The sequence below is a fragment of the Miscanthus floridulus genome, chromosome 9 (genome assembly GCF_019320115.1).
Source record: "Miscanthus floridulus cultivar M001 chromosome 9, ASM1932011v1, whole genome shotgun sequence".
Classification (NCBI taxonomy): Eukaryota; Viridiplantae; Streptophyta; class Magnoliopsida; order Poales; family Poaceae; genus Miscanthus; species Miscanthus floridulus.
This window is the reverse complement of record NC_089588.1, coordinates 99,733,617-99,803,238: the sequence shown is the minus strand read 5'-3', so window position 1 is coordinate 99,803,238 and position 69,622 is coordinate 99,733,617. Positions and strand designations below refer to the sequence as shown.

At 43.5% G+C, this 69,622-nt stretch overlaps 6 protein-coding genes across 9 annotated transcripts; 3 read left to right on the top strand and 3 right to left on the bottom strand.

Annotated features, from left to right (window-relative positions):
• Window positions 1–21,866: 21,866 nt before the first annotated feature.
• Window positions 21,867–24,980, top strand: LOC136484008 (arginine-specific demethylase JMJ22-like). Of its 3 annotated transcripts, none has more exons than XR_010765722.1 (3): window positions 21,867–23,238; window positions 23,779–23,913; window positions 24,109–24,191. XR_010765722.1 is itself a non-coding variant. In XM_066481172.1 (3 exons), exons 1-2 carry the CDS (start codon window positions 21,971–21,973, stop codon window positions 24,350–24,352), a joined length of 1,512 nt encoding a protein of 503 aa, XP_066337269.1. In that variant the 5' UTR covers window positions 21,867–21,970; the 3' UTR covers window positions 24,353–24,368; window positions 24,450–24,980. The 3 variants fall into 3 exon arrangements, 2 of the variants coding, with proteins under 2 accessions (XP_066337269.1, XP_066337268.1); XM_066481172.1 differs by lacking the exon at window positions 23,779–23,913 and adding an exon at window positions 24,450–24,980 and having other exon boundaries at window positions 24,109–24,368; XM_066481171.1 differs by lacking the exon at window positions 23,779–23,913 and having other exon boundaries at window positions 24,109–24,980.
• Window positions 24,981–25,117: 137 nt separating this feature from the next.
• LOC136484007 (prolycopene isomerase, chloroplastic-like) lies at window positions 25,118–30,553 on the bottom strand. Of its 2 annotated transcripts, XM_066481169.1 has the most exons (13): window positions 29,950–30,553; window positions 29,240–29,446; window positions 28,725–28,824; window positions 28,433–28,515; window positions 28,264–28,320; window positions 28,042–28,194; window positions 27,888–27,966; window positions 27,649–27,797; window positions 27,420–27,554; window positions 27,219–27,332; window positions 26,174–26,284; window positions 25,963–26,071; window positions 25,118–25,545 (listed from the first exon to the last, which is right to left on the bottom strand). In XM_066481169.1, exons 1-13 carry the CDS (start codon window positions 30,355–30,357, stop codon window positions 25,472–25,474), a joined length of 1,779 nt encoding a protein of 592 aa, XP_066337266.1. In that variant the 5' UTR covers window positions 30,358–30,553; the 3' UTR covers window positions 25,118–25,471. The 2 variants fall into 2 exon arrangements, with proteins under 2 accessions (XP_066337266.1, XP_066337267.1); XM_066481170.1 differs by lacking the exon at window positions 28,264–28,320.
• A 1,761-nt stretch (window positions 30,554–32,314) lies between these two features.
• LOC136484006 (E3 ubiquitin-protein ligase RHF2A-like) lies at window positions 32,315–36,593 on the top strand. The gene is made up of 9 exons (XM_066481168.1): window positions 32,315–32,501; window positions 33,820–33,977; window positions 34,062–34,108; window positions 34,776–34,838; window positions 34,939–35,047; window positions 35,149–35,534; window positions 35,617–35,718; window positions 35,820–36,218; window positions 36,289–36,593. Exons 2-8 carry the CDS (start codon window positions 33,837–33,839, stop codon window positions 36,160–36,162), a joined length of 1,191 nt encoding a protein of 396 aa, XP_066337265.1. The 5' UTR covers window positions 32,315–32,501; window positions 33,820–33,836; the 3' UTR covers window positions 36,163–36,218; window positions 36,289–36,593.
• A 144-nt stretch (window positions 36,594–36,737) lies between these two features.
• Window positions 36,738–39,125, top strand: LOC136484005 (glutathione S-transferase T3-like). Its single transcript, XM_066481167.1, has 3 exons — window positions 36,738–37,312; window positions 37,409–37,841; window positions 37,964–39,125. Exons 2-3 carry the CDS (start codon window positions 37,416–37,418, stop codon window positions 38,852–38,854), a joined length of 1,317 nt encoding a protein of 438 aa, XP_066337264.1. The 5' UTR covers window positions 36,738–37,312; window positions 37,409–37,415; the 3' UTR covers window positions 38,855–39,125.
• Window positions 39,126–39,320: 195 nt separating this feature from the next.
• LOC136482463 (sialyltransferase-like protein 5) lies at window positions 39,321–43,968 on the bottom strand. The gene is made up of 11 exons (XM_066479677.1): window positions 43,059–43,968; window positions 42,887–42,969; window positions 42,054–42,140; window positions 41,875–41,952; window positions 41,708–41,799; window positions 41,417–41,618; window positions 41,077–41,167; window positions 40,762–40,820; window positions 40,496–40,644; window positions 40,303–40,384; window positions 39,321–40,225 (listed from the first exon to the last, which is right to left on the bottom strand). Exons 1-11 carry the CDS (start codon window positions 43,189–43,191, stop codon window positions 39,839–39,841), a joined length of 1,443 nt encoding a protein of 480 aa, XP_066335774.1. The 5' UTR covers window positions 43,192–43,968; the 3' UTR covers window positions 39,321–39,838.
• Window positions 43,969–54,672: 10,704 nt separating this feature from the next.
• Window positions 54,673–65,025, bottom strand: LOC136484004 (replication factor C subunit 1-like). Its single transcript, XM_066481165.1, has 22 exons — window positions 64,707–65,025; window positions 64,397–64,540; window positions 63,314–63,811; window positions 63,165–63,232; window positions 62,884–62,959; window positions 62,737–62,798; window positions 62,493–62,644; window positions 61,826–61,986; window positions 61,562–61,750; window positions 61,362–61,483; window positions 61,076–61,283; window positions 60,543–60,596; window positions 60,155–60,324; window positions 59,970–60,060; window positions 59,138–59,319; window positions 58,997–59,036; window positions 58,778–58,902; window positions 57,426–57,498; window positions 56,546–56,638; window positions 55,766–56,012; window positions 55,225–55,284; window positions 54,673–55,132 (listed from the first exon to the last, which is right to left on the bottom strand). The coding sequence occupies exons 1-22, from the start codon at window positions 64,707–64,709 to the stop codon at window positions 54,996–54,998; spliced, it is 2,955 nt and encodes a 984-aa protein (XP_066337262.1). The 5' UTR covers window positions 64,710–65,025; the 3' UTR covers window positions 54,673–54,995.
• Between the last annotated feature and the right edge of the window lie 4,597 nt (window positions 65,026–69,622).

The window sequence follows — 69,622 nt, the reverse complement described above, 5'->3', positions numbered from 1 at the left end:
GTTGGATTTTACACCACATTCGCACATGACAGGAGGTGCTTTGTAGATTACCCGTTCTTTCTTCTTTTCCTTAACCCTCCGCGGTTCTTCTGGCCATTGGTTCCTAGGACCATACAACCACTCCTTGAAACGACACTTCGCTATTGAATACACCTAAATAATAAAACATTAGTACATGAACACATATAGCTCAAGATTTCAACACATACACTTTGCACTTACTTCATGCTTGTTTGGACACACAAACTCCAACGTATTCTCAGGTTTATCACAGCTCGATCTCCGCAATCGCACAGAGGAGGTTCCTCGAGTCGTCTAACTGCGGCTAGGTGCTTCTCCTTAGCCGTCATTGTCGGAGGGTTAGGGGGGGGTGGAACCCACCGCTTGAAGTGCTCACGTGGATGTCTCCCTCTAAACCAATCATCGAAAAAGAGGTACCTAGGATCAAACTTGTCTGCACCATCGATCCACTGAAAGAAAAATCACCTCTCATGGTCCTACACAACGAGATTCCAACAAAATATTAGTACCATACTTAAACAAATAAAGAAAAAGGATAGTACAAACAATTTCTTACATTAAACCGACTACATGTGTAGAAGCAATGCGTGGCTGTGTCCGGATGTTTCGATTGAAAAACATGGGCCGGGAAACCACAGTCACAGTTAGGGACAGGAAGGTCAGGAGGGACGGGGGCATCTTTGCTAGACGCGTCAGGGTATAATTCTCGAGGACGACCCTGTTTTCGCCAAAACTCCTCCCGAAACATTTCTTGCATCTAACAAAACGGATGTAATTTAACAAACATAAATCAAAACATCACAGAAAAATATCAATGAGAACCAATTTCGTTCTAAGAACCGAAAGCAGTTAACATTATACCCTAAACCTAGGGTTTCTCATTTCATCCACAACAATGAACCCATAACATAACTACATGCGGCTTGGTTTGCTAGCTTTTTCCACGCCTTGGAATCAACCTACGGTTGTATAATACATATATTGAGGGATACAATGAAATCCTAAGTGATGACGATTCTTAGGTTCAAAAATCCGACTAATATATACCGAATCGATGCGAAGAAAAGAAGGAGGTGAGCGAGTATACCTTGCTCTCGAAGATCTACGGATCAAATCAAGGTTTTCAAGGTCCAATATGTCGATTCGTGAGGTAGGGTGAAGTGGGGAGAGAAAAACCCGAGAGGGAGGAGAAAGAAGAGGAAGAACGCTCGGGGAAGAAGGTTGGCCTGGGGTTAAATGCAGGGAGCTCAGCGCCAGAGTGAATGACGCCGAGCCCCCTGGCAGGTTATTGTCCCGTGCCCAGGAGCTCGGCGCCAGTAACGGTGGCGCCGAGCTAAGGGTCCATTTCCTGAATTCTTTCTGTCAGGGGTCTATTTGTGAGAAACTTTAAAAAAAAAGACCAAATTATAAAAAATTCGGTCCGACCGGCTAGCCGACTCCCAAGTCTCAATCTAGATGCGCGACAGCCTGCAGCACGGAAGTAGACAACAGACAGGGAGGTTGAAGGTGGCACGTATCACGATGGATTTTGCTTGAATTTAGCGATGCCGCCATTGACCATAAGGCGGTTCTCTAGTTCATGCACTAAAAGTTTTAGTCTACTTTAATCCATGAACTAAGGGCTTGTTTGGCAGGGCTTCTCTCCGGCTTCGGCTCCGGCTCCTCCAGAGGAGCCCTGCCAAACGTTTTCTTGGAGGAGCCGTTTTTCAGTAAAAAACAGAGGAGCCGGAGCCGTTTTGGAGGAGCCACAATTTGTGGCTCCTCCAAAACGGCTCCGGCTCCTCCGGAGGAGCCCCTCGGGAGGAGCCGTGCCAAACAAGCCCTAAAAGTGGATTAAAGTGGTATTTGGCTCCTTGAACTAAAATAGACTAAAGTAGAGAGAGGGGGCAATAAATGAGAGGCATGGGTGTCCCCAACATCTTTTAGTCCATTTTAGTCCAATTTTGTGGACTAAATGACTAAAGGATTTTAGTCCACTTTTAGTCCAAGTATTTGACTGTTTAGTCCAACTAAAGTGTAGATTTTAGTCCAAAATGCTTTAGTCCATGGCAACCACACACACCCCCTGATAATAACCCGTACCCAAATCCAAGATTATCCTTACCCGTTCACAAATTATACCCACCCCCCTGGCTGTGCCCAGTGGGTACAGGTATGTCCACCAGTGCCCAACGCACTGCTGCTGTCCCGGGATCGTCAAGTCTAGCCGATCAACGTCCTCCCTCTCGTAATATATACTGATCAGGCACCATGGACAAGACGACGCATCTGAGCTTTAGTTCACCTCACTCGATCCAACCATGCAGTAGGATCGCACATCGACTGTATTGGCTAAGGACGTTCATCATCTAAGGGCAACAACAGTGAGTTTTATGATACGGACGGGCAGATGAACGGATGTGGACGCTAGCCTGGAAATTGCATCGCAAGATTTGTGATTACCGCATTCAAATTCCCTTCAAGATTTGGTTAATACAAAGTTACTTGAATAATTGTCGGAGCTGTTTGGTTCCACGTTTTATGCCCGTCATCCTTTTACAGCATGAAGGGGTACCGTTGTTTTCTGTTTGGATGGATAAGCTCGTAATAGATTCCAGTGCAAACCAGTCCAACCGGTTACTGCTCCCAGTGGCGAAGCCAGAAATTATGCATAGGTGGCGGGGGCGATCAAAAAGATCCAACTTGTAAACAAAACTGGTTAGGTTCCTTATGATTACCGTCCAGCTTAATTCGTCGACTTGATACTGGCGCTCGTATTTTCTTATATATATATTTTAGGATCAAAGGAGTATTTTTTCTGTGATAGACGACAACTTAACAGCAAGGCGTCTGGAGTGATTTCGTAACAAGATCTCTGTCTTTCTAAGGCACTTTGTAGTATTATCTAGTTGTATTTTGTATAATTTTATTATCTAGAGAAATTAATAGATACTACCTGCGTCCCTCAAAGAATATAAATCTTACATTCCGAGGAGTCAAAGATTATTAATTTTAACCAAATACATATTAAGCCCTTGTTTAGTTCCAGAAAGTTGGAATTTGGGGCTACTGTAGCACCTTCATTTTTATTTGGCAATTAGTGTTCAAACATGGACTAATTAGGCTCAAAACGTTCGTCTCGCAATTTCTCACCAAACTGTGCAATTAGTTTTTTTTCGTCTACATTTAATGCTCCATGCACGGGCCGCAAACATTCGATGTGACAGGTACCGTAGCACTTTTTGGGAATTTAGAGTGGAACTAAACAAGGGCTAAAAAGTATTGATGTTTTATTATATGACATGATTTTTATTATATTCTCCCTTTTAATGTACATAAAATCATAAATTTATACTAGTAAAAAATTTGTTGTGACATGTTAAGGGGGGCCAAGGCCCCTACGAGCCCCCCTGCCTCCACCAGTGATTGCCCCTCTCCCAACGCTATCAGCTCCGGTCATGAACTCACGACATATCGAAGAAAATTGGAGCGCCGTTGCCGCCCCCATCCTCGCCAAAGTCGCCCCGGACTGCATGCTCCTCTCTCACCACCTCGCGTCCTCCCTTGCCGTCGCACCATCCTCCACCCTGGCCACGCATCCATGCTCGAGGTGCCCGGTGTGGCGCCAGCCCTTGAGACGAGGCCCACGAGGCCCCTGCCCCTGGCCCGGCCAAGAAGGAGAAGTCGTCGTCCAATAGTGGCAAGAAGAACAAAAAAGAAAGTAGAAAGGTGAATGGAAAGCACTCCCACTCCCACAACGAACCAAACAAATGACGTTTATTGATTATTGTTCCCATGTAACTCATACTCCCACAACGAACCAAACAAATGGCGTTTATTGATTATTGTTCCCATGTAACTCATAACACCAGCAGGTAATTGCATTACCATTCCCTTAGCCACTGCTGAACCAAACAGCATCGTGGTGTTTGCTTGCTGCATTCAAATTCCCTTCATGAAGGCCTCCGCGCGGGCGCTGCGCGTGGGGACACGGACTTACATATATGTGCCTCGTCATGTTGTTAAACAACTTGCATTGTGTCCAAGTCAGGTCGTCGGTGTCAACGATGAGTAGGTACGAACGCAGGAAAAAAAATTATTCTTAAGGGCATATGCCCCATGTGTACCACCATACAAAAAAATTGCTAAAGGCATATGGTACTTTACTTATATGAGGTAATACTTCAAACAAGTCTGGATCGTTAAATTTCAAGATATTTTTAAATTAATTAATTAATTAATATTTAAGGTAGGAAAAGAAAAAAAAATGCTCAACCCCCCCCCCCCCCCCCCCCTATCACGGGACAGATGTAGGCGTGCGGGTGCGTCGCTTGCCTGTTGCTGTGCACCACTGCACGCCGGCCTCCTTCCTTTTAGCTATATATTTTACCATATTTATGTATAGTTTTATTTATGCTTAATATATTGAATTACTAAAATATTTATTAATGATTATGTTATTTTTTTTATGAATTTGTTTATCTACTTATGTTATCTATGTGTATTGAGAACAAAGGCTACGCATAGCTATCACGTGACTTTGAAAAATAGACGAACGTAGGGAAGAAACGCTATTACCGACTTTGGAACGAATATTTCAGATGCATAAAAAAGCAGTTTATGTTAATCAAATCATGTTTTATATCTAAAGTTGTAAAACAAAAAGATCTACCACACATCTAATTTTCTTTTTTTGATCGGGTACACTTGGACGCACATAACACACACTCTACACTCACACCACACATCTAATTGAACACATGCATTTGAGAGTACCATTTGATCTAATTAAATCAACCGCTCACACTTATTTGGGAGTACCATAGCAAAATCCAAGAGCTTATGCCTTCATATGCATCACTGGTAAGGGCTCCGCGTGCCCCCCAGCCGCGAGCTCCGTGTGCTCTGGCTGCGCACCCCGACCGCGTGCCCATCCTCGGCTATGCTCCGATCTGCAGGAAGGAGGAGAAAGAGGAGATGAAGAGCTGACGCACAGGCCCTAGGTGGCATCGAGAAAGAGGGGTGGAAATTCAGAGCTACAGTTGTACCAAATATACTGATAGATTAAAAAACTAAAGAAGCAGCTCAGTGAAAACAATAGCAAAAGAACCAAAATTCATTCGGTTCATCAAAACTTGCTATTAGCAAGTTATTAGTCAAAATGTCCCCTTGATAACTTTCTCACAGATTAACCAAATCAATACAATAATCTTTGACCACCAAAGACCAGCACATTATCGTACAAATCACACATTAATCAACTCGCATATATTAATCAAAATGTCCCCTTCTAGTAGTGAAACGACGACGTGCATTACTGATTTACTGTCATCACGATTCACGACCCTCCATCTCGTCCCATCTTCTGCCTGCTACTGGTTTCATCGGATGCCTACTGCCACCAATGCCACGCCAATGGAAGGAGCAAGCCACGACAGACAACCACGTCCATATTATCTTCCACATGTGGAGCAATAGGCGTGATTAGTTTGGTGGCAGCCACAGATAAGCGCCCATAAGCTAGTAAGGCACCATGTGATGGTTTATAAACTTCCACTTTTACGATCTATATGCAATGCAACTGAAAGTAACATATATCTATTATCAACTTAGATATAGAGATGTCATCCTATTTTTTTCAATTTTAATTAAAAATTTCGGTCCATGGATTGGCTTGGACTGACAAGCTCCAGAATCTCATCAACAAGATGCAACTCACCATAGCCCTTCATGGGTTGGAAGCGGATTTGGCTGGTTTTGTAACCATAGTCGTGTGTACGATTGTTGATCTCGCTTGGCTCAGTTTGTACCGGGTTGGTAGTGGTTTCACTATGAAAGGATCAAGATGCCCAAGAGAGAGGTGAATTGGGCTAATTCTAAAATTCTTTACAATAATTAAACTCTACACTTAGCCCACTTCACCCCTTGTGCCTAGAATGTGTTTCTATTATTCTACGGCACAAAAGTTTTGCACTCTAGGTTCCAATCCTACTCTAGCATGACAATTCTAAGAATGTAAAGACAAGAAATGAATTGCTCAAATGTAAATGCTTAAAGTAAAGAGAGGGAAAGGAACGCGGCGATGTTTTGGCAAGGTATCGGAGAGTCGCCACTCCTCACTAGTCCTCGTTGGAGCACCCGCGCAAGGGTGTAGCTCCCCTTGATCCGCGCAAGGATCAAGTGCTCTCTACGCGCTGATTCTTCGACACTCCGTCGCGGTGAATCGCCCACAACCGCTCACAACTTGAGTTGGGTCATCCACAAGCTCCGCCGGATGATCACCAAACTCTCAATCACCACCAAACCGTCTAGGTGATGGCGATCACCAAGAGTAACAAGCACAAACTCTCACTTGACCATGACAAGCCTAATGAGAAGGGTGGATGCACACTTACTACTCTCCTTGCACTAATGAGGTCTTAATTTTGGATTCTCAAATCTCAATCACCTCACTAGGCTCTTGCTCTCCTTTGCACTCTCAAGGGTGTTTCTCAGCTGAACAAATGGGCAAGAGACCTTCCTTGGATAAGTGAAGTAAGTATTTATACCCCTCGTTCAAAACATAATGTTTGGAGGTTGAGTCATCACTCTGCGGGGTGACCGGACGCTCTAGTCAGTTATCCCTGCCACTGTGTCACAAAAAGCCGTTAAGTTCTAACCAGACTCTGATCTGTGTCCGGTCATCACTGACCCGACGCGTCCAATCACAAAAACTGCTCTCTGGAACCTTACTGATGTTGACCGAACGCTGGCACCCAGAGTCCGGTCACTTCGCTGTTCAGCGTCCGGTCAGTTACCGGATCCTGCCAGCGTCCGGTCAGCACTGACCGGACATGTCCGATCAGGAATCTCTCTATCTAGAACCTATCTGGAGTTGACCGGACTGTGGCACCCAGCGTCCGGTCACTTTTCACCCATTGTTCAGTCGCAACCAGACAGCTCCAGTTGATCAAATGAACTGACCGGACTCACCCTTCTGCGTCCGGTCACAACTAAACCAGCATCCGGTCAGTCATTTGACCCTCCATTCACTTTCAACTCGAAATCATATGTGAATGAAATTTGCTCCAATTGATCTTAGAGCTACTCTGGAGCTACCTAGTGCTAGATTTGACAAGTGTGCACCACACCTAACTCACTAGACTCACCTAGGTCAAGCTACTAGTCCATACCCCCCTTAATAGTATGGCCAAAGGAAAAACAAAGTCCTAAACTACTCTAAATGTCTCTTCAACACCAAACGACACTTAGAACTAGTCTATCCTTAACCTTGTCGTCCATCCTTTGAAAACCGAAATGATTTCCATCGTCAGGGGCATGACACCATGATTGCCCAATCAATTGCTATTACCATGACCTAACTTAATTGCCTATGCAAAACACATGTTAGTCATAGTAATCTCATATTATCATTAATCATCAAAACCTAACTAGGGGCCTAGATGCTTTCAATCTCCCCCTTTTTGGTGATTGATAACAATACAACCTCGAGTATGTAAAAGAGATGATGTTTTCAACATGCTTGGTTCATATAAGCTTTTGACAATAAGAGCAAAGGAGTTAGACATGCTTATATGACCCAAGCCAACATGGTGTACTCAATAGATATAAAATAAGCATGAGTATAAGAAATAAAGCTCATTTGAATCAGAGTAAAACGCGGAAGCAAAGCAAATGAGCATAACCAAGTGACATGACATATATATATATATATATATATATATGGAGAGTATATTCAATAGCCAGCTACAGAATAAGTTATTCTGTAGCCACCTCCATTTACAATAATTTTATATACTAATTTACGATAAAGTGAGTACATATTTACGATAGTTGTGTTACTATAACACATGAGGATATTTCCCATAACATTATAGTAAATCACATAGTAAGGAGTTACCATAATCTCATGAATTAGCATAGTAATTATCGTAACTCAAAGTGGCCACAGAATAAGTTATTTTATAGCCAGCTGCAGAACAGTAGTTCTCTCTCTCTCTCTCTCTCTCTCTCTCTCTCTCTCTCTCTCATATATATATATATAGAGAGAGAGAGAGAGAGCACACATATCACATAAGTATCACCACCATAAGTATGTAATGCAATGCATAAAGGTACACGTGAATGCATAATGTTTCACAAATAAAAAAGGCAATAGAAATGAATCATAAGCTCCCCCTAGATGTAATGCTCCCCCTAGATCTAGCATACTCGATCCCTCTCCTCTTTTGGCGTCAAGCACCAAAACCTAAGGGTCGAACGGCGGGGTAGGAGCAGATGAGTTAGGCGCTGAGACGTGGTGAGAGATCTGGAACTATGCCGCATCATCCTCTGACCCTGAGCTCTGAGCAGTCTGACCCGCTGACGTTGGAAGTGAAGGTGAAGCAGTCTGGGTCTGCTCGGAAACTAGCGCGGCCTGTGGCTCTAGAAGTATCACTGTAGGAGGTGGCTCTGATGATGCTACAGATGACGGGAGCGTCTTAGTAGTCCTAGTAACTAGAGCAATTATGGTAGGTACAGGGACTTGCAACTCTGGCGGTGTAGGCTGCTTTATAAGCTCACTGAAAGTCGCACCGAGACTCCTAGAAACTGGGGTGTCAGTCCCTAGCACTGAGGAGCTCTAAGACGGAGTGAAGCCCGTAACAATAGGAGTGAAGTGAGGAATCTGGGCTGTCACTAGCGAAGCAAACCACTGGGACACCTGCTCTGTAGGTGAAGCAAACTGAGTAGCTGGTTGTCCCTGACTCTGAAGCCCACTGGGCTATACAACTGGAGTCACTGAAGTGGTGATAGGCTGGCCTATCTGAGGTGTAGTCTGTGGAGGAGCGGCCCCGATAGCAGAGAAAACGTGCTGCATGAACCCAAGTAACTACTGTTGGATCATGAGTTGTTGTTGTTGCATGGCCTACTGCTGCCTCTAGAACTCGTCCTGTCGAGCCTGAACCTGTGCAAGTGCAGCTGCTGTCTCCTATGCCTAGCGTGCCCAGTCCTGCCTCATCTACTCAAGTACTGCAAGAAGAGCTAGATCTATCTGTGGTGGCTATGGTGGTGCTGAGCTGGAGCCACTAGCCTCTCTGTCGTGTGGTTGAGGAGGCATCTATGGAATAGGCTGATAATCATCATTAGAACTATCACTAGGGTCGCTCTCGACCACACCCTCCTACTGAGCATCTAGCTGCTCCTCCTCTATCGCTGCAATGCCTCTGATGATCTCATTTTGCTAGGCTGCTGTCTCTGGGACCTCTAGGCGATGGCTCGGCTGGCAAGGTGTCCTCGCACTACAGTGCGGAGCATCTGAGTCATGTTATATGGAGGAAACTCAGTAGTGGCACCTATGTACTCTGCCATCGTCTCTAGGGACTTCTGAGTAACCGCCTTTCAAATCAAGAAGGTGATCAAGTGAGCATAAGGCAGTTGTCGGTGACCTCTGAACCCCTCTGTAAGAGTGTCCTCCATCTCTGATAGTATGACATCCTAAATATCAAATACGATTTGTTGCACCAGAGAGTTCACTAACCACAACTGGATGCAAGTCAATCCCTTGCGGTAACCCATCCTCGGGAGTAGAGTCCTCCTCATGATAGCATCAAGAAGTCGAGCTATAGGAGCAAGGTCATGTGGTGTCCTGCTTGACCCCTCGCCGAATGGCTCTATGAAGCATGGTCGGATCAGATCTGTGGGTGGCACAAGTCTGCCATGAGGGCATCTCAGAGGCTCTGTCTGACCATAGCAAACCTCGTGAAGGCAAATGGGTGACTCTGGAATCCTAAGAATCTCTCTGGCCCTCGAGCTCTGCAGCCTGTAGTCACAACCTCTAAATGCAAAGTGTATGAATCTATGCCTTGGGTCAATCCAAAGTGAAGAGTAGAACTCACGGACCCATGATGGAACACGATGGCCAGTCCATCCAAGAAGGTCTGTCAACCCTAGCAGATATGAGAGGTGAGGGTGGATCTGCTCGCCTGCTACTACAACAAGTGACTCAATAGAGCAAACTCTTTGTGATCTAAAGGCAACTCCACTATTTAGATAAGCATTATAGAAGTTCTCCTGCAGTGGTGTATAGAAGTGCTTTGAAGCAGCTCATCCTGCCTCAGCAGAAACCAGTCCTTAAACTACACGAAATAGAGTTGTTGCACCTGCTTGGCTATGGCTGCCCTCAGGTCAAGGTGAGTCACGGGAGGCGGACCCTATGGTCTGGGAGGTGGACAAGAGCCCCTCCTCTATGTCTCAGGCCTCGGCGACACTTGAGTACATGTACGACAAGAGCGTCGAAGCTGTGGCTGCGCTACCTGCACAGTCTCCTCAGTCTGCTCTGCCTACTGAGTATCCTCTGATGGCTCTATTGGCTATGTCTACTGCTCTGGCTCCCCCTGAGGCTGACTCTCCTCTAAAGTGACATACCGTCCTCCAAGCATGATAGTCCTAGCTAGACTACCATGAAGACACTCAACCCTCTCGACGGCGGCCCTCTGAGCTGGTGATAGCTGATCTACAATATGGACACCACTCTGAGATCCACCTCTCTCTGCTCGCTCAGTTGCGGCTGCTACTGCTGCTGCTCTCTCAGCCTCCACATCAATGAGCTTCTACTTCTTTGTTGTGGTCTTCTTCACCTTCCCCTTCTCTCGAGCAGTCAGGCGAGGCGGAGGCCTTGGATCCTCATCACCAGGACCACCTCCAGCATTCTTTACTTGTGCCATTGCTGAATCTGAGGAGAATTACTACCATGAACAAGAACCAACTGCCAACTGACACTCACGAGGCTTGGCCTCGATCCGTACTTGCGGGCTTGGCCCCGAGTTCACTGACAACTACAAAGACAGCCACAAAAGCACCGACTCGCTGCACGATAGAATAGATAGGATATATAAATAATCATAATATACATCTAGAGATGTGAAACCCTAAGAAGCAAGCAGTAGATATGAAATTGAAAGCGATGGCTTGCTACCTGATGAACCAACGACCGATCAGTAGAGGAACGAACCACGGGGCACCACCGGATCAGCAATGGTAGGGTTAGGGTTAGCGAGACTGTGCGGACACGAGCGCGATGGAGCGATGGTGGAGGCAGTGAATGGCGGCACAGGCGCAAGCTAGGGCAAACAGTGGCATGGCACGTGGGTGTATGTGGGCATGGCGGAGCAGAGCAGTGTGAGCGTGGACGGTGCGGGCACGGCAGTGCTGCTGCGGAGGCGGGCGCGGTGGCGCTACTATGCGGCTAGGGCATAGGAGCGGGGCGAGTGCGAGCAGTGGAGGCACGGTGGCATGGACGTCGAGCACGGGAGCGCGGTGACGTGAAGCAGTCGTGGTCGCGGGCTAGGTCAAGGCGGCGTGAAACCATACGGCGATATATATGGTGGCCTCCCCGTGTCAGATAAGAAAAGGAAAGGAGTATGAGATCCACACGACTTCTACTGACCAGATGCACCGGTGGCAATGACCAGACACTGCCACCCAGAGTCTGGTCGACATCAGAGAGGTCCAAAACCTCTCAAGTCACGACCGGACGCGTCCGGTTACCCTTGACCGGACGCAGCCAGAGTCCAGACGATCCTGAGTTCGTCGTCTTCGCTTGACCAGACGCAGGGACATCAACAGACCGGACATAGGAAGAGTACTATTTCAGCGTTCGGTCACTCCTGTGTGCTTCTGTTCACCTCCTATGAACTGACCGGACGTTGGAATCCAGAGTTCGATGCAGCGTTCGGTCGCCATTTTTCAGCGATTCTTCAAAGTTCCTTCGCGCTGCCAGTTCCCAATCAAGTCCAACTTCAATAAGACCTAAATAAACACCAATTGGGGCTGATGTGAGTGACCTCTCTCAAACCCATAAGACCCAAATAAACCCTAATTGGGACTGATGTGAGTGACCTCTCTCAAACCCTCAAAATTTTTAAAATATTTTGCCTTAGGCTATAATTCTTTTTAAGAAAATAGACAATAAAAGGGTAATCGAAAGGAAACGACAAAGCAACACACATGCATATGCAATGCAATACTTGAAAGTAATTCTAGTTGCTTGTCAAGTTTGATCCAAGGTTAAGCTTCTTCACACGCTTTTCAGCGGTTATCTTAACCATGTTAGACAAACCCTAAATACATTACCAAAAATTAAACATGTTGTATATTACAATGCAATGCAAGGGACAACACAAGCTCATTTTCTAGTGAAGTTACTAAAATCAAGCACATTAAGCTCATTCCTCAACCAATAAAATGTCACTTCATCTAGCGGTTTAGTGAAGATATCTGTCAATTGATCCTCGGTCCTTACACCTTCTAGTGATATATTATTTTTAGCAACATGATCTCTAAGAAAGTGATGACGGATATCTATGTGCTTGGTGCGAGAGTGTTGAACTGAATTATTAGCAAGTTTTACCGCACTCTCGTTGTCACATAAAAGAGGTACCTTTTCTAAAACTACACCATAGTCTAGCAAAGTTTGCTTCATATAAAGTATTTGTGCACAATAAGCACCCACGACAATGTATTCCGCTTCGGCGGTAGACAAAGCCACATTATTTTGCTTCTTGGAGGACCAAGACACTAGTGATCTACCAAGCAAATTACACCCTTCGGATGTGTTTTTTCTATCAATTTTGCAACCGGTATAATCCGAATCGGAATAGCCAACTAGTTGAAATCTAGCTCCTTTGGGATACCAAAGACCAATGCTTGATGTGTGCTTAAGATACCTAAGGATTCTTTTAATGGCAACCAAATGAGCTTCCTTAGGATTAGCTTGGAATCTAGCACACATACACACACTAAACATGATGTCGGGCCTAGATGCCGTCAAATATAACAAGCTACCAATCATAGAGCTATAGAGAGTATGATCAATCATTTTATCTCCATCATCAAGGTCGAGATGTCCATTAGATGGCATTGGTGCCTTGATTGGCTTACATTCATCCATATTGAACCTTTTGAGAAGATCCTTGGTATACTTTTCTGAAGAGATGAAAATTCGTTCTCTCATTTGCTTGACTTGAAAACCAAGAAAGAATGTAAGCTCTCCAATCATAGATATCTCGAACTCCTTCGACATCAATTCACCAAACTCTTTGAAATAATCTTAATTTGATGATCCAAAGATGATATCATCAACATATACTTGACAAATGAAGATTTCTCCATCAAGCTTCTTGGTGAATAGTGTGTTGTCGACCTTCCTAATGGTGAAGCCCTTCTCAATGAGGAAATCCCGAAGGCATTCATACCAAGCTCTTGGGACTTGCTTAAGCCCATATAGCGCCTTAAACAACCTATAAACATGATTATGATATCTAGGGTCTTCAAACCCAGGAGGTTGATCAACATAGACTAGTTCATTTATGAAGACATTTAAAAATGCACTTTTAACATCCATTTGATATAATTTCATTTCATAATGCAATGCATATGCAAGGAGGATACGAATGGCCTCAAGTCTTGTAACCGGTGCAAAGGTCTCTCCAAAATCCAACCCTTCAACTTGAGAGAACCCCTTTGCAACTAGTCTTGCCTTGTTCCTCACTATAATGCCTTGATCATCTTGCTTGTTGCAGAACACCCACTTTGTTCCAATGACTCTTGCACCTTGTGGTCGCTCTTCGAGAGTCCAAACTTCATTGCGAGTGAAGTTGTTCAACTCTTCATGCATGGCATTTATCCAATCGGAATCTTGAAGAGCTTCTTCTACATTCTTAGGTTCAACACAAGAGACAAAAGAGTGATGTTCAATAAATGAAGCAAGTTTTTGAGAGCAAGTCATTACACCCTTTGAAGGACTCCCTATGATGAGATCTTATGGATGAGCTTGAAGTAGAGGTGAATTTCTTCTATCAACCACTTAAGGAGGAAGATGTGGAGCATCAACATCTTGAGCTTATGCCACCATTTGATCATGAGAGACATGAGTATCTTCATTTTCTACTCTTCCATCTTTATCACCATCTTGTGGCACATTTGATGAAGAAGGTGGATCAATCACTTGTACATCATCTTTATCATCTTTAGGCTTGATGTCTCCAACTAGAATGTTCTTCATAGCATCTCTCAATGGTTCATCACCTACATCATCAAGATTCTCATGTGCTCCTTGGGAGCCGTTAGATTCATCAAATTCCACATCATATGTTTCTTCAACCAAGCCAGTGACATGATTAAATACTCGATATGCTTTGGACTTTGATAAGTAACCAACAAGAAAGCCAATATCACAACGTCTTTAATAATTCCCTAGGTGTTGTTGCTTCTTATAGATGTAGCATTTATAACCAAACACCTGGAAGAATGAGACATCCGGCTTCTTCCCATTGAGCAACTCATAAGGTGTCTTGCCAAGAAACTTTTGAAGGAATAGGTGGTTGGATGCATAACATGCAGTGTTGATAGCTTCCGCCCATAGAGCTTTGGGTGTATTGTACTCATCAAGCATTGTTCTTGCAAGTGTGATAAGTGTCTGGTTCTTTCTCTCAACTACACCATTTTGTTGAGGAGTATATGTTGCGGAGACCTCATGCTTGATTCCAACTTCATCACAATAAGCTTCAATGTTTGTGTTGTCAAACTCTTTTCTATTATCACTTCTTATCTTCTTCAGCTTCACTTCAAACTCATTTTATGCTCTCTTGACAAACTTCTTGAAACATGATGCAACTTCGGTCTTGTCATGAAGGAAGAATGCCCATGTGTATCTAGAGTAGTCATCAACAATCACAAGACAATAGAGATTTCCTCCCAAGCTCTTATAGGTTGTTGGTTCAAATAGATCCATGTGAAGGAGCTCTAGCACTCTTGTTGTTGATATGTAAGCTTTTGTAGTATGAGTGTTTACAACTTACTTACCGGCTTGACATGCACTACAAAGCTTGTCCTTTTCAAATTTCACATCCTTCAACCCTCTCACCAATTCATTCTTCATAAGCTTCTTGAGTGAGCTTATCCCAACATGAGCAAGTCTTCTATGCCATAGCCACCCAAGTGATGTTTTGGTGAATAGGTATGTCTTCAAGTTAGCATCTTCGGAGGTGAAATCCACTAGATACAGAAAGTTGTACCTAAAACCCTTGAATATCACTTGATCATCATCTTTCTTAGATACAACCACTTCCTTCTCGGTAAACAAGCATTGAAAGTCAAGATCACATAATTGACCAACGGATAGCAAGTTGGAACTCAATGAAGTGACATATAGCACATTTGAAATTGAATGATCATTTGATATAGCCACTTTGCCCAATCCTTGAACTTTGCCCTTTGAATTATCACCAAATGTTATCCTTTCTTGGCCATCTACTTCTTCATCTAGTGAGGTGAACATATGAGGATCACCGGTCATATATTGAGTGCAACCACTATCAATTACTCAATGACTTCCACCGGTCTTGTAGTTCACCTACACACAAGAGATCAAGCTTGTTTAGGGACCGAAACTTGTTGGGGGCCCTTGACTTTTCTCAACAAGTGACTTTGCAACCCAAATTTTCTTAGGCCTATTCTTGTTGGGAGGTCCTAAGAATATGACTTTTATTTTTCTACTAGAATCCTTTCTAAGCATGTAATGAGCATTAAAAGCAAAGGGTCTAGCATGCTTGGGCAAGGGTTGTGGTGGTGGAGTTTGACACTCATGGGCAAAGTGACCTTCTTGTCCACACTCAAAACACCTCTTTGGCTTTGACTTTGACTTGTGTTGTTGTTGGTGTTGAGCTTCAGCCTTCTTCTCTTGATGTGCCAAGTACCCAATGCCACTTCTATCCATCTTCATTACGGTATTCATGAGTAGCTCACTTTGAAGATGTTGACCTCTTGTGAACTTGCTCAAGCCGGTCTTGAGATGTTCTTTTTCCAACTTGAGCTTCTTGTTCTCTTCTTTGAGTTCATCATGATTTTTCTCCATCTTGAGTTTCTTGTTCTCTTCTTTAAGCTTCTCATTCTCAAGAGCTAGATCACAATTATGGTCAAGGTTCTCTATCACGATGGTGTTGGTGGTTGATAGCTTTTCAAGATCTTTCTTGAGCTTCTCATTCTTGATCTTTACATACTCATCATAGTTGTTAGACTCAACCACTTGCTTGCCTTTGCTACTAGAACCTTGCTCAATGCTCTCAATGATCAAATCATCGCATGATGTAGCTATATCAATCTTAATAACATGGTTAGTAGCATCATGTGGCTCATTGGATAATAACTCATGAGAGATAACAAGATTATCATGATTAACCTTGAGGTTGGTATACTCTTCTTTTAGCATATTGTAGCTAGTGGTGAGCTCATTATGTATGCCCTCAAGTTTATCATGTTTTTCTTTAAGCTCCTTTTTAGATGATTTGAGCTCCTTGAGTTTGAATGACATAATTTTATTTTCTTCTCTAAGCTCAACACCATGTTTAGCTAAGAGTGAGTCATTCTCAAGTTCTAGCTTCTCATTTTTAGCTCTTGTCTTTCTAATAATTTTAGTATATTGATTTAGCAACTTGACAAGATCATCATATGAAGGTGATTCAAATTCATCATCACTATCACTATCATCATTGCTAGCATGATCATCACCACTACTATCATCATCATTTTGTACCTTTCTTTCACCCTTGGCCATAAGGCATAGGTGTGTAGAGGATGATGGCGGTGGTGTCGGTGAAGATAGTGAAGAGTCAATCACAATAGCGGCAATCTTCTCGTTCTCACTATCATCATCGAATGAGCAACTTGACGAATCAATATCTGTGAGCCAATCACTGATGATGTATGCCTTGCTATTCTTCTTCTTCTTGTGGAAATCCTTCTTCTTGTCATCCTTCTTCTTGTATGGCTTGTTTTTATTCTTCTCATCATTATCTTCATCACTTGAGTTATCTTTCTTGCCCTTGTACTTCTTCTTGTACTTGTCTTTCTTGGGCTTAGGACATTGATGAGCTAGATGACCAAGTTCTCCATAATTATAGCAATCCATCTTAGAGATTGGCTTCCTTCTATTGCTAGTGAAGAACTTCTTCTTTTCATCAAACTTGACACCATTCTTGTTGAGCTTCTTAAGCATCTTGGCGGTTCTCCTCACCATGAGAGCAAGACTTGCATCATCAATTTCATCATAACTTGAGCTCTTATGTTCAACTCTTGCTTTACCCTTGTTCTCTTGGCTAGCCTTGAATGCCAAGTCTTTCTTCTTGGTGGAAGAAGAGACATCTTGCGGTGTGATATGCATATACATCTTATGAGCATTGATCTTTCCCAATATTTGAGTTGGTGTAGCGGTGGAAAGATCACCTTGATGAAGCATGGTCATAATATGCCCATATTTGTCAATGGGGAGGACACTCAAATTTTTTCTTACAACATCGGAGGGTTGCATTTGTGTAAGTCCTAGCCCATTGACTTCCTCTATAAGAACGTTCAAGCATGAGTACATCTCATTAGCACTTTCTTTAGGAAGCATCTCAAAAGAATTAAGCTTTTTCATGACAAGATGATAGCGTTCCTCATGCTCACTCTTTGTTCCCTCATGGAGCGCACAAATGTCCGACCATAGTGCATGGGCGTCCTTGTGGTTCCGTACACGGTTAAAACATCTTTGCAAAGGCCTCTAAAGATGGTGTTTCTAGCCTTTGCATTTTATTTTTCGTAATTTATTTCATCGCCTTGAAGGTTGGTGGGATCCTTAGGTTTTGGGAAACCTTAAGAGGTGGCTCTAAGTATTCCAACATCTAAGGCTTCTAAATAAGCCTCCATGTAGATTTTCCAATAAGGAAAATCATCTCCCTCAAAGATAGGAGGAGGTCCATCCCCGTGGGACATCTTTCTCTAGGTGGTTAAGCCTAATTTAACGAGCACGAGGCTCTGATACCAATTGAAAGGATCAAGATGCCCAAGAGGGGGGTGAATTGGGCTAATTCTAAAATTCTTAAAAATAATTAAACCCTACACTTATCCACTTCACCCCTTGTGCCTAGACTATGTTTCTATTGTTCTACCGTACAAAAGTTTTGCGCTCTAGGTTCCAATCCTACTCTAGCATGGCAATTCTAAGAATATAAAGACAAGAAATGAATTGTTCAAATGTAAATGCTTAAAGTAAAGAGAAGGAAAGGAACGTGGTGATATTTTGCTGAGGTATCGGAGAGTCGCCACTCCCCACTAGTCCTTGTTGGAGCACCCGAGCAAAGGTGTAGCTCCCCCTTAATCCGCGCAAGGATCAAGTGCTCTCTACGGGCTGATTCTTTGACACTCCGTCGCGGTGAACCCCCACAACCGCTCACAACTTGAGTTGGGTCATCCACAAGCTCCGCCGGATGATCACCAAACTCCCAATCACCACCAAGCCATCTAGGTGATGGCGATCACCAAGAGTAACAGGCACAAACTCTCACTTGACCACGACAAGCCTAATGAGAAGGGTGGATGCACACTTGCTACTCTCCTTGCACTAATGAGGTCTTAATCTTGGATTCTCAAATCTCAATCACCTCACTAGGCTCTTGCTCTCCTTTGCACTCTCAAGGGTGTTTCTTAGCTGAACAAATGGGCAAGAGACCTCCCTTGGATGAGTGGAGTAAGTATTTATACCCCCTCATTCAAAACATAACGTTTGGAGGTTGAGTCATCACTCTGTAGGGTGACCGGACGCTCCGACCAGTTATCCCTACTACTATGTCAGAAAAAGCCATTAAGTTCTGACCAGACTCTAACCTGCGTTCGGTCATCACTGACCCGACGCGTCCGGTCACGAAAACTGCTCTCTGGAACCTTACTGATGTTGACCGAACGCTGGCACCCAGAGTCTGGTCACTTTGCTGTTCAGCGTCCGGTCAGTTACCGGATCCTAACCAGCGTCCGGTCAGCACTAACCGGACACGTCCGATCAGGAATCTCCCTCTCTAGAACCTCTCTAGAGTTGACCGGACTGTGGCACCCAGCGTTCGGTCACTTTTCACTCAGCGTCCAGTCGCAACCAGACGGCTCTAGTTGATCAAATGAACTGACCGAACTCACCCTTCAGCGTCCGGTCACAACTAGACTAGCGTCCGATCAGTCATTTGACCCTCCATTCACTTTCAACTCGAAATCATATGTGAATGGAGTTTACTCCAATTGATCTTAGAGCTACTCCGGAGTTACCTAGTGCTAGATTTGACATGTGTGCGCCACACCTAACTCACTAGACTCACCTAGATCAAGCTACTAGTCCATAGCCCCCTTAATAGTACGGCCAAAGAAAAAACAAAGTCCTAAACTACTCTAAGTGTCTCTTCAACACCAAACGACACTTAGAACTAGTCAATCCTTAACCTTGTCGTCCATCCTTTGAAAACCAAAACGATTTCCATCGTCTGGGGCATGACACCATGATTGCCCAATCAATTGCCATTACCATGACCTAACTTAATTGCCTCTGCAAAACACACGTTAGTCATAGTAATCTCGTATTGTCATTAATCACCGAAACCCAACTAGAGGCCTAGATGCTTTCACACTAATTATTGGTTTGAGTTGGTCCGGTCCAAGTTGACGAGTTGTACCGGCTTAATAGGTTGGCCACGTTGATTCGCACGAGCGTTCCTTCCATAAACATTAGCAATGGACCTGAGACACCTAAAAACCACTCAAAACAGGCACCTAGGTCAAAATTGATCAGTTCTGATAGTTGAGATGCCAAAGTTACCTAATTTAGTTTTCGGAGGTTAAAATTAGACAAACGTAAGAGTTGATGGGCCAAAAAGAGATTCAATCCTAGAATTTATGGGTCCTTAAATTTTTCTTGTAATCTCATTTGGGTCTATAAACTCTCATGTGACCATCTGAGTCCTTCAACTTTTCAAATGGTCCATTTGAAGTGTGAATTCAAGTTGATAATTGGACCGAGTAATGTAGAATGAATCACTTAAAAGTTAAAGGACTGAAAAAAAAAGTTTTGGAGCCTACATTGCAGGACCCTATCAATTCTGGGAGATTTTTAAAAACCTCCGGGGAAAAAAATTATGCGGTGGAAAATGAAACCTATCAATTCTGGCAGATTTTTTAAAAAAAACCTGGAAAAAAATTATGCAATGGAAAACGAACTAGGCCCTGTTTGGATACGAAGTATTTTTAGAGTTTTAGATAAATACCATGGTTTTATGAAATAATTTGGTTTTAGAGTGTCATTAAGTGTTTGGGTGGAACAAACTTTATAGTATTGAATACCATGGTATTGCTGAAACTGAAGTCTTTTTGGAGTTTTAAAAACTCCACTCTAGACCATTTTTTTCTAAACCACGGTTTTATACATCAGTGGCTCTAAAACTATAGTTTCTTATTTGATTTCTTATAATACTACAACACCCAAAAAGAGTCCGTTGTTTTCGCTCGGAAATCGGCTCTAAAACTATAATTTCTTATAGGAAAAAATATATATAACCCCCTCATGTTTGGCCTATGGACTACTTTACCCTTGAAGTATAAAACCATATATCCAACACCCTAAAATTTGCCAAACCATTCAAAAAAAAAAAAACCCTTCCCCGGTTTTGCTCACTTGGCATTCCACCGTGGCAAAGAAACATGCCGAAGAGTAGAGCGTGTGCGTGGAGTACGCACGGGTAGTCAGGTACAAGTACAACGAGTTGCCTCGTACTTGGCGCGCAGCCGGGGCGGCGTCGCTGCTGCCGCGCAGTGCCCGCTCGATCTTTGGTGCTGCTTCTCCGTCGATGTGCTGCTGCTTCTCCATCGATGTGTCGCCGCTGCCGTGCACTGCCCGGCGTCGCTTGGTTCGTTGGCAGCGCAGCACGAGCAAGCAGATGAGACGAAGCAGCTAGGCAGCTACTACCTAGCGCGTGGACGAGAATGGTGGCGACGCAGTTGGAAGAAGTCTGGTGGCACGCGGCGCGTGCGTGCATGACCGGACTGTGAATTGATCAGAGGCGCTTGGAATGTCGGCTCTCTTACTAGAGTCCGACGGGTACGTGTTAATTATATCGAGGAAGAGCCCCTCGAGTGGCCACACAAATAGATGCGAGTACAGAAGCTAACAAGCCGAGAGAGCTGATCGTGACTCGTGAGTTTGTTACAACAAGCTATCTTCACGTATGACTACGTCAACACAACTAACTATCACGACCATGCAAATCAAGAGTTTGTTAGCTGATATTTACACAACCTATCCTATCGAAGCCAAAGCCCACAGGAGATAATTATCACGTCTTTCAACACGGGCCTTACACTATCTCCAACAACAACACCTAAAATACAAGACACATTCAACGTTTGGATAGCGCTACAGTCAAATGGTTTAATACACATTCGACATCCTCTCCAACAACAGGACCCAAAAGAGAATCATTTCTGCAAATGGATTTCCAGGATAGATGATACTCATATTTGGGTTGTGCCTCTCAGACAACCTAAAATGGGTCTTCCGTATAGGTACTCTGTTGGAGGCTGATTTAGGTCTCCTACTACCCATTTTGGATTTGGGTGCTCATATGGATCATCTATTAGAGACAGTCTTATATAAGTTAAAGCAAACGATCGAGCTGACGATGACGAAGCCATAGCCCACAAGGGATAATTTGATGTCCCTCTAGATACAAAGGGCCCACTGCCAACATGTCATCCTTTGCCACGATGGAACGCCAACTGAGAAAACCGGATAGCAAAACTAGGGTAGGAGGGTTTTTTAATGGTTTGACAAATTTTAGGGTGTTAGATAGATGGTTTTATATTTCAGCGGATTAAGTAGTCCACGGGCTAAACGTCAGGGGTTACGTAGACTTTTCCTATTTCTTATATGATTTCTTATAATACTATACAACATCAAAACAAGGTCCCGTTGTTTTCGCTCGGAAATTTGACAGTTTATTATTTTCCTCACACATCTCGTCCGTCCATCATCTCTGATCGAAAGGCGAGCTTCGCCAGTCTTCCACTCTTCCCCCAAAACCCCAAACTCCTCTGGTCCTCCTTCCTCTCCGCCGCCGCCGCTCCCCGACGCCCGGAGCCGAGCATGCCGGCCGCCTTCCACTCCCTCCTCCCCCTCAAACGGAAGCGCAAATCCAAGCGCGGCCGCAGACGTAGTCACCCAAAGGAGAACCACCTCGCCGCCTCCGCTGGAGACCCGTCCTTCCACCTAAAAAGCTCCAGCTCCGCCACCTCCAGAGACATCGGATGCCTCGTCGAGCCGCTCGGCAACCTCTTCCTCTCCGCCACCCCGCGCGGAAACCTCCGGGACGCGGGGCTGGGCGCGCTCCGGCCGCTCCCGGACGACCTGCTCCTCGACGTCCTGGGCCTGCTCCCCGCGCGCGACCTCGCGGCGCTCTCGGTCGCGTCCAAGGCGCTCTACGTCGTCGCCTCCCACGACCCGCTCTGGCGGGCGCTCGTCCTCCACGAGCTCGGCGGCACGTTCGACTTCGCCGGGTCCTGGCGCGCCACCTACATCGCCGCCGCCTCCCGCGGCGGCCAGGCCTACCTCATCCCCCCGCGCGCTCTGAAGATCAAGGGCTTCTACTCCGACTACCTCTTCCAGAACTGGCTCTGCGCCAACATGGAGATGCGGCACGAGTGGCTCGCGCGGGACAACATCGAGCGCCGCCGCGGCATGTCCGTGGAGCAGTTCGTCGCCGAGGTCGAGGAGCCCAACAGGCCGGTGCTGCTGGAGGGGTGCATCGATACCTGGCCGGCGTTACAGAAATGGAGCAGAGACTACTTGCTGGAGATCTCGGCGGGTAAGGAGTTCGCGGTCGGGCCAGTGAGCATGCCATTGGATAGGTACTTCCGGTACGCTGACAATGTCCAGGAGGAGAGGCCATTGTATCTGTTTGATGCGAAGTTTGCTGAGAACGTACCAGAGATGGGGAGGGACTATGAGGTTCCGGACTACTTCAGGGAGGACCTGTTTAGTGTTCTTGGGAAGGAGAGGCCGGATTACAGATGGGTTATCATTGGACCAGCAGGGTCAGGCTCATCATTCCATGTCGATCCCAACTCGACATCGGCATGGAATGCTATCATCAAGGGGGCTAAGAAGTGGGTGATGTTCCCACCAGAGGTTGTGCCGCCTGGTGTCCACCCTAGTGCTGATGGAGCAGAGGTCACCAGCCCTGTGTCTATCATGGAGTGGTTCATGAACTTCTACGGGGCTTGTAAGACCTGGGAAAAGAGGCCTATTGAGTGTGTGTGCCGAGCTGGGGAGGTGGTTTTCGTGCCTAATGGATGGTGGCATTTGGTGATCAATCTTGAAGAGTCAATTGCCATTACCCAGAATTATGTGAGCAGGTTAGATTTCACAGCGCAAACAATTTCATTGTTTTTTCTGTAATCATGTCATATGTGTTGTCTTTCACTTAAGCATTCACCTTAAAGAATTCACCTTTTGTCTTTTTCTTATCTACAAATAGTTGCGCTCTTCAATAGGATTTTTTTGTCATGCCATTTCACAAACTATGCTTAGCTTGCTTGCATGGTCAGAACTCGAAAGGATTCCATTACTCGGTACAAATCCAAATGACAGCACTGTTTGATCATGTATGATTCATGTTAGTATATTTATCTTACTTTAGCGTCCAAAGTGTAGGTCTCCCAGTCAATGTAAAACTTACTGAGTTGTACCCAAATTAAGAAAAATTGTTTACCCAAAATGGTAACATGATCAATATATGAATGAATGAGAATTGTCCTTTGGGGACAACATTACCTTAGAACATAAATTCTCTGCTTTCTACTTGATGCTGTCCTCCATTCATCTTTGAATTGTTGTTTAGGAATTAGGATTCTGACTAGATATGGAAGAATGATGAAGCTGGGTTCTTTGTGTAGGGGTTCAATCTGGACATTCGCAATTCAACTAAGGTTGTCCAGTTAGCCTTGTTAGCTGCTTGGTATGCAGTTGTCTGTTCTGTGAACTTGATGCTATCTGGTCATCTGATGCTGCCTATCCTGGTTATTTTGGAAGTACATACAATTTTTTTCCTCTAGATTTTCGCATGAATATAGTAGAGAATTCTCGACTATAATTTGCAACCATTGCATGGAGCATGGACGTTTTTCAGAACTATGCAACTTATTTGAGAACTTTTGGTCTATTTTCTCAAAATATTTAGCTTATGTATGATGTGTTGCCTCTTTCTTTTCCTGCAAAACATGCAGGAGGAATTTGTTGAATGTTCTTGATTTCCTCAAGAAGCCCAACGCAAGTGAGCTTGTCTCCGGGACTAAGGACAGAGTGAATCTGCATGACAAGTTCCGGGGTGCCATCGAGGCAGCTCACCCTGGCATGATCAAGCAGCTTGAGCTTAAGGTTCAGCAGAAGGCCGCTGCTCGGAAGAAGAAAGCGTCGTTCTGGGATTCTGCTGCCGATGCCAAAAGTGGAGGATTCAAGTTCTCCTTCTGAGTTTCACAACGGCAAGGTCTCTGATCTTCATGTTTGAGTGGATCCATTTTTTTTGTAAGAGTTAAGCAATTTTCTATGCCCATTTTTCCTTGAGCAGTCTGCAGTACCTTCTTGGTGGACAATGATCATGAGCCCTCCGATTGGCATGGCACTCACCCAGAATCTAGCGAACTGATTATCCGATTTAATTTGTACCATGACCTGCCACATTATGCCATCCAATTTTTTGACACAATTTAGTGCAAGAACGATTGTATTGTTATTGTGCCATGCAACCTGTATCGAGAATATATATATTTTTTTAAAGAATTTAGCTGAGAACAATTGCACTGTTTGGCATACCATGTAACTTGTTTCTGAGTGATGCAATATTGCAATTGATAATTGGTTTCCTCCAGGAAAGGAAAAGGAAATGTTGCATTTGCCTTCTATATGCGCAGAAGCGCACCGTTACCTTGTCAACTACACGCAGCTTCAGACACTTTGGTTAACATATTGTGCTGGACTCTGAATATATAACCAAATACTATATAAATATAAACCCAGCACAATTACCCGCAGGTGCTTGTGATGGGCGATCACATACTGCTAGTGCTAGACAAACTAAGGGTAGACCATAGTGCACGCTTGGTTGCTAGGCAACTTTGTCGGGCAGAGCATTGAATCTGACTTGAGACTATTTCGACCCACCCCACAGCTTTGGGTGGCGGAAGCATCCGTCCGGCAAAACCACATTTGACGCTTTTGTATATTCAGACTTCAGAGTTGAAGGATGCTTTTGTATATTCAGAGAGTTGAAGGGTGTTCCAAAACAGAACTTTCAAAGTCCTTAGGTAACATGATTTACATTGCTCCCAAATGTACAGCTCTGCTTATCGTGGTAATCAGCTGAGGTACACAACAGACAAAAGCTGAGGTACCCCTAATTATAGAATTTGAAATCTGAAACCTGTACACCTATTCATATTTCATTTTTTTTCCTTTTGAGAGTTAAGAGAAATCGCTGCTGATAACAAAGGCTGCAGCTCCAGATCATCATAACAAGTGCAGAATCCTAACTCTAGTGAAATATCAGCCTTCTGAAACAAGATGAAGTCCATTTTCCACTGTCTGATAGTCCTATGCAAGTGTTCTGAACCATCTGAGTAGCCCAAGAAGACCAGCATCTAGAACTGGAGATTTTTGCTCTAGTCCTGGAAGAAGGGTAAAGCAGTAAAAAGAAACTGTGAGTTGCAAACCATTCTCATAGCACTGTTCATCAAGAGTTCTACTCTAAGACCTAGCATCAAACATGTGACTAATTCTGTCTTAGTGAAACATCAAGTGCCTGTTTAGTTCCCAAAATTTTGCAAAATTTTGCAAGATTCCCCGTCACATCGAATCTTTGGACGCATGCATGAAGCATTAAATATAAATAAAAAATAAAACTAATTACACAGTTTAGACGAAATTCACGAGACGAATGTTTTAAGCCTAATTAGACTATGATTGGACACTAATTGCCAAATAACAACGAAAGTACTACAGTACCATTTCCCAAAAAAATTCGCCAACTAAACAAGGCCCAAGCTATCCCTGTTCAGGACAGACACAGTAAAAATTGAACTTACCAATATCTGCAGCAACTCGGTGAGCACACATGATCCCTGAGAATGCTACAGCTATGACACCTTGCCCAGGAAAACAGCTGTCACCAACACAGTAAAGGCCATCTATTGACTGTAAATTGAGAACCCCAGTTTCAGTTCGACAAATCTTATAACATTGTGAGGACATCCAGTACATCAAGTCACCCAAAGGGAGATGATTTCTGATACTTACAGTAGTATTGAAAGGCATAGCCAGTAAGCCCTTCGGTTTACCCCGTGGCATTGGTCCATATGTACCATCATTTCGAGCAAGAAATCTTCGGTGGGTTTTTGGTGAGCCTACCTGATGAAACAAAACAAGTTTTGCATTAGAAGAGTTACTGGTAGCAGAAGTCAGAACAGTTCCAGTTAAGTTTACTGCATATAACCAAAGCACGTGTGACTAGGCTACAAAAGTTTCTGCGTTATTATATGTTGCTAGACATGTGATTCATAGAAGTCAATATTTTTTAACTCACAACTCAACTGACTTTGACAATTGCCCATAAAGAAGCTGCGCCCTAAAGCAAGGTATGGAAACCACACTACAATTACTTGATATGGATCATTTGAAAGAGTTTGTTCAAGAGACTTGTGTCAGTGATCATTACTCTCCTCAAGGGATACCCACATTGTCAAGGGCCTCAAACCCTCGGATAGCTGGCCCTCGGCTACGCAACTCGTAGCCTCGGTCCGTCGTCTTCTCCGGCGAGGTTTACCCCTGCCGCAGGCTTAGTTGAGAGATGGAGGTAGGAGATTAGATGGTAATATCTTTCTTATTTCTTTAATTGTCTCCCATACAAATCTATATAGCCTGAGGCTTAACTAACTAGAGCCAACCGGCTCCTAGAATTAAGGACTAAGAATAGCAACTAATCCTATCTTTCCTCCTAACCACCTGTGGCTGGTTCGGCCTGGCCCAGTCTCGCGCGATCTGCGCGCACGGCAGCACGCCGCACGTCCCTGGCGCGCCGTCGTCTGCTGTACGACTGTCCCCACATGACACACATACTGGAAAGATATTGCTGTGAGCAAAGTCATCAAAAATTGACAAATATAACAGATGGTTTCTGATCCATAATCCATAATCATATACATATTCAAGCATATGATAATCTTCCTTTCACCATCAACTCTTAACAGTTGCTAAGAAGGCAGTTTAAAGCTTATACAAGAATTAATAAAAATCAAACTGTGGAACATGTATCAATAGAATCACATGGAAAACAAGAAGGTACCTCTTTGAGGACTATTGAATCTTGAAGACCAGGAAACAACTTCTTTTCAAGCCTTCTTATAATCTCATTGGCCACCGCCTCTTTTTTCTCTTCATACTCCTTCCTAGAAAGACCCTGTCAATGATGAAAACAAACAGCGCTAAAATACATGGTATCTCAATATTAATGAAATTTGCATTGCAGCTAGAACACTGTCCTTACCTCCCAGTCTTCTATGCCTGCGGTAGTAAATACATGAAGTATATGATGTCCTTCAGGAGCTAATGATGGATCAAGAACTGTAGGGATACTTAAGAATATGCTTCCATAAGACTTTTCCAAATTATTCCAATTATCCTGCCAATTACGGACTCAAACAGGTCATACAAAGAAAATGTTACTGATGTCAAACTCTCAACAATATGGCATTCCCAGTGAACACAATGCATACCTCAAGTACAAAATGGTGGCAGTCAGTGCCAGCAGGCAGAACTGACGCTTTGACACCCATATGAATTGAAAGGAATGATGGTGCCTTAACATAATTCTTTTGAAAGTTTTTCTCCTCTTCTGGAAGTTCTTTTTCTTTCAAGAGTTTTCCTGTACATTCAAAAAAAAGTAAATTAATGAAACTGAAAGAGCTAGTTTTTCCTCTTTTGAAAGTTCCAATCGAAGATATATTAGAATTACCAAACGTGTCCCATCTAGTGGCATTTGATATCACCGTTTTAGCAAAGAACTCCTTCCCATTTGATAACCTCACCCCAACCTGGAGTACAGAAGTTATCAGCTAAGATACAAAAACCCAATAAGTCCAGGTATTTAAGTCAGTAAGATAACTCACAGCCTTTCCATTTTCAAGAATAACATTGGTTACATTCGCCTTGTAACGTATTTCACTGCCCTTTTCAACAAGGCCATCTGCCAGGGATATTGCAATACCACCAACGCCACCAACTGGATAATTAATCCCCCCGAAGTGCCTATCGCACAAGACCTGTTATATTGGCAATTGAGATAACAGAAGCCCAAATGAATTTGAAATGAAGATCAAGATTGAATTTACCATGCTTGCATTTATCATGGGTGTTTGCAAGGCATTGACTGTGCTCACAATAAAACACTACAAAAACAATTAATAGTCATCAGTCTTCGACTAAACTAGTATTGACTGAAGATCACATGCTCCAAAGAGGAAAACTTGAAAAGTGAATCAACTCACAAATCTCTCACACCTCAGCATCTATGAAGGAGAGTAGCTCCTGATCTTTTATGAACTTGCGAGCAATATCCCCAGCATTCTGTGGCAAATAATAAGCTGAAAGGGAGATAGACCTGTGACTTTTATTGTAAATATGATGTACTATTCAAAAAAAAAAAAAAACTCCAACACACAGCAAATAATTCTTACAATTTTTGTGAGAATGCATTTGCTTCATATTAATTTAGCTAATTCCTTGTGTAATTTCTCTACAGAGTGTAAATAGTACATTTTTCAATTTGAATACAGGGCTGCAGTCTATATACCTAGAGTTAAGCATTCCAGAGGCTTCTGGAAAAATTGCCCAAAAAGGTAAAGGGGCTCCTCTAGAGACTTCAGCTCCAACGAATTTAGTGAATTGAAGATCTGTTGAAATGTGATTGTTAGACAATCATTGTAATTTCTAGCGTTGCACTATCAACTACTCCCTCCATTCCAAACTATAAGACATTTTGGCTTTTCTGGATACATTGCTTTTATTATCTATCTAGACACAGTGCATGTCTAAACGTTCGCAATAATCTCCCTACGGTCAATTATTGCTCACTCCGTTCGTCTAACTCGCTACGCTCGGTATAAACAACCTTACCCTTAGGGGCAAGAACATTTCTACCTCGCTTCGCTCAAACACCTATAACGCTACGCTTCGTTCTAGATAACCTTTCCATCGGAATGCATAGCAAAAGCTATGTATCAAGAAAAGCCAAAACGTCTTATCATTTGGAATGGAGGGTTATAACACAAGAGTCCCGAGATACAGGTAAGAAACTGAAGACAGTACCTTCCAGCATGTATCGTAGAATTTAAGGATCCCTTCTTTCTCGTGAGGGAATTTGCTGATCAGTTCGTTGATGAAGTCTTCGTACTTTCTATGCACAAGGACAGAGAGATCACCAGGTAGGTGGAAATGAACTGTAGAAGGGTCAGGTAGAACTTCCATCTTACGCCCAACTGCTTCCAATGCTTGTGTGATCAAATTCAAATTACCCTGCATAACAGCATATGTCATACAGATTAAAAGTTGTAATGGGTGGTTATATAAGAAGCGATAAGACCAACACTACTATCCTAACCAGTCGAGTACCATCCGACAGTAATACATGCACATCTGAGGCCATTAGCTCACCTACTCATGCCAATTCGCTGAAGCGCTGATGAGATAAACGTGCATGACCCTTGATCCAACAATGCACAATAGTGTGCATCACGCAGTGCACGCCACTCTGACACTTAGGCATGCATATTAGCACATTTGAGACGCAATATAGCGTGGCCTTCACTTCCATCAGGTTTATCCGATGGCACGGAGCAGCCGCAGAGCAGAGGAAACTGAAGACTACCTATCGCAGTTTGCAGCTGAGCAGCAGCCCAAAACCAATCGCAATCACCAAGCTCTCTAGAGCATCGCAACCTCAGTAGTCAACACACCTGAACACGAATTCCCACTTCCCAGGCTGCAGCACCAAAAAATCCCCACACTAGCGAACCCACCTTGTCGGAGAAGCCGAACATGACGGAGGAGCCAACGTCGAAGGTGAACCCGCCGCGGCGGTAGTACCCGGAGCTTCCCCCGGGGATGAGGTACTTCTCGAGGACCAGCACCCGCGCGCCCTTGGCCGCGAGCTGCGTCGCCGCCACCAGGCCCCCGATCCCGGACCCGATCACAATCGCGTCGTACGGACCCTCGCCCTCTCCTCCTCCTCCTCCTCCGCCCTCGCCGCCGGCTTTCTCCGCGACCGCCACCGCCGCCGCCGCCGGCTTCTCCGAGGCCAGCGCGCCCCTCCTGAACCCGCCGCCGACGCCGCGGGCCCCACTCGCTAAACAGAGGCGCGGGGCGGGGCAAGGGGAGGCGGGGGCGAGGAGCACCGGGGCGTGGACGCGCGTGGCAAGCGGCGGCATGGCGGCGCCGGGGAGGGGCGCGGAGGCGCCGAGGTGGACGGGACGGTTGGGTTTGGATTGTGCGCGGGCGGTGGGAGCGAGTGGAGTGGAGCGTGCCCGTGACCGTGTGGGTTTTAGTGGGAGGAGGTCGGGTCGTCTCGTGCGGTGGCAGCTTGGCGGTGGTGGGGGGAATCTGGGTGGGGAGGGAGGCGGAGGATTCCCGAGCGGGAGGGGACGAAGGCAGGGAAGGCAGTGGCGGGTGGAGGATGAGGAGCGGGGCCGGCCAGACGCTGGTGGTGGGCCACGGTGGCAGTCCACTGGACTTTAGTGCAACTCTCGACGGATTATCCTAGTGGGGCTTTTGTGGCTGCACCACTTCAAACCGGTTTCTTTTGAAAATTCAAATAATAAATCTAGGAAAGTTTGGGAAAATGACAGCAAGGCAGAGTGCTTAACTTGTTTATTTATGTTTTTATATATCGTTGACGTGCTGCTACGTGTCAAATCACAAATGATGAAATCGGCTTGAAACATTTTCGTACGATACTAGTAGCTTCTCAGACGGGGAACTCGAATAACAAACATACCAATAATTATAGTGCCTACAAAGCTGTTGATAATCTCATAGCGCTTAGTGGTGCCTAGGAATTAGAACCTCAAACCTTGTTTGATGCTGCTCCGGTTTCAGCTCTTGCGGTGAGCTATAATAACTACACTAAATGACAAGGGAAAGGGGTGCTTCTGGCGATAATGGAGGAGCCGAAGTCGTTTTCATGTATAAATATAACAGCGGAGCCACGATTTTAGTACTTTTACGACTTTGGCTTCTACAAGGCAATGCCAGAACGAAACAATGCTAAATGAGCCTATTTCGCCAGACAAGTATGGCAGTCTAATTTTACTCCCACAATCTCAAATTATCAAACATTTTGGGTTCATAGACATTAATTTTACTATGTATCTAGACATAGTATATATCTAAATGCATAGCAAACGTCTCATCATTTAGAACGAAAAGAGTAATATAGAGCGAGACATATATAGCACACCAATTCGTGGCAGCCAAATTTATATGTAAAGATAAGACCTTTAAGGTGATTGATCGTCGTATTTACCTAAATTGCATCATTATTATCGACCAATTATGGTACGAACTGACAAAGATGAAAAACCAGCTCGCACGTGACCTTCGCACCACAGCCTCTTAGACCAATCCCCTCGGATTTTATCCACAAATGAAGATATTTGGATTAGGATCGGCCTTAAACCTCACAACGAAATGCCTCAATCGCCCCTATTTCAAACGGGGCAGAGGCTGCTACCACAGCGTATGCCCCACATGTCATCCACCCGCCCGATTATATTCTCTGACATTATCCCCAACGACGCTGGCCGGTCGCGACGCCGACGTGCCGTTATCCCTCCCTCCACCTCGAACCCCGCGCCCCACGCGCTCCCAGCCAGGCCGCCACCCGCATCATGCCCCCTCACGGCCTCGCCGTACCCGCCTCCCACTGCCACACCGGCCCCACTGCAGCTCCCAGCCCCACCTCCAAAGACCGAATAAACTTTCCCAGCTCGCGAACCCGGTACCCCCACACGCCGCACCCACCGACACGTGGGGTCGACGTCAGCCCCACAGCGGGCCCCGCGCGCGGGGCGGTCAAAACGTACTTGGACGGAGGCCGACCGGCCCGCCTGCCGCACCGCCGTGTCCTAGCAGACTAGCGGTGGCCCCGCACCAACTACCCCCCACGGAACCAGGCACGGCCACGGCTCGTCGAGTCGTAACCCACCGACGTGTGGGCCGAATCAGTTTCTGGACCCACGCGTCGGTGTGTGTGGAGATGGGGTGAGCGAGTGAGGCAGCGTGGTGGACGGAGGAGTGCGGTGGTGGTGGACAAAGAGAGAGAGGGGGGCGGCGGGGCCCACGAGCGGCCGGTGGGGGCCGAGTGGCTCGTCTCACCCCTTTTCGTCTCTCCGTCTGCCTTTCCCGATCGGCCGTCCCCCGTCTACACCTCATCACAATCACAGAGCGAGAGGAGGAGAGAGAGAGTGAGGGGGGAAGAGAGAGGGCTAGGGTTTCGTGCTCCCCCACGCCACACGCATCGAATCCGAGCCGGATCGGGGGGTGCGCCGAGTCGCCGGCGGCCCGGCGGTGCCTGGTAAGGCCAGATCCCCCCGCGTGCCTCCCTCCTCACCTCTCTGACCGCGGCGTGGCCGGTCGGGTCCTGCTGCTGCGGCGATTCGAGGGTTCGGGCCGTTCCAATTGCGGTTGGGTTTGTTTCGGGAAAGCGGATCGTCTGGGGTTTGCTTCGCGGAGAATTCGGGTCCGTGTGGTAGGTGCCTGTGCCTGCTCGTCCTGGGCGATTAGGGGGACGGCGGGGATTTGTGTGAGGACCTCTGTGGGATTGAGGATGTTTTGTGCTGAAGAAATTTGACAGTTGATGTCTTGGGGTTTTGAGTCCAGTTTGACCGAGGTGAGAGAATGTGGAGTATTCCGCTGTGTCAAGTCTGGCTCACTTAGCCCGTTGCTGATCCAGAAATGGGCCTTGGCACCAGAGTGTGCCGTGGCTGTACCGCTGTAACCGGGTATTGCTACATGATCGGAAATGGACTCACTTTTAAGTGATATGTGTGGTTAGGAGTGTGACTCTATGCTTGGGGCTGTTTTAAGGAGAGTGTGATGTATGGAATAGAGCCCTGTGGTGTTCGGCAAAATTCACAAATATGCATACCGGGAAATTGAAGTTGGTGTCGCTATTCTTCTATTTCCTGCTACACCTTGAAACTTGAGATGCATTTGTTCCTATTTGTGGAAGGTCTAATGATTTGATAGCAAGGGAGATACCAGTACCAGTGACAATCAGTGATCTTTTGTTTTGCACCTAAAGTTTTGATTTCTGAAATTAGTTTTCATGTGTCTGCTAGCTTTATGGAGTACTTATGCTGAGCCCATGTCTTGGCTGAGACAGATAATTCTGTGTGCCATTAACTTTTCCTTCTGTTTTTGTGCTGCTCCAATGATTAGATTGTGATTTACTAAAAAGTTGTGCATTTTTGAGAGGTTGCTAATGCTTTTCTAGAGCATTGCTTGCATAAATATGTCAAGGCTTTGTTGATGTTATTATGTAGAACTTGTTGGATTAGAATGTAAAATGAAAGATAAGATGCTCCTATCCTGCCAAGTGGATCTTGTTGTTTTCCTACCGAGTGTTGTTTTATATTGATAATTTTCCTAGTATCGTGTTCCCTTGTCTAGTGTGATTAGTGTCTCGGCTGGACTGTTCAATAAAGGATGTATAAGATAACTTCCATATGTCAAAACTTTCTGAATACTGTTAGGAATTTGATCTTGTAATAAATACTAATACATAGCTGAACGTATTTGTTTTTCCTCTCAATTCAGCAGCTCAATATTTTTGCTATGGAGAATTAAATTCTTGATTCTGAACTCCTTTTTTTTTTCCTGTTTGGTTTCAGGCTGTGATTCCATTGCAATGGCATCTGAAACTGATGACAAAGCTAAGATGGAGAGTTTGACATCTGCTGCAGCCTTTGTGGAGGGTGGCATTCAGGACGCATGTGATGATGCATGCAGCATTTGTCTTGAGGCTTTCTGTGAGAGTAACCCTTCTGCAGTAAGTTGCCATTTTGTTAGTTGAGCTATTTTGCATATAGGGGTTATTTCTGTAACCAAATCTTTCTCTTGCTTTGTTTTCTAGTTGACTGGCTGCAAACATGAGTTCCATCTCCAATGCATTCTTGAATGGTATGTTACTAGCTCTAATATATGCATCCTACATGTTACAGTTTTTTATATTATTCCCACCTTGCACGTGAACAGTACCTAGTTCCATCAGTAATTCATCTTGGTGCATAAGTTAGTGGTTATCACTAAGGGCACATTTTAGAACATTGAAATCTCCGTGCCTTAGGTACTTGTGTGGTTTAGTTGACCATATCTGTTGCCTTTACTTAGCCTGTAACATAGGTGGGTTTTGCACATGGAAATTGTCCCTGAATTTGTTGTTTGTCATCTCTATAGTATACAGCTTTCTCGACTTGGGATGAGCTATTATTGAACTGTACTGTTTTGTTACTGACAAAATTTAGTGATAACTTCATATGCTCAACAAACACTTTCTATGCTGGCTTTATGGACAGTTGTAATCAAAATGCTTGACCTTCTAATTATCATATTAGTTGTAGTTGCCGTGCTCTCCTTATTTTTCTGTCTGGTTCTATCAATGTTGCTAGTCATATGCTATTGGTATAAATCAGATTCCACTCTTTCCCATCTTGTAAAAATATTTTATATGTGCAAAAGGCACTGAATTTTAACCATGCATGCAGAATGGTTAGTAGACCCGGACTATTTTTATATTTGGTTCCTGTACAATTTTCTTCATGCTAATGCTTGATGGGACTTTGTATAGGTGTCAGAGAAGTTCACAGTGCCCAATGTGTTGGCAGCCTATTAGTATGAAGGATCCTACCAGGCAAGTTCTTGGCTGTGCAAATACTATGCTTACCATTTTGATCCTCTTAGACTAGTAAGTAGCTACTTCCTGGCTAATTCTAGTTTTACTGATATCTCAGTCAGGAGCTGCTCGAGGCAGTAGAGCGTGAGAGGAATATAAGAACCAATCAAACTCGAAACACAACTATATTTCATCATCCTGCTCTTGGGGATTTTGAGCTGCAGCATGTATGTGTTACAAAACCACTTCATGATACATTTCTTCTAACTTGCTGGTTATTAAGTGTCATTTTTAAGTCTTTCCTGATTACCTTGATATGCTTGTGCAGCTGCCTGTTGGTAATGATGCTGAGCTTGAAGAGCGCATACTACAGCATCTAGCTGCTGCTGCTGCAATGGGAAGGGCACACCATCTTGGAAGAAGGGAGGGGCACAGGGGACGATCTGGCTCTCATGGTCGTCCACAGTTCCTAGTTTTCTCTACACATCCAAATTCACCTTCTGCTGGCACAATTTCTTCATCTTCTGCCCATGTGGAGGGAGAAAATGATTCAAATCCGGCCACCCCTAGAGCTAGTGAGTCATCTCCACGAGCTATTCGCGTTGGAGATGCAGGAAACCAAAGTCCCGGGATGCTTACCTACGATGCTGAACAGGATGCTGTCGTTTCTTCTGGAAATAGCACTCCTGTATCGAGTCCTCGGTTTTTTAACAGGTACTTAGTATATATTCAGATACTGTTTTCTCATGTTAGTTTTTTGTGGTTATCTAACTAAATGACGACTATGATGCATCAGGAGGCACTCCACTGGACAGTCAACTCCAGACAGGGCTGGACCATCGGATATTCAGTCTTTCTCAGACTCCCTGAAGTCTCGCTTAAATGCTGTCTCTATGAAGTATGGATAGTTTGTAATTTTGTCAATATATTTTTTGCCTTGAGCCTTCTAGCATAATGAATTTTTATCCTAAAGCTTTGCAATACTTTTGTATGACACAGGTACAAAGAATCTATTACAAAGAGTACTCGAGGGTGGAAGGAGAGACTCTTTTCACGTAATTCGTCCGTGGCGGATCTTGGTTCTGAAGTGAGAAGAGAGGTTAATGCTGGAATCGCGTCCGTGTCACGGATGATGGAGCGTCTGGAAACTAGAGGAAATAGCAGAACAGGTGATGGCCCGACAGCATCCACTTCCGAAGTTCCTCCTGCCACAGAATCAAGCAATGAAAGGACTACAGAGACCAGCTCTGCTTCTGCTGCTGTTGGTACTACTACTACCACTACGAGTACAAGTGCTAGCAATGCCCCCGCCCCTTGTGTTGCGACATCTGGATCAAATTAGGACAAGTTAGGGTCTCAGAAAGAAGGCTTACACATGCTGATTCTTCATCTTCAAAGGTACCACATAGATCTTGTCCTAGAGCCACGGTTGGATCAAACTAACAGATTCCAATATTGCAAATTCCAGGTTGTGAGTCTGGCGGCAGAGCAGAAGTGCAATAACACGATGCTGCCATTTTTTCTCAGCCACTGCATAAACGGCTGCAGGGAAAACTGGAATGGCGATTTGATGTCTTGGCTCCATAAAATGGTGGTGGTGCGTGTGGCCTAGGGAAAGAGTCCGATTTCATCTTCTGTTTTCTTTCGTCTCTTTGTAAAAAAAAATTCTTCTGAGGGCAGATGTTTCCCGGTATAAATAACGGATATGTCATCTTCATAGTACGCGGATCAGTTATAAATATGATTGGAACAGCAAAGTTTGCTGCTGTTATATACGGTTGTTATACCGTGGCACGATTTCTTGGTGGTTGTGTGGGTGAATCGATGACTTTTTCTGTACACAAAATATGCATCTTTCGACGCCTCGTGCCTATGTATACATGAACCTATTTTGAGTCCATCTCTCTTAAACTTGTGTGTGATAAGTTTAGCGAAACTCCAGTGCGGCGCACAAAACGTTCCATCTCGATTGTGGCGAGATTCAGTAGGGCGGACGTGTGTGGCGAGATTTAGTAGAAAAAAAAGATGTGTGCGAGATTCACTGTTTGCTTCCCATTTTTTTGTAAGGATGATCGTCAAGATTCAGTAGAAAAAAAAAAGAATGAGCGATCTACTTCCCATTTGTAAGGATGATCGACAGTGCGACACGCCAAACGAGCACCCCGTCTCCGATCTGTCTAGCTATAATTAGGGATCGATCCTAGAAAGCCCTCTCCCAGAGTCCCAGGTCTGCCCCCACCCACCGAAGAAAGCCCCCCAGCTCCAACTTCGTCCTCATCTTTACCGAGCCCTAGGCGGTACCTCGCTGCTTGTGGCGACCCCCAATCTCACGCCCCTCCCAAATCGCCTCTCCTCCCGCTCCCGCGCCCGCGCCCTCCCAAATCCTCCCTCGGCGCCCCGTCCTCCGGCTTGCAGGGCGCCAGGACGTGACGGCGTCCGCCCGACCCCCGCACCCCGTTGCCTCCGCCCCACCCCACCGGCGTGAGGCCAAGGTAATTAAAAAAAAAAGTAAATTACCAAAATCGAAACCCAGTATTCATCCTGTGTGTCGATGTTAATCTGACTGCGTCGGTTTACTGAATCGATAGAGGAACGATGGACGGGAACGGGCATTACGTCACCGGCCTGCCCTCTGCCTCTGCGCACATCGGCGGCGACGAACCTTCAGTCTTGGAGCAGCAACAGCAGCGCTCGCCGGCCAAGGCGCTACCGGCCGCCGCCCGCGCGGTGCGGCTGAACCAGAAGCGGACCAAGAACTTCAGCGACAAGGAGGACGAGATGCTGGTGCTGGCGTGGCTCAACGTGAGCTCGGACGGGCCGGCCCACGGTGGCGAGCGCGCGCCCTACTGGAAGCGGATGCACGACTACTTCCACGCGCGCAGGGACTTCGAGTCGGAGCGCAGCGAGAACTCGCTCCTCCACCGCTGGTCCACCATCCAGGACAGCGTCAAGCGCTTCGACCGCTGCGTCGCCGACGTCGTCGACGGCCAGGACGACAACTCGCTCACGCCTCAGGACACGGTAACGCTGCTCGATCTGTCGTGGTGTTCTTGGTTGTCACATTTCTTTTCACTGTCGTGTGCACTGTGCAGTCAGTCTGGAATGTTGGTGTGACGTTTTTTCTTTCACTGTTGTATTTGCAGGTGGTGCAGGCGCTGGCTCTCTTCAAGTCTGAAGACAAGAACAAGAAGTCGTTCCAGTTCCTGCACTGCTGGAACCTCCTGAGGTCGCACCAGAAGTGGATCGAGAGGTCGTCGCAGATCTCGTCGCAGAAGCTGGCGTGGATCAACCGGTCGTCGTCGTGTTCCCAGAACCAGGTGGTGGTGGCCTCCTCGTCTCAGAAGAAACAGAAGACGACTCCCTGTTCGAGCCCGAGCTCGTCTGCTCTGCCATGCGCTCTCGACGACAGTTTAGAGGCTGCGGCTCAGGAGCGTGAGGTGTTGATACAGCCAGTGGATGTGAACAAGGAGAAAGAGAATTTACAGCAAGGTGGAGCTGGTTTGTATTACCTGGAGGCGTCAGATGATCTCTGGGGGAAGAGGAAAGTGGCTGATGAGGGGAGAGAGCTCAACAATGGCCAGGGAGATGAACATGCTGAGACAGACAGAGACGAACAAGCTGATGCGGAGAGACAGATCAACAATGGCGAGAGAGACAAACATGAGAGACATAAACATGCGCTGGAACAGCAGAAGGTTGCGCTAGAACAACAGAAGGTTGCGCTAGAACAGAAGTATGCACTGGAACAAAAGAAGGTTGCGCTAGAACAACAGAGGGTTGCACTAGAACAACAGAAGGTCGCGCTGGAACAAGCCAGGGCTGCTAATGAGGTGAGGAATCTTGAGATAAAGAGGAAAGAATTGGATTTGAAGAGCAAAGAGGTAGATTTGAAGATCATGTTAGAAGAAGAGAGAATCATGACTAAGGACACTAGCGGCATGTCTGAGCTGCAACAGCAGTACTACAAGATGCTGCAGAATGAGATCATGACTCGGCGGTTCAATAGCTCGCGTTCAACTTGTGTGAACCTCTAGGTTTATTTATTTGTTCATTATATTATGTTGCTTGAACCAGGATGGTGTGTCTACCTAAAGTTGTATGGACCATCATGGTTTATGAACAACCTTAAGTTGGATGGAGCATTATAGTTTATGAACCTCTGTTTTTAGGTGACAAAAATAACTGTTGCGTACCAGTCATTCTGTACAAAGAGGGGTGGAAATAGAACCCAATTTATTTACATTGCAATGGACAACTCCAATCCAGTTTCGTCCTTGTTTTGTTTTCAATTTATAAATCGGCCAGACAAAGCCAGTATTGGTCATCCAATTTTGTCCTTGTTTTTTTTCAATTTATAAATTGGCCAGACAAAGCCAGTATTGGTCCAAGACTTTTGATAAAAAATAAAAAGGCTGTGAATTAGAAATTATACATCTGGGCTACTGACTTTTGATAAAAAAAAGGAAAAAGGTTGTGAATTGGAAATTATATATCTGGGCTACTGGGTAACAGGCAGCTAAAAGGGCAGTTGTTGCAGACGTCCTCAATCAGTTTACAAGATTCACACATAATTCTGGTAATGAACTCAACTGGGACAGTCAGATGAGAGTCAGTTAACAACGAACGTCACAAATTTGGAATCGAGACTGCTGGATCGGTGACAAAATGCACCTCATAATTCAGAAAAGGCAAGGCCCTTTAGCATTTAGTTGCAGCTGTGTCAAAAAGTGAAAACCAAGTCATGTGGTGTCCACATAACAAGCCCTTAGACAGCTTAAGTAGCTGTTCCTAGAAGGCTAGAAGTACCTAAACAACCAATAAAAGAATTCTCTATTCCAGGTAGGGCTGCCGCGCTCTGAACCCGATGCCTCATGTAATTTTACAAGTGGATACAGCAACGCATGCAGTTTCATCGGATGTTTGGAATCTTGTTGTCTAGCGTCCTTTCAGAACCACCATGCAACCAATCCTAAAAGTGTCAAAACACTATCTTTGGTCAAGCTTAGTCAGCCACGGTCTTAACTTGATGAACGTTGGTGCCTCACACAAACAAGATCATCCAACTTGTTTCCATCCATCTTATATATAGACACGCCACCCATTTGGATATGGTATTCCTGAGCTTCTCTTCTCAGCTTCTCAAGTGGAAGCAACTCCCACTTGCTGTAGTTTGAATTCTTGCGTGTCTCACTCATATCTGAAGTACCTGATACCGGTCCACAGTCAGGGTCAACTGTTCCCCACACCTTGCAATTACTAAATGGCCCCAGTTCAGCCGACTGGCCAGTTTCATGTTTTTTTAGATGAAAAGCTGCAGTGTGTGCTCTTCTGATCTCTTCTTTGCTTGGTATGTCTGACCAATCTTCCACCCTTTGTGCTCTCATGGGAGAATGGATACGAATGACCTACACATGGTAATTATCACATAGGTCAGAATAAATCTATGCAGATAGAACATAATGATAACATGGTTGAGGCTTACCCCAAGGCATTCCAGAAGTTGATAATAAGCTCGGCCCTGCAGTGGATTATGTCCTTTCCTAGGGCCTGTGAAATACCGTGTCCTGAAATAATATGGAGTGAGAAGAATATATATTTATACAAAAAGGGAAACATAGCACCAGCTGCCATGTTAATGGTGAAATACTCAGTATTGTAGCCATTCGTTAACTCACCATTCTGTGTACCCAGGATCAACTGTAAAACCATACATGTCAACAATATCACACATGGAAAGGGCCAGTTCTATGGACTTCATGCCAGTTCCTTTAGCACCTCTTCTTAAAACTATACCTTGAAAAAGGTAGACAGGATTTGGAAGTTCCTGCAAGTAACCCATGTTCAATATAAGTGAGCATGACCTTCCATGAGTCATAACACTTAAGTAAAATTAGTTTATATCACAAACTCAGCTCAATGAAACAATATGCAGATCTGTTACCTTTATCACCGCATTGATTTCTTTGTGCGTCAAACTTTTAATGATAAGTGCCTCATCAGCTGCAAGGGAAAGCAAGACAGTCACATCTTGTTTCAAAAGCAGCCCTCACATGCCATAACAGAAATATTTTACCACATGTCTAAACTCTATTTGATAACAACTTCAGACCCATAAATTGAACTTGTAAAAAGGATAGTAAGTTTGCATTTGTTTGTTACCACAAACGAGTAACATATATCATATAAATAAGGACTACAGCATATTATATAGAAGGGACAAATAGTAAATTGGAAGAAATCAGGATTACAGCATTACAGGAGCCCTTCAGTATTGGTGCCATATTTCGAGCAGCACCCCGGACAACCAGTCGAAAGTCCCTTTTCAATCCAACATGTTTGGCATATTTCTACGGATGAAAACATAAATAATATCAGTAACCAATGGCTATTCCATATTGATGCTCAAGAGAAAATAATTTTGTCAGCACAGCTAAGAAAGTGAGGTGCTAAGCGCTCAAGAAATATAAGAAAGAAAAGTAATATATGAATCATGAGATCTGGGCAACTAGAGGCCAAGAACGGTACACCTAAAACAGGCTCGTTTGCAAAACTTCTGTTTAGATAGATTTGAATTGATAATAATGCAACATGTTTACCTTATTGACAGGTGCCTCATTGTCCCGAAACACTGCGTCATGTGCATCAATCTCTTGTCCAAACTCTGTTTTCAAGAGATCTCCTGAGTTACCAACAATTGCACATGTTGCGAACTGGCGTGGATGGAAAGGGGGTTTAGCAGGCAGTAAAATGCTAAGAAGCTCATCACAGAGAGTACGATTGTAGCATTTATCAGCACCACTGCACATTTTGAAATCAAAAGAATTATTACCAATGCAGAGATTGATTTCACTTTAAAAGAAAAGATGACAAAAAAATCCTAAGCTTACAGCTGTGCAATCCTTTTAGCCGCATAATCCAACCATCCATCAGGCCTCACATCCAAGTATTCCCTTGTCAATACAGTTGTCATGTTGCGGTACTGCGATCATATTAGTATTATCACAAGCATACAAGTAACAAGAGTAAACATGTTAGTCTAGAAGAATGTCCTAACCTGTTCCCACAATAGGATAGTTTCGCAGACATCATATTTGTATTCTAGAGGTTCAAAAATCTTGAACTGGGTGTTATACTGCAAAAAGTTCAAGAAATATCATCACAGATGAATCTTTAACTCATGATTCTGGGCGAGGAATAGCAGCCGTTGGCCATAAAAATGGGAGGAATACCGACCCAGGTGCTGTTGGTTCCTTCAGGAAATTTAAGGACCAGCTTGCAATGATCAATAATATCTGCTGTGAGACCAAATCCTCTGCTAGCCTAAATAAAGACGAGACTTCAGAAGCAAGGCAGAAGATGATCAAAGAACAGAAGAAAAATAAGCAAGCAAGCTTTGGACTGCCAAGCTGAGGAATTGTTGCATATAGTTGCAAGACTTTTATGTCTTGAGAAGGTTTAAAATGAGCTCAACGTGGTTGCAATGGATGACTATTTTGCCTCTGTACTCATGTGGGGACACATATTAAACAAATATCAGGAAATGAACAACAGCCTACCACAGATAACAATGGGCACAAAAGTTTTCAGCAATGAACAGCTGCCTATCAGAGATACCAAAATCCAAGGGACTATCCATATGGACCTTGCAGCAACAGTTAGAAAAACGTGATTTCCCAATTACACCCATAGCCATAATCAAGGAATATACTCTGCACTTTTTTTTTTTTGAAACAATATGCTCTGCACTTATCACAGAAAGATAAAGGGAAATGAACAATCCCTCTACACCACATGAAACAATAATAGCTTCTATGAGTAGCGTGAATCAACGGTTGAGAAACTGCTGTAACTTCGGAAGAGCCTATGTGTTACTTTACTGGACTAAATTCCTTCGTAGTTACAGCATCAGTGCATCACTGGCAAGCCGTCATTGTAACATTAGCTTATAGCATTGCAGCATAAATGTGAAGCAAATGGGTTTTGTCACTGTTGAAGTTTGAAGGAAAAGGAATGAGAAATCAAATTGCGGTTCCGTGCGCAAGCACGAGGCGATTGAGGAGACGCACCACGCACTGCTGGACGCGGGACTGGAACCCCGCGAGCTCGCGCACGTCGTCGGCGTCCAGATCCAGCCTCCTGCCCGGCGCCCCTGCGGGAGAGCAAGGGCGAACGCGTCAGCCCGATGAGATGAGCTAGGTAGGATTTGGGAATGCGGGGCGGAAGGGCCGCCGTACGTACCTGGGGCGGCGAAGAAGGAGGACTGGATGGAGAGGACGGCGAGGCAGAAGGCGAGCGCCAGGCCCAGCAGCAGCGCCACCGTCGGCCGCCGCTGCGCCGCCCCCGCCGCTGCCGGCAGGTGGGCCCTCGTCATCGGCGGACGCGACACGGCGCGCGTCCTTGGATGAGCCGCGGAAGGGGGAAAAGAGCGCGCCGGCCGTGGAGTGTCAAGTGTGGAATGTCGAGTAGCTGAGTGGCTGGGAGGATGGATAGCTTCGTGCTCATCAAAAGCGGAGCTCTATTGCAGGTGCACTTCATTATTTTCAGGGAAAATTGGATTGGTACCATTAAAAGACCCAAAGTTTAGAAAAGTAGCATCGAAAGATCGAGCTGTAGAAAATAGCATGGAAAGATCACTCTCTTATCTATTTCTACCATTTCGGTTAACTCTCCGTTAAAGTAATGGGAATAAAAAAAAGAGTTTTGAACACCCGGCGGCCGGCGGCAGACCTCCCGGCGGCGCGTCTCCTCTACCGGAACCGCAGCTCCTCGAGCCTCTCATCCATGGTGCACGTCTCCTCCACTTCTCTTTATCTCTTGTTTCCATCTTCTCTAGCTATCGTTCCTTGAGAATGAACCCTAGTTTCTTGGGATTTTGTAGGGCTGATTCGAGAGGTTAGAGATTTAAGTAGGCATGGATCTTGCCGAAGTTTTAGAAGGGTAATCTTCTCTCACCTTCTTTACGTTCTTTGAGTGTGTAGGTATTTTACTGGTATTTGTGTGTGCACATGGTTGTGTCAGATGAATTGGTGAGGACCTGAAATTGCTATCAATTTCCCTTGTTCCTCTGTTCCACATGCTTGTGATTTGCATATTGCAGGATCGATCCACATAATGCTTGTAGAGTAGAGGTCCATGTCAATGCTTACTTCAACATTAGAGATGGTAAAGAAAAGTGTATAATCGGGGCATGACATTAAGCTGGATTGTTGATTCAGAAGAGTATGCAGTCATTGATCTGGAGAAGGATATCGCTCCATATTTTACATGGGACAACAATCAAAAGGCAAATTTTTGGGTTCTAACAGGGCAAACTATGACATGCAGATTAACTTCAGATGGTCAGCTTCTTGATTTGCTAAGGGCATCTCAACTGGTGAAATTCCTAATGATAGTAGGAAGACGTGAGGAAGGGGATGAGAAGCCTGCCGCATTGAACATGGTTAGCGAGGACATGCCTGCTGCATTTAACATGGATGGTGAACACATGCCTACAACAGCGAGTGTCGTTGAGGAGATGAAAGTTGGGGAATTTGAATGGGTAGAAGAACCACAATATGGAGAAACAACAGCAGGTCCACCAATGGCTGAAGAGGAAGAGAAGGAACACTTCATGACTATTGGGTGCGATCCTCATGGAGATGAGCCAACTAGAGTAGACGAAGAGTGGAGGTATTTTAGAAATGTTGATGACACCGTTAATGATGAACAGCCATTAGAAAATATTGAAGTGGAGGTGCAAAACAAGGAAGAGGCCAAGGTCTATTCCAAACTTGGATATTGAGTGTGTTCCTGATGATGAGGCTGCTATGGTAGATGATTATGATGTGCCTCACACAACATATGACATAGAGAATCCAATTATTAAGGAAGGAGACACATTTGGAGACAAGGATGAGTTCATCTTAAGTATGAGGACATACGCTATAAAAATGAGTTTGAGACTAGAGTTGAACATAGTGACACTTCTAGGTATAGGGCAAAGTGTGCAGATCAAAATTGTGATTGGAGAGTTTTGGAAAGAAGCTTCATGGTGGCAACATATTTATGGTTGCTATTCTTTCTTTATAGCTTATTCATTGTAGATTCTATTATTTTTCAATTTTGCAACCTAGATGGTGACTCTTATTATTTTCAACTTTGTAGGTGGTCAAACTCTCTAAATTGGATGATCACACTTGTTCGAGTTCAGCAAGGATGAAGGGACATTAGGCTTCCACGGCTTGGATATCTCAAAGAGTGGAAGATATTATTAAAGAGGATCCCACTCTTAGTGCAAAGAAGCTGCAAAAAAGATTGGAGAAACATTACAACATTGAGTTGTCCTATTTTAAAGTGTGGTCCGGGAAGAAGTCAGCAATGGATGTTATTCATGGTACTTGGGAGGAGAGCTTCACAATGTTGTGGAGATTCAAAGCTGCACTAGAAGAAACTTGCCCAGGAAGCATTGTTGAGATTGATTGCAAGAAGATCAAAGGCTAAATTGAAAGGTTCTTGTATGGTTTTGGTAATTGAGTGACAACCTAGATGGACTAATTGTGTTTATGTGAGATACACAGGTGATTAGTCCACAGGTACATGTGTGTGAGCAACATATGCCATGAAGGTGAAAATGACGTGGAGATGTTGCAAAGCTCACACATGTGATGATGAAGGAGCTCATTGCACATGAGACATGACATTAAGTCATGTGATCAAGGTGGAGAAGATCAAGATAAGACTTGGCTTGATGGACTGGTTGCAAGCGTGAAGGACAAGTCGGAGGCTTTGGAGCGATGGACCGCGTGGCGGTGAAGCTTGAGCAAGACTTGGCACCGATGGACGAAGGCAACGGTGAAAAGCAAGTGAAGTCAAGATCGATGAACCAATATGATCACGTGATGATATGAAGTGGATCATATCATTGTTGATTGTGTTGGTGCATGTGTTGCATCGACATTGGAGGAGATGGAATGGAATGCACAAGGCAAAGGTATAACCTAGGGTATTTCATTTCATCGGTCATAGGTGTGTAGAGAAGTTGATGACCGGGTTTAGGATAGATGGTCGTACTATCAAGAGGGGCAAACTTATTTGCATATCGGTCATCTAGTGCCACTCGAGTGATCTAACTTTGCATCATCGCTAGGATTGAGTGGCGTGGCAAGTTGAGTGGCTAATCCTTTGGAAAATGATTGTGAAAATGCTAACACACTTACACATTGTGGTGTACACTTGGTGGTGTTGGCACTTTTACAAAGGAAATGAAGTTGGAGTTGATGTAGATCAACTCGGCGATGGAACAAAGGCGAGAAGGGTTTGAAACTCCACCGGCACCCTATACAGAAAAGACAGGGTCTCACAGAGTGGACCGGGCGCTGGTCACGTGGTGACCGGACGCTGGGGTCCTGCGCCCGGTCAGTGCCGGCAAAGAGCGTGTAGGCGTTGGTCTTTGACCGAACGCTGGCGCTGAAAGTGACCGGACGCTGGCTGGGTGCGTCCGGTCAGGCTGACGTACGGTGACGTAGGCGACGCAGAAAAGTTGGAGAAGGATCAGACGCTGATGCTATGTCCGATCGTGACCGACCAGATGCGTCCGGTCGCAACTGGAACCTTACTAGAAACGACCAGACGCTGGGGTCCTGCGTCCGGTCAGTTGGAGCAGCTGCGTTCGGTCATCACTTGACTGTTGAGATCAAGTGACTGAGGTTGAACGGAGGTTGAGGTCCTGCGTCCGGTCGTCCCGAGTTTTGCCCAGTAAAGGGGTAACAGCTAGTTTAGCCCGTGGGGCTATAAATAGAAGGGGGTCTCGGCCATGGCTGGAGCTGAGCACCTCGGGGGACTTTGTGTCCATGCTTGTGAGTGCTTGGGAGCCCTCCATCTCACATATGCTTGATAGTGGTCATCCGATTGTGTGAGAGAGTGATTCTAGTACGATTGCATCGTGGGGTTGCATCGAGTGGCACTAGGTGATCGAGTTGCAAGCCGGTGGTGCTTGTTACTCTTGGAGGTTGCCACCTCCTAGACGGCTTGGTGGTCGTCTCCGTTGAAGCCCGCAAGAAGCTTGTGCGGTGCTCCGGAGAAGAGCTTTGTGAGGGGCATTGTGCTCGCCCCGCGGGAGCCGCGAAGAGCAACTCTAGTAAAGTGTGTCATTGAGCTACCCTCACTTTTGGGGTAGGTTCTTGTGGTGCCCGATGTGCGGGCTTGGCGGGTGATGCCAATTAGCCGCCGAACCACCAAGTGAGCGGTCGACACAACGGGGACGTAGCGTGTTGGCAAGCACGTAAATCTCGGGAGAAAATCACCGTGTCAACCTTGTTCTTCCCGTTGGTTTGCAATCCCCTTACACAAGCTTGTGTAGTTCCTCTTGTAATTAGTTAGCTTGTGTAGCTCACTAGTTACCTTTTTGCTTGTGTAGCATAGAAGTAGCTCCCTTGCGTAACTAATTTGGTTTGTGTAACATTGTTAGTCATATTGCTTAGTTTGTGTAGCTAAGTATTTGCGCTCTCTAATTTGGCATTGGTTGCCTTGTTATTGAGCATTGCTAGTGAGCTTAGTTGGCTTTGTGATTTTGCTTACTAGCATGTGTAGGACCTCTGAAAGGTCCTAATATGGCTAGAGGGGGGGTGAATAGCCTATTTAAAAATCTACAAATCAACTAGAGTAATTTGATTAGTATGACAAATAGCGTGATGCAAACTTGCCCTAGCTCTACAAGGGTTGCAAGCCACCTATCCAACAATTCTAGTTACAATGATTACTTAGGCACACAAACTTGCTATGTAACTACTCACTAAGAGCTCTCAATCTTGCTACTCTAAAGAGCTCAACTAGATGAATGTAAATAATAAAGCAAGCTCTCAATTCTAATTACACTAAAGAGCTTGTATCAACTAGTTTGCAAGAATATAAATAAGTGAGTAGGGTGATTATACCATCATGTAGGGGATGAACCAATCACAAGATGAATATATAGCCAATCACCGGGAGAATGCCAAAGACAAGAGACAATCGATTTTCTCCCGAAGTTCACGTGCTTGCCAACACGCTACGTCCCCGTTGTGTCGACCAACACTTGGTGGTTCGGCGGCTAAGAGGTGTTTCACAAACCTCGTCCACATGATAGGACACCACAAGAACCGACCCACAAGTGAGGTAACTCAATGACACGAGCAATTTACTAGAGTTACCTTTCGGCACTCCGCCGGGGAAGGTACAACTCCCCTTACAATCACCGGAGATGGCCACGAATAATCACTAACTCGTGCCAATACTCCACCGCTGCTCCAACCGTCTAGGTGGTGGCAACCACCAAGAGAAACAAGCAAAACCTGTAGCGCAACACGAATGCCAAGTGCCTCTAGATGCAATCACTCAAGCAATGCACTTGGATTCTCTTCTAATCTCACAATGATGATAGATCAATGATGGAGATGAGTGGGAGGGCTTTGGCTAAGCTCACAAGTATGCTATATCAATGAAAATGTGCAAGAGTGTGAGCTTCAACCGGCCATGGGGCTTAAATAGAAGCCCCCATCAAATAGAGCTGTTATACCCCTTCACTGGGCAAAACGCGCGCTGACCGGACACTCCAGTCATACTGACCGGACCCTGGACTCAGCGTCCGGTCCACAGATGTAAGCCACGTGTCCTTCTGAGTTAAACCTGAGCCGCCAGATCACAACGGCTATTTGCTGACCTGACGCTTCGGCAAAACTGACCGGACGCTGAACCCCAGCGTCCGATCGTTTACAGTAAGGGTCGAAATCCGGTTTTCTTCGACCGGACGCGTCCGGTCCACCTCGACCAGACATAGAGAAGCATCCAGTGCAGTACCCTAAGCACTGTGTCGCTACGTCAGCTCGACCGGACGTAGCCTTCCAGCGTTCGGTCAGACCGAGACCAGCGTCCGGTCAGTGGATGATCAGCATGACTAACTCCACTAACCTCTATCTTCTTCACCCTTGTACAAATGTGCTAACCACCAAGTGTATCACCTTGTGTTCGTGTGTTAGCATATTTTCACAAACCTTTTCAAGGGTGTTAGTGATCCACTAGATCCTAAATGCATATGCAATGAGTTAGAACATCTAGTGGCACTTTGACAACCGCATTTCGATACGAGTTTCACTCCTCTTAATAGTACGGTTATCTATCCTAAATGTGATCACACTCTCTAAGTGTCTTGATCACCAAAACAAAATGTCTCCTACTATTTATACATTTGCCTTGAGCCTTTTGTTTTTCTCTTTCTTCTTTTCCAAGTTCAAGCATTTGATCATCACCATGCTATCACCATTGTCATGATTTTTGGCATTGCTTCATCACTTGGAGTAGTGCTACCTATCTCATAATCACTTAGATAAACTAGGTTAGCACTTAGGATTTTATCAATTAACTAAAACCAAACTAGAGCTTTCAATCTTCCCCTTTTTGGTAATTGATGACAACCCTTTCACAAAGATATGAATTGAATTTTAATTGAATCCATGTTGCTTGTCCAAACATATTTACCATGTGTAAAAGAATATGGACAAGTTTCATGAACTCCAAATGGTAGCAATTGCTCCCCCTACATATGTGCTAAGAGTTTAGATTGTAGCATGCACATATGCTTAGATAGGAAATATAGGAGACAATTTCTACCAAATAATGCTAAGGTATAAGAGATGGACCTTTTAAGCGTGATACCAATCGGAGTGCACCATTATACCATCCTTAGCATCATGACTAGCTAGATACCACTTGAAAAATACTTGAAGCACCATGGTTAGCTAGATTCCACTTGGAAATGCTACTTTAGAAATGAAATCACAAGGTAGCCTATACATGCTAGATTTTCATTTCATCATTCAAGCTTATAACTAGCATACACCACACAAGCATGGATATTGAAATTTAATACTTGTGCTATGCAAGCAAATATATGAATGCACATTCAAATGCAACATACAAGTTCATGAGCTTGCTTCCCCTACTTGTGTGCTCAAAATTTTAATTGATCACCTATCTTTGTCATATATTTCTCTCCCCCTTTGTCTTTTGTCTTTTCACCATCTTTGTTTTTCTCCCCCTATCTTACTATCTTTGTGAACTCTCTCTCCCTTTAGCATCAATGACCATAAAGGCTTAAAGTAGAGATAGGTTATGATTATCAATGTTAACAATTAGCACAAAGGTGAGCTCAAATTATAAAAAGGTTGGGGTGAAACCATGTGAAATGAGGATTATTTTCCAATTTGGTTCAATCTAGATTACTTGCCAAAGATATTTAACTCGGTTTGATTCAAGGACAAGCTTCTTCACACCTCTAAATAAGGGTTATCTTTTCAAGGGTGTTAGTGATCCACTAGATCCTAAATGCATATGCAATGAGTTAGAACATCTAGTGGCACTTTGACAACCGCATTTCGATACGAGTTTCACTCCTCTTAATAGTACGGTTATCTATCCTAAATGTGATCACACTCTCTAAGTGTCTTGATCACCAAAACAAAATGGCTCCTACTATTTATACCTTTGCCTTGAGCCTTTTGTTTTTCTCTTTCTTCTTTTCCAAGTTCAAGCATTTGATCATCACCATGATATCACCATTGTCATGATTTTCGGCATTGCTTCATCACTTGGAATAGTGCTACCTATCTCATAATCACTTAGATAAACTAGGTTAGCACTTAGGGTTTCATCAATTAACCAAAATCAAACTAGAGCTTTCAACCTCCCTCTTTGCTTGAAGTACTAGTGGCATAGGTTTGTGTGACATTACTCCTAGAATTGGTTAGGTGAGCTCTAGCTAGCCCGATGCCTTTGTTGCTTAATTAGGATCTTTGCAAGGTGCTAGAGAACATAGATAGAGGGGTGTAGTCTTGGTTAGACCTATAATTTTAATTCCGTACTTGTTTCGGTTAACCAGCGCAATTAAGTTTTAGAAACGATTATTCACCCCCCTCTAGTCACCATCTCGACTTTACACAAATGCATTTCTCAAGGATGTTTATGTGCATCAAAGCATGTGTTGATGGCTTTTTGTATGGGTGTAGACTGTATCTTGATGTTGAGTCTACTCACTTGACAGGAAAGTATAATGGGCAGTTAGCTGCAGCAACCGCAATTGATGGACACAACTGGATGTATCCAGTTGCATATGGAATTTTTGGAAAGGAAACAAATGCCAATTGGGCATGGTTCATGGCCAACTTGAAGAAAACAATTGGCACCCCCAGGTTTGACAATCCACACTGATGCTTGTAAGGGATTAGCATATGCTGTAAATAAAGTCTTCAAAGGTGATGCAGAGCACCGTGAATGTTTTAGACACCTAATGGCAAATTTTAGAAAAAAGTTCAAGGGCGAGGTGTTGAAATACATGTGGCCTTGTGCATGGGCATGTACATCTCTCCGACATGATGCATTGATGGAAAAAAATTGTAACTAGCTGTCCTAAAGCAATCCCCTTTTTAGACAAGCATCACAAGCTGATATGGAGCAGATCTAAATTCTCCAAAGAATACAAAGTTGATTATGTTAACAACAGTATAGCAGAAAGCTTTAATAATTGGATTAAGGATTACAAAGACCTTCCGGTTGTTGATATGATGGATAAGATTAGAGAGAAGATCATGGAAAAGATCTACACGAGGCAAGAGATAGCTAATAGAATTCAAGGTCGTATCCTCTCCAGTGTGATACATGAGTTGAACATGAAGAGCCGAGGGCTGCACTATGATTTCATGAAAAGTGGCCCTATGTCAGGAGAAATATCAGGTACAACAAAGGAAGGAAAGACTTGGAGGTATGGCGTTGACCTTAGTAAAAGAGAATGTGGATGTGGACAATGAGAAGTGTCAGAAAAACCATGCACCCATGTTGTATACTTGTTCGGGAAGGTGAGACAACTAAATATTTAGGACTTTGTGCATGACTACTATTCAGTAGAGAGATTCAAGATGGCTTATCAGTTTCATATCACTCCGATGAATGACAAGTCTGAATGGCCAAAGGTCGATCCTGGGTTAGAAATGATTCCACCACCGCTACAAAAGGCTGCTAGTAGACCAAGAAAGAAGAGAATCAAGGCTAGTGGAGAGCCAGGAAAAAGAGGACCTTATCAATGCAAAAGGTGCTTTCAGTTTGGACATATAGAGAAGGGTTGTAATGCTACTCAAGCTGAATGAGAACAAGAGCTTCCACCACCTCACCCAAAAAAAGGAAAAAAACAAGGTAATGGAATATTTTTTGTTTCTTGTACATGCTGCAATATTGAGTCATCCATAATTGATGCTTGTCCCTCACAGGAAAAGCAAATCTGCAGCAGTTGAAGCCACCTCAACTGATGTCGAGCCATCCAAAACAATTGTTGAACCATCCCCAATGCCTCATTCAAGCCCAGGGGTAACCACTAGAGGATGGTTTCTCTTTCTCCAACCAGCCCAGGGTAACAACTAGCAGAATGCAAGTAATCTCACCAGGAGGAATTAATCGTAGGCTTATCATTGAGTAGATGAATGACTAATGTAGTACTGAAATTTGTGTGAACTAGCAGAATGACAATGGTCTTTTGTGTAGGCTCATCATTGAGTAGATGGAGTAACAACTAGCAGAATGACAGTGGTCTTTTGTGTGAACAAATGTCATGCTGTAATTTGTGAACGTATTGCTCAAATTTGTGTTAATGTCATGCTGAAAGTTGTGCTATATATCTTGCTGAGAAGATGCGCTATATACTCTCAAAATATTGTGTTTCATGTCATTTTATATCCTATTATAGTGCTGTTAAATTGGGGCTTAAGATTTGTTGAAATGGAATGGTCTTTTGTGTAGGCTCATCATTGAGTAGATGGAGTAACAACTAGCAGAATGACAGTGGTCTTTTGTGTGAACAAATGTCATGCTGTAATTTGTGAACGTATTGCTCAAATTTGTGTTAATGTCATGCTGAAAGTTGTGCTATATATCTTGCTGAGAAGATGCGCTATATACTCTCAAAATATTGTGTTTCATGTCATTTTATATCCTGCTATAGTGCTGTTAAATTGGGGCTTAAGATTTGTTGAAATGGAACCTGGAAGTGCAGCCGTATTGCTGTCCAATTGTTTCTCAGCTCTAGTTAACGAGAGTTAACACAAATGGTAGAAATAGGTAACAGAGTGATCTTTTGATGCTATTTTTTTAAAGTTGAATCTTTCAATGCTATTTTTCTAAACTTTGGTGGTACCAATCTAATTTTCCCTTATTTTTATATTTTTATTTTTGAAGCAGCAGGTGCAGTGGTGCACACGTTGAAGAGCCATTGATACGACGAGATTTAAGTCTGTCTACCCAACAACCATGTGTTTTATACAGTTTCAACACATGAATTTTTTTGCACTATAGAATTAAAATCCAACAGCATCCATTCTCCTTCTACCTCCAGCCTTCTTATACCTCAAGTCTTCTTTTACCTCCAAACAATCATAAATCACAAGATCACAGATCCGCATATCACAAGAAACAATTTTTTTTCTATGCAAGAACGAGATGACAAATGGGTGTGCCTGTTGAATGCAATAGTCAAACACTCGCCGACGGCTACGAGCGGCTCGCTGGCTGGCTGCTGAGTTGTGCCCGTGCGGCCGTACGTGCAGCGTGCTGCGTGCTCCATCCACCCTCCAGCGTATTGGAATCAGTGCGGCGGTGCCTGTGATGCCGGAGCCGGCCGGCCGCGGCCCGCGGGTTCGTTCTGGTCACAGAAAAAAATCCGCTTGTTTTTTTTTTTTTTTTTTTTGACTAAAACACATGTGTATTATATAGCATTTCTGTTTATAAATCGCTACTCGTCTCTGTTCCTAAAAATATACATGTTTGAGTTTTGGTCATATGTTAAGCTTCTTCAAATTAAAAATGAACCAGCATATGCAACACTAGTATATGCATTCAGTATTTTGATATATTATTTTTTTATAATTAAAATAAGAAAAAAAGCTTGATTTTCGACGAAACTAAAACCCTTATATTTTGAAGCACCTTGCAAGTGTCCTATAAAAATTTGTAAAATTATGCAATGATTTAGTCTCCTTATGGCTTAAGTACCTTCTCCGTTCTAAATTATTAAGTTGTTTTAGTTTTTTTCTTGATGCATAGCTTTTGTCATAGGTACACAACAAAAATGTATGTACTAGAAAAGTTGTATATTTTTCAATCACTTACAATTGCATGAGAATAACATTCTTGGTTAACTAAAGAGTACAATACACCATCGGTCAGTCCTCGGTCCTCAAACTTCGCACAGGTATCATTTAGGTCTCTAAACCTCTAAACTTTTAAAATGACAAGATCAACATGTTAGCACCGCATTTTGGTGACAAGCCATGGTACAATCAATATGCCACGCAAGCGGATGAACTAAGTTATGCAGCCTGTTCGATTCGGCTGAAACGATCGTGGATTATAAGTCAGAAGTACTGCTGGCTGGTTTGGTGTGAAAGAAAAATACTGTTGCAGCTTATAATCCACGATCGTATACGACCAAGCGAGCAGGCTAATGGTCATTTGTCCGACATTTAGGACCTAAATGTGCATTTTTGAAAGTTTTAAGACATGGATGACATCTGGAGCCAAGTTAGACGACTGTCTACATATTTTACTCCTAAGTAAACCACCACGAAGCAATCTTGTTTCTCCTTTCACAATAACAAGTAATGAACTAGGTACTCCGTATTCCCACTTTAGCTGGACTGCTCTCCCCTTCCTTGCCTAATACCTCGGTACTGCACTTTATACATCAAAACTATGTCTACCAACATGCATTTATTCATTTTCGCGTGTCATGCGTTTATTCATCTACCTGATCCAAACCCAAACTGTAAAAAAGATGCAGTGCAAAGGCACAAGACAATACGAAGAAGCACATCATAACGAGATAAAGCCAACGGCCCCGTGGTATTGAGTATTGACAAATTCACAAACCAAACATACCACATCAAACTCTCGCTTGTCAGCCTGGAAAGTGGCCTAACTGCCTAAATGCAAACAAATTTTGGTAACGAGAGATGGACGCCCCTTGGAGAAAACGTGGGAGCAGGTACAGTAGCCTAGTGCCTACAGGTGCCATTGGATGAGCGTATGTACAAGCAAAACTCTGAACCTCGCCCTGCTCCTTATTTACCAAGGGATCCGTCCAAACTAGTCGCCAGCCAAAACTGTGGGCGGCGAATGTCTCAGTTACCTCTTCCTCTTCCCAGCTGAGCCTCCCGCGGCGGCCTTCCCACCTGACCCAGCCGCTCTTGACCTGGCGGTAAGCGCCTTCTTCCCACTGGGGCCATTCCCATTGCTCTTCAGGTCAAGCTGGACTTGAATTCCTGGAAGCAGATGAATTGCCAAAAAAAAGTTAGGCGCAGTGAATTCAGAGGGATGGATAGGCTCGTAGCAAATGCCCAACAAGTATCAGAACCTTTCTTCTTGTCACTTTGCAGGTCCAGCTTCGGTGTAGAGTCGGCAGGCACAAGTTCATCTGAAGGAAGAAAAAAAGAGTGATTAGAAAGAAAGTCACATGAAAAGAACATTTCATTTTGGATGCAACTTCCAATAGCATCGAACAGACTAAAAGCGCTTTACCAACTGTGCTAATGGATGCAACTTCCAATAGCATCCAACTGACTAAAAACTTCCAATAAAACTGGCTAAGCGCCTATACCATATGTTAGCATGGTGTCTTAACGTCAGAAGTACACATATTATTTATTAACCAGTCTATAGTGAGGTGTGGCTATATCACAAGTTCACGTTTCTATGATCTCAATTTGTATTTACTTGAATGATGCTACAAATCTCCATAAAAATGAGTAATTTCACAATTGCATCAACTGAAGACTGGCACCACAGAGTTGCCTCAAAACAGATCCATTTATCCAAATTCCTAACAGATTAGTCAAACAAACAGGCAGCTACCTGATTTTTTTTTTCTGTTTGTTAAATGGGAAAGGAACACGCACCATTATTTTCAGTATCAGAAGAATCATCTTCGTCATCTTCAGCTGATGCTAGTCCATTTTCTTCAGGCACGCTCTCTTCTACTGCCTCCAAGATTGCCGCCACTCGCTTCTTTAAAGGCTTTTTCATGCCTGGAATATTTATTAGATCTGCTGCTCGAACAACGCGAGAATTACTTCCTTGTTTGTATGCTTTTGTCAAGGCACTTTTAACTGCAGGTTGAATCCCATCCATAGGACTTGGATGACCCTACATTATAAAATAAAATTTATTCAGATCCACAATGACAGGGAATGAAGACAAAGGTAAACTACGAAAACAAGTTTACTCAGCTAGGGACAACACTGCATAAATGCTTCCAACATGTTAATTCGATAAATGCATTTATCTACAAGTCTGTAACATATTTGTTGTATTTCAAAGTCACTATAGTTTTGTATCCAATATCCATAAATCACATGATTGCAGATTTCTAAGATATGTTCCATTACATATTTTACGGTTGACATGATGTTGCGACAATGCAAGCAAATTGCACAGGATGAACACAATAGCTGAAGTGCTGAACAGGCTACTGCCTGAACACACTATTCAAAACAATTAAGAATGATAATAGTCATTGACACAATGGACCATGCAAAATTACCAGCTAAATACCTGCCAAAGTGAAAATTCTCCACGCAAACGCAAATGCAAAAATAATCTGTGACCATTCAAGGATGATCAAGTGAACATGACATTAGACAGAACAAACATCAAACTGAATCTAGGAAATTACCAACCTTAAATTTGGATACTTCCACAATCGTGTCAAAGTCTTCCTGGCTTAAAGAGTATGTATCCATAAACTCTACCACCTTTTGAACAGCTTCATCCTGGATGAATTGAAATATAAAATTCCAGCAGATTGCTCAAATAAAATATTTCTACAAGGGAAATTGCATTTGATATTAATGTATTATAAAATAAGAGCTACAAATGCTAGTTATTGACTAAGCAATTCAGCAACTCCATGTTATGGTAGGCTACTAATCAATTCAGCCACAGAACTTCAGGTGTTACACAGATTTTCTGAACAAAAGAACAAAAAAAGAATAATAACTTCTAAGCTATGCATTTCAGAGTTCAGATGATATGTGGTAGGGTGCTTGGACGACTGCAAGATGTTGGCATAGAAACTTATCATTTTTCTTGGTGGGAAAAAAAAGTTTGACAGGGTTGCTTGTCTCTTTTACAGATAGTGGGGGCATCAAAGTTAGGATTCCTTTAAAGATGTGGGGGAAAAGTATTAGCACTGGTAGACTCGTCCAGGAGTTTAGGGGTGGCCTTAACCGTCTCACAATGGCAAACTTCCTCAAGCTACTCAATGAACACGTTGAGGCCTATCTACGCACTTCTTTCCAATATCCTCTACTACTTCTACAGTCTTAATTTCTTACGTCTGCAGTTCTTCGTCTGTGGGAATTCTTGAAGCAAAATTTAATTTCATCATTCATCAGTTGTGTGGCATCTCTATTTTCAAGACTACTGAAAAATAGCAAAGTTTGGGACCAATTCCAAACACCTAATAAAGCACTGGGGATTACTATCATCATGAGACCAACAATGATGGATAAATGGAAAGATGGAGCTCATTCATGAGGTAAAAGATGAAAAAACAACCTTTAACATTTTTTTCAGTGGGTCAGTCAGCTCTCTCAAGATAAGAGTAAGATAATCCAACCTCAATGCCTCCCTGCAGTTCTCAAGAATTATAAAACTTAAGACCCACAATAAACAATCACTTAAAAGTCTGGACATCATTCAACTATTCAAAGTTACAACAAAAGGGGCAGCCCCTGTGCACGTAGCTCCTGCTTGCGCAGGGTCAGGGGAAGGGTCCGACCACTTGGGTCTTTTGTACGCAGCCTTTCCCTGCATTTCTGCAAGAGGCTGTTTCCAAGACTTGAACCCATGACCTCATGGTCACAAGGCAGCAGCTTTACCACTGCGCCAAGGCTCCCCTTCAAAGTCTTGGAAACAATAAAGTACACAAACCAATGGCTAATTTCTTCAGTTCTCCTAGTTCAGAATAGAAAAATATTTTATCTTCAAGATCTGAACAAGGCATGTTAACTAACGAATTGGTTGCTAGCAACTTAAGAGTTGGCAGCTAGCTTTAATGGGTAGCAAGCAACTAAAAATTGCTAGCTAGCTATCAATTCTGATCACTGTAATGGGTACCCATTTACAAGCCAATTATATCAGAAAAGGAGCATGATACGTCGAGCAATTTAGATTTGGTTCCTACAAAATTCCATGAAAAAAATTAGTGCATAAATATTGTTCTGGCATAGCAATATAGCATAAGTAGAAGGTACCACCAAGGACCTTATCATACATGCTGCTGAATATTGAGGTAGTATTTTGACTATAATAGATCTCTGGGGCTAAGAAACTAGTAAAAAAAAGGCTTGGATTGAGTTTTGTAGGTTCAAGAAAATGTAAGACCATTGTACCACAATCCTGATGGGTACCAGTACCACTCCTGAACATGGCTCTTGGGCTGATGTTCAGGGTATCTATTATTTTTCCTCATAACCCCAAAATTTATGGAAACAAAATTCAGTATGAAATAATCCAGCTTTAGAAAAATATCAAGTTATGTTATTCCTCTTCACTCAAAATGGTACTATGAAACAACTTTTTTTCGCTTTAGAGAGTAATGACACAAAACTGTGTGGATTGGCTACCAATCATTTAGCTCGAATCAATTGGGTTAGTCAAACCATTTTCCTCTTATGGAATGTAAGTCATATATTTCCCAAAGAAAAGTAGCATTCAAAACCATATATAAAACCAGAAAAGATAGCTCAGGTTACATAATAAGTGCAGATTCAGGACATAGCCAGATAAGAAAACAGGTAGCTTCGCTATACCATACCGGCACAATAATGAGTCAGATATGTGACAATAAAAGCACAAGCCACCAAAGAAGGCACAGATAGATCTCAAGGATATGGTAAAGCAACTACCTGTCCAAGTTTGCTTGCTGGGAGGCAAGAATATGACTGTGGACATCTTCCAGTAGCCTTCTGTTTTTGTTAGTAGTCGAGTACTTACCCAACCATCCACCAAACCTATTAAAATTCCGCTCACCCTGAAATGTATTTGTTACCCAAATTAATTTAGCCAATACGCAAAAGCAAAATATACTGTACTAAATATAGTGCCAGTTAGGGTTTGAACATTACTGCTTCAAGGATTTCTCGGTTCCCATGCATCCAAGCGGCACTGTAAAATGTGTAAGGTTAGAAAACCAGGTTGGCAAATTCAAAATAAGGTAATACCAATGCCAACATATAATAAACTATATGACCCTGATCAATACTTACGGTACTATAGATGAAGCAAAACAAGCAGCTTGCGACAACTGCCACTGTCGATATCTTCTTATTTGTACATTAACAAGATCACCGTCCGCTATAGATTCAGCAGCCCGGGCTAGAGCATTCATTCTTTTAACTCCACTTTCATCCTTCCCGATGGTGTTAGGCCGATAATTGATATAATTTTCCTACAATGGGGCACATTTTTAACTCTGAATTTCACAGGAACTTCTATTTCCAAGACATCGGCGATCAGGAGCAGGGGAAAAAAGAGAATGTGTTGATCCATGTATATTATGTAACGGTGAACTCAAACAAATACTCCCTCCATTCCAAATTATAAGACGTTTTGGCTTTTCTAGAGACATAGGTTTTGCTATGCATCTAGATATACACTTAATGTCTAGGTACATAGTAAAATCAATGCATCTAGAAAAGCCAAAACGTCTTATAATCTGGAATGGATGGAGTAGAATTCAACAATACTGGACTACAGTCACAGCAATACAAAAGGTAATAGCAAAAGAAGTCCAAAAGGACACATGTTTAAACAATTATGATACACATTCATTTGGCAAACATAAATATATACAGCAACAAAAAGACGAAATCCCCTTCAGAATTCACAAAAGACACCATTTAATTCTTATACATGCGAGCATCCCAGCTTTCAAGCAATAAAGAAAGCTGTGACAAAAGCAGTGACGCACACTACAGATAGTATAAAAATAAATAGCTTGTGTACAGTATATTGGAAAGAAATTTGTAGTAGTCACAACTCAATAGAGAAACGTAAGAATTAACATTTATACAAAGGATTGCCATCAGTATTCCAAACCTGGATGATCAAGGGAACTAAATCAGGATCGCTCATGCCAAAATCAATTCTCTCATCCATCCTTAACCTCCCACCATTGAAACCAAAAAGTCTGAAAGTTCAATAAATAACCATGAATAATATAAAGACTGTAGGCATAGATGATGATATTTGACATTGAAGAAATACTAAAGAAAGGGCAATACTTGTCAACAGCAGTAAAAGGAGAAATATCTTCATCCTTTGAACTGCTATTAAGTCGCTCCCTTATATCATCGTATTTGACCACTGATTGGGAGAGGCTCATATACTGCAAATGGTTGAGTGCCATGCGAATATCTCCGTGCACTCTTTCAGCAAGCTCTTCCATTGCATTCTAGCATAACAGGAAGAAAAACATATTAGTAAAAGAACATGGGAAGTCTACATAACAGAGAATCGGAAAGAGAAAAGAATGTTAGAAGACTATATAGAAATACAAGAGACTACAAGCACTAATTTTATTTTGTTACTAATCCGTTTCTGCTAATTTATATCTCAAAGTTTCCATGTAAGTTTAGAAGCACTGGAGTCTGGGAAAGATACAGGACATACCTCTTGAGCTTGAATGCCTTCCTTTTTGGCAATTTCCATCAATCTTTTACCCATCTGTCAAGTAAATAAGTTAGAACCAAGAAAGGAAAAGGAACATCCACATCACAGGTAGAAAAATAACAGTTCTCTCTTCTTAACAATCATGCAACTGTATACATCATGTAAGATGAGAAGAATTGCAACAGAAAGGGCATTGTAGTTGTTAGTTTCTATGCAACTTGTGACAGCCAATGGTCAGGGTGTTTTTTTTATCAACTAGGTACAAATGTAAGCAAACAGCGATGTTCAGAAGTTCAGAGTTCACAGTAAGTAGCATCACAACCCTAGTTTACAAACAGTCCATTTTAGACTCAGAAACACATCAAATACAGATCCATTTCCTACATAACATGAATAGCACCAGGCTAACTACATTGTGCATGCCTAAATACAACAAAAGTAAGTAATGTGGTGCTGGGTTCTTGTAATTCAAGGGAACAGTAGTAATTCTGAAGGTCATTGCCTCACTGGAACTGAACATGGCAAGAAATAACCTGTTGTTTCGTTGGTTTTCTGAAGTTGAGCATCAGGCAGTAATTAACAAGACTCTTCAATTTCTGGCTATAACGGTCATTACAAATGCAGATAATAGGGATCTTGGATATCTTGATGCTAGCAATAAGATCAGCAACACCACCTCTATCTCCAGCAGACATACCGTCAACTTCATCCATGATTAGTACAGCTTTGGGATGTTTTGACCTGTGGAATTGTTGCCCATTTAATATATAATAATCAATACAAAGTCAAAAAGTTCATGACTCATGCTGCAACACCAACCGATTGTCACCATAATTCAGAGTCGCGTTGCTGATAAGCTCTTTGATAGAATTTGATGTACTCCCCCCAACACCCTTCTCAATCTTGGAGTCTGCCTTACCACGGCTATCACTCGCATTTACCTATCACAAAAAATATTGTTTGAATTCAGGCCTGCCAAGTAAAATGAGGAATAAATAGTGCAAAGACTTAAAAAATACCTCAATGGCCTGCAATCCAAGCATCTGACTAACAACTTTAGCAGTTGTAGTCTTACCAATACCAGGAGGTCCACTCAGCAACACAGCCTTTTTGGCTGCACTGTCAGCTTGTTTCTTTCCCTTACCCTTTTGGCCAGAATGAAGGAATAGTGCATCCCAACTTTTCAACCAATCATGAAGTTGTTTGACCTATATACGAAGTTCATAATAAAGTATCGCTACATATATGAATTAACTAACATAACCAAAAGCAGAACTACTCACCATTGATTGATTGCCAACTATGTCATTTGGAACTTTTGGCCGATATTTTTCTGTCCATTGCATAGAACCACGGTCAACATTCTTGGGCTTTTGTTTGTCAGCGGAGGCACTTGCAGCATTACTATTTGAAGCAATACTTTTGCCCACAGCACTTGCTTCGGCTGAAGAAAATCAAGCATAACATATTAACATGAGTTTGTACATAATGTAAAGCTACATCTTCACAGATTTAAGCCCATTCCTAGACTCAGCCTCTCCCTCTGGCTAAACAGCCTGCTGTAAAGTTTTCTAGTTTTGCCCTTGATGGGTTTGTTGTACAGCTTTGCTGACTTTTCCTATATTTTAATATATTTTCTACCACAGTAGGGGTTTCCCCTACTGCATTCCCCTAAAAAAACATATTAACATGAGAAATGCAAAATCAGAAACTAAAAATAAGTGACAGTGAGTTCATTCTCCAGAGGATGCAAGCATAACGACAGGATCAAGTTAATATCCACAATGATAAAGTTGTTAGAAGACACAATGAACAGGAAAGTCATGTCTCGGATAATCAGATCCAAGCAACTATGAGCATGACAAAAGTATGTATTAGGTTATGCTAAGCAAGATCCCACGACATGCTATCCGACTACAGAATCACTAGAAGTTAGGAGTTCCAGTCTACCTCGTTTTTCAACTTTAGCTGGAGAGCTCTTTGTCTGTGATTTCTGAAGCTTTTCAGCACTGTTATTGCTTTGATGTTTGTCTACAGGAGCCTTTGCAGGTTTTGATTTTCGGATCAAATCAAATAAACCATCTTCAGTCAAGAATGGGACACTGCAAATAAGTATAAGCACGTATAAAAATAACAAAATAAAACAAATACGCAACATATTGTTTCATGAAAAATAGTAAGTAATAAGTAATACCCCAGATCTTTTGCTTTGTTAGATTTAACTCCACCAAGGTCTTCGTCGGCCAGTAAGTAGCTCTGTGAACAAGCACATTCAGCAAATTATTAAATATATAAAGGACAACAATAGTCTCATAAAAAGGTGCCCTACTAATATACATACCGTCTTTTTACTAATAGAGCCAGTCACACGGCCACCATAACGCTTAATTAGATCAGTTGCTTCCTCACGTTCAAGACTGCACATAGAAACAAACTTAAGATGATTTCTAACTCATTGGTCATTGCATGGTAATTAAACATATGCTACATACTGAATATTATCAACAACAACAAAGACTTTTACTCCCAAGCAAGTTAGGGAATGCTAGAGCTGAAACCCAACATAAGCCACCATAAAAGGTGAAAAGTAAGAGAAAATATTATACATAAAAATTGAAGCACCTGTCAAGGGTACCACTTATGACAAATGTCAGACCAGATAAACAGTCAGGGGCACCCTCTGGGACCTCCTACAATTGTAGAAGATGAAATTGACAGTTCAGCATTGGGTTTTTTAATTTTCAAAACATTGACAATGATATTAGCTTTACCTTTTCTCCTTTGTGAGGAGGATCTTTCCTCTCACCAAAATTCATAAAACCTCTCCCACCTCCTCCTCTACCTCTGCCCCCAGGGGCAGCTCCTGCTCCTCCTCTTCCTCCCCTTCCCCTTCCTCTTCCAGCTCCTTTTGAGGGGGTCTTGGCATCTTCATCCATCCTGTCCTCATCCTCAGCATCATCAACTTGAGCATTAGATTCAACTTTAGGCTTTTTTGAAGGCGGTGGCTTCACTGGAGTTTTCTTCTTTGTAGGTGCCACAAAGTCATCATCGTCATCTTCTTCATCCTTGGACATTTTCTTTGCTGGCAAAGGCTTGCTGTCCTCCTTGACTTCATTGTTGCATTTCTGAAGTTTTCTTTTAGCCGCACTCTTGTCAGTACTCTTTCCCGCAGAGGCGTCTGCCATTTCAACATCTGAGTCCTTTTCTGCTTTTGACCCAAAGTACTTGCTTGTCTTCGTTCTAGCAGGAGGATCATGATCACAGGACGCCTGATTGACCCAAGACGTGGTATTAATAATGTCAGAAACTTGGGCAGCACTACTAAATGTTGCAGAACAATGAAAAATTAGAGAAGAACTGCTGTTAGCATTGACCAGACAAACCAACCAGGGTGATGCTACAACAAAATGAACATTTGTGGATAAATAGCTCATTTGTTACATTATGTTGTAGATACCATAGATGAAATACTGAAAGAAACTCAAGAGCCTAATCAATATTCTAAGCTAACTAGTAACAAATAGGTCCAAACTAAATCTACAGGTACCAGAAAGACTGTAAACATCCAGAACATCATTATTTAACATTGGTTTGGACAAAAAAAAAGTGACAGCCTTAATGAGCACAAGAACTACGGATTACCACAGGGACATCCCCTAGACCCTATCATTGCTGCAAGTAACACATTGACCGAAACTGAATCCCTGACCCAATCCACGAGGCCACACACCACACAACCACACAACTACTTATGTTTCAACAGACCAAACCCGTCTAAAGCACCCATAATTAGTAACCATAAGAAGGCAACAGTACAGAGGGCAGAACCAACAGCAACAGGGGCAGCATCCTACCAATGCGGGCGGCGCCTCCTTCTTCTCCGGAATGCTGAGCACGGGCTTCTTCTTCTCGGCCGCCGCCGCGGGCTTCGAAGCGGCTCCGGAGGGCGCCGCGCTCTTGTCCTGCGTCTTCATGAACCATTTTCGGATGTCGGACGACTGCGCCCCCAGAAAGCAAAGCAAGAACCGCTCAGTCGTCGTCAGAGGCCAAAGAACAGGGAATCGAATCAAGAACCCGCTCGCCAAACAAATCTCCGCGGAGGAGGGAGGGATACCAACCGGAGCGCGCGCGCCAGAGAGAGAGAGGGGGCAAGAACGCACTCACCATCTCCGACGCAGCAATGGACGGGCCCGGGAGACCGAAAAGCTGGAGATTTTTCCGGATTCTTGGGGCGGTTAGATTGGTGGGGGAGCTAGGGTTCTAATGGGCGCGGGTGGGCGGTTCTTGCTTCCCACGACCAATCCAATCCTGGCGCGGGCACTGATACTACCCACCGCCTACCGGAATCGGGAGAGTGGGAAGGGATGGGGAGGAGACGGAGGGGGAACGGGAAGGGGAAGGGGAAGCGGCGGCGGTGTGCGGCGGAAGACTCACGCTCGCGGGCGCGCGGAGGTTTGGGGGGAAAAGGGGGGCCGCGGCTCGCGGTTCTCTCGAGGCTGGCCGCTGGCGGGAGGACCCGCGGTGGAGTGGGAAGTAGTGGAGGCGTGGCACGAAATTGGCTTCGGGAGGAATACGTCGCTTCTACTCGAGATTCTCTGGGATTTGACGATAATCTCACCCCAATTTTTTTTTTAGCATGGCCGCTTGAACTACTTCAGTAATATTTTTTTTAGTGAACGAAATATATTTTTCTCTCATAGTAAATCAGCATAAGCTAGATTTTAGTGAAACGAACGGGGCCATAATCTAACCCCGATTGTTGTGGCCTGCAGGGACTGATGTTAACGAATTCACGCCTTAACAGCAACTGCATCCTTCAAACTGAGAACATTTTTACACATATTAATGATCAAAATATTTTACAATTCCACTATAAAGAACCATATTTAAATTTATGAATGCAGACATTAATGATTAAAATTAAATGCAAAATCAAATTTGATCCAGATTTAATAGCATGGCCCATCACACCTCACCAAATAAAACATCCATATCACATGCATAGGTTCTCTTTGCAGGATTTGAGCTTATGCAAAACAGTTTTTGGTGGCTTCCGCTAGCCCAAAAATGGTTTTCGGTTCACTTTTTTTCTTTTTTGCTTCAGAAGCCATTCTCACGTGTGCTCGTTTGGTAGAGCTGTTTAATTGAAGAAGCCACCACAAAAGCCTGCCAAAAGAGAGGAGGGGACGTGCTAGGGAGGAGGCGCACCCAGAGGAGGAGCCAGGAGTGGAGGCGCCGAAGGGAGGAGCATTCAAGAGTTATGAGACACATCACGGGAAAGGAGGAGCCACACGAAAGGGTGTGCAAATGATGCCAGCATGGGAAAGACAAGATGGGGTAGATATAGCGCACGAGGGAACGACCCAAGCGATAGTTTGAGGGCATGAAACAAGACCCTAAGGAAAAAGGCTCGGACATGGAGGCCACTTTTGAGAGCCCTCTAAAATTTGAGTTGAGTAGGCAGACTCTGTTTTTGGCTCCAAACTTTTTTTGGCTCCAAACTTTTCAAAAAATATGTTTGAGGGTCCAAATAGGAAGCCTCCTATCTGTATTTTATGATCTTTAATTGTACTGCAATTTGGGAAGGTGGTTGATACATACCTAGGGTATATATACACCTGCTCCCTCCGCCCTAGATTATAACGCACCACGACTTCTAAAAATTACTGAATTATATGACACTCATACTTGGTGTCCATGCTCAAATTTGACAGAGTTTGTTAAAAAAGAAACCATGATCTAAGGAGAAACTGCTTAATTCGGTTTAATCCATAGGTACATGTGTCGTTCGAGTACTCTCTTACAACAAGTCCATTACTACATATTAATAGTCTCAAAAGTCATCTTATGCAATACCGCATAGTATTCTTTTTATGACGTGGAAAAGATAGAAGAAAGAGAGAAAAAGAGTGGTTGTTTCATGAAGCAAGCAGCTTACGAGCAAAAAATTAAGACAATGAGACAACTATTTTATCATTATATATGATTTAATACCACCGTAAAACTTACAAAGTTTTATTTTGTTATTAGTTACACCAATTAAGAATAATTGAAACACTATAAGACCACTTACCGCAGGGACTGATGTTAACGAATTCACGCCTTAACAGCAACTGCATCCTTCAAACTGAGAACCTTTTTACACATATTAATGATCAAAATATTTTACAATTCCACTATAAAGAACCATATTTAAATTTATGAATGCAGATATTAATGATTAAAATTAAATGCAAAATCAAATTTGATCCAGATTTAATAGCATGGCCCATCACACCTCACCAAATAAAACATCCATATCACATGCATAGGTTCTCTTTGCAGGATTTGAGCTTATGCAAAACAGTTTTTGGTGGCTTCCGCTAGCCCAAAAATGGTTTTCGGTTCACTTTTTTTCTTTTTTGCTTCAGAAGCCATTCTCACGTGTGCTCGTTTGGTAGAGCTGTTTAATTGAAGAAGCCACCACAAAAGCCTGCCAAAAGAGAGGAGGGGACGTGCTAGGGAGGAGGCGCACCCAGAGGAGGAGCCAGGAGTGGAGGCGCCGAAGGGAGGAGCATTCAAGAGTTATGAGACACATCACGGGAAAGGAGGAGCCACACGAAAGGGTGTGCAAATGATGCCAGCATGGGAAAGACAAGATGGGGTAGATATAGCGCATGAGGGAACGACCCAAGCGATAGTTTGAGGGCATGAAACAAGACCCTCAGGAAAAAGGCTCGGACATGGAGGCCACTTTTGAGAGCCCTCTAAAATTTGAGTTGAGTAGGCAGACTCTGTTTTTGGCTCCAAACTTTTTTTTGGCTCCAAACGTTTCAAAAAATATGTTTGAGGGTCCAAATAGGAAGCCTCCTATCTGTATTTTATGATCTTTAATTGTACTGCAATTTGGGAAGGTGGCTGATACATACCTAGGGTATATATACACCTGCTCCCTCCGCCCTAGATTATAACGCACCACGACTTCTAAAAATTACTGAATTATATGACACTCATACTTGGTGTCCATGCTCAAATTTGACAGAGTTTGTTAAAAAAGGAACCATGATCTAAGGAGAAACTGCTTAATTCGGTTTAATCTATAGGTACATGTGTCGTTCGAGTACTCTCTTACAACAAGTCCATTACTACATATTAATAGTCTCAAAAGTCATCTTATGCAATACCGCATAGTATTCTTTTTATGATGTGGAAAAGATAGAAGAAAGTGAGAAAAAGAGTGGTTGTTTCATGAAGCAAGCAGCTTACGAGCAAAAAATTAAGACCATGAGACAACTATTTTAGCATTATATGATTTAATACCACCGTAAAACTTACAAAGTTTTATTTTGTTATTAGTTACACCAATTAAGAATAATTGAAACACTATAAGACCACTTAAAAATACATATCTGCTCGATCGTCTCATCTATGAGATGATACCTATAAAATAAAAGCAATACCAGCATAGTACTTGTCGTGTCCGTGAGCTTGGCGAACCTCACCGTGATCTCCTACGAGCAGCAGTTCACAGAGTTCCTGCCTGGTCTTGTCACCGACTCACCATCGGGTCCTCGGTGCTCCGGCCGGACAGGAACAGGACGCCGCGCTCCAAGAAGCCAGCCACCAGCTATTTAGACCCTGTTTGGCATGGCTCCAACTCTAGGTGGAGCTGCTCCACTCCAGAACTCTAGGTGGAGCCAGTTCTAGTTGGAGTCGGAGCTCTAGGTAGAGCCAGCTTTAGGTGGAGTCGGAGCTGCAAAAGAGATGCTCCAAAACTCCACCTCCATTTGCACTACAGCTCCATGGAGTTGGCAACTCCATGGAGTTTTGGAGTTGGGATGTTTGGCTGGAAAATTGGCTGGAGTTGCTGAAGTTCAGCTCCAGAGCCATGCCAAACACCCCCTTAAGCAGCCGGGCTGGATCCCAGATCTGGCCCAGCCACACGGTTTCGAGCCCGACCTGAAGTTGGATGGATGGATGGGCCAGTTGTCCCAAGGGCCGAGTCGAATGAACGAAGCGAGGCCGGATCTTCTTGTTTCCTGTCGCTGGTCTCTCTCGGCTGGAAAGCCATCCAGTAGCAACTTCAAAACTAGTAGCCCAGTAGCACTTCTTCGCGAAGAAAGTGATCTATTTTTTTTTCTTCTCACACTATAAAATTAGATATTTTGTTTTCTCATTTTTTAGAACCGTAGTTTCATATTGTTATCGTAAAGGGCTTGATTGGTTTACGGCCAAAATTTACCATACCAAGGATTTGACAAGCCATGATTTTAGCTATTGTTTGGTTTACTACCAAAACTTGCCAACCTCTCACATTTAGCTTGCCAAATCCATGGCAAAGTTTCTACCTAACTTTGGCTTGCCAAATCTATGGCATGGTAAATTTTGGTCACAAACCAATCAAACCCAAAAAGCCATGAAATATCTTACAAGGTTTTAAACTATTAAAGTGTCTTTTTAAGCTTCTAAAAAATCCAAAAAAAGATAGACTGTGACATGAAAAAACTAAATAAAATACTAGAAGCTTTCAAAATTAGACGTTTCTTTAGGAAAATGGTAAAAATCTACGTAGAATCTAGAATTTTTTAAAACATTCTAATTGATGTCTAAATATGTATAAAACTGTTGGGAGTTTTCAAAACTGTTAATACATTAGTTAGAATTTTCTCGGAATTTTCTAGAATTTTTTATACTCTTTCCATTTTCCTAGAGACAAATAGTTTTTCAAAGCTTCTAGACTTATTTTGATGAGCTCTAATATTTTGATTGGATTTTTCGTTTACAAATCTACCTCCATATTTTATATTCGATTTTTTAGAAGATTAGGGACATTTTCATGGTTTAAAACCCTATTAATGATGTACCGATTTTTTTAACCATAAAAAGGATGAAGTTTCCTTGAAAAGACTTCAAACCAAAGCAGGGGTTAACTTGAACGGTTTTGAGAGTTTGGCTATAAGATGTCTAGTTTTGGAGTTTGATGATAAAAAAAATATACCGTGGCAATAGCTTTTTCACTGTTACGGAGCAAGAGAGCGCCAATTACCAATGCTTGCTATGCATGATTACCATTACCATTCCATTCTGGTTGGTTAAAATCT

Bases quoted from the DNA above. Each gene is read 5' to 3' on its own strand.
- LOC136484008 (XM_066481172.1), top strand. From the start codon at position 21,971: ATGCCGGCCGCCTTCCACTCCCTCCTCCCCCTCAAACGGAAGCGCAAA. The intron at 23,239-24,108 runs GTTAGATTTCAC...CAAAACATGCAG, and splicing joins ACCCAGAATTATGTGAGCAG to GAGGAATTTGTTGAATGTTC.
- LOC136484007 (XM_066481169.1), bottom strand. From the start codon at position 30,357: ATGCCGCCGCTTGCCACGCGCGTCCACGCCCCGGTGCTCCTCGCCCCC. The intron at 28,825-29,239 runs GTACTGTCTTCA...ACATTTCAACAG, and splicing joins TCTACGATACATGCTGGAAG to ATCTTCAATTCACTAAATTC. The intron at 26,072-26,173 runs GTAAGTATCAGA...CTCAATTTACAG, and splicing joins CTATGCCTTTCAATACTACT to TCAATAGATGGCCTTTACTG.
- LOC136484006 (XM_066481168.1), top strand. From the start codon at position 33,837: ATGGCATCTGAAACTGATGACAAAGCTAAGATGGAGAGTTTGACATCT. The intron at 35,535-35,616 runs GTACTTAGTATA...ATGATGCATCAG, and splicing joins AGTCCTCGGTTTTTTAACAG to GAGGCACTCCACTGGACAGT. The intron at 35,719-35,819 runs GTATGGATAGTT...TGTATGACACAG, and splicing joins TTAAATGCTGTCTCTATGAA to GTACAAAGAATCTATTACAA.
- LOC136484005 (XM_066481167.1), top strand. From the start codon at position 37,416: ATGGACGGGAACGGGCATTACGTCACCGGCCTGCCCTCTGCCTCTGCG. The intron at 37,842-37,963 runs GTAACGCTGCTC...TTGTATTTGCAG, and splicing joins CGCTCACGCCTCAGGACACG to GTGGTGCAGGCGCTGGCTCT.
- LOC136482463 (XM_066479677.1), bottom strand. From the start codon at position 43,191: ATGACGAGGGCCCACCTGCCGGCAGCGGCGGGGGCGGCGCAGCGGCGG. The intron at 42,970-43,058 runs GTACGTACGGCG...GCTCTCCCGCAG, and splicing joins CTCCTTCTTCGCCGCCCCAG to GGGCGCCGGGCAGGAGGCTG. The intron at 40,385-40,495 runs GTGAGTTAACGA...ATATTATTTCAG, and splicing joins GATCCTGGGTACACAGAATG to GACACGGTATTTCACAGGCC.
- LOC136484004 (XM_066481165.1), bottom strand. The intron at 63,233-63,313 runs GTAAAGCTAATA...CTACAATTGTAG, and splicing joins CTCCTCACAAAGGAGAAAAG to GAGGTCCCAGAGGGTGCCCC. The intron at 62,799-62,883 runs GTATGTATATTA...GCTTGTTCACAG, and splicing joins GCTCTATTAGTAAAAAGACG to AGCTACTTACTGGCCGACGA.